This window comes from Amphiura filiformis, chromosome 8 (genome assembly GCF_039555335.1).
Source record: "Amphiura filiformis chromosome 8, Afil_fr2py, whole genome shotgun sequence".
Lineage (NCBI taxonomy): Eukaryota > Metazoa > Echinodermata > Ophiuroidea > Amphilepidida > Amphiuridae > Amphiura > Amphiura filiformis.
In genome coordinates, this window is record NC_092635.1 from 23,531,389 (window position 1) to 23,603,477 (window position 72,089).

At 37.1% G+C, this 72,089-nt stretch overlaps 2 protein-coding genes across 5 annotated transcripts; one reads left to right on the forward strand and one right to left on the reverse strand.

Moving 5' to 3' along the window:
• The first annotated feature begins 11,044 nt into the window (after window positions 1-11,044).
• On the forward strand, window positions 11,045-26,476 carry LOC140158822 (uncharacterized). 3 transcript variants are annotated; one of them, XM_072182052.1, is made up of 10 exons: window positions 11,045-11,241; window positions 12,779-12,891; window positions 13,340-13,453; window positions 15,917-16,072; window positions 17,681-17,814; window positions 21,104-21,203; window positions 22,017-22,117; window positions 22,888-23,060; window positions 25,432-25,572; window positions 25,844-26,476. In XM_072182052.1, the coding sequence occupies exons 2-10, from the start codon at window positions 12,799-12,801 to the stop codon at window positions 25,948-25,950; spliced, it is 1,119 nt and encodes a 372-aa protein (XP_072038153.1). In that variant the 5' UTR covers window positions 11,045-11,241; window positions 12,779-12,798; the 3' UTR covers window positions 25,951-26,476. The 3 variants fall into 3 exon arrangements, with proteins under 3 accessions (XP_072038153.1, XP_072038154.1, XP_072038152.1); XM_072182053.1 differs by lacking the exon at window positions 11,045-11,241 and adding an exon at window positions 12,112-12,203; XM_072182051.1 differs by lacking the exon at window positions 11,045-11,241 and adding an exon at window positions 12,237-12,461.
• A 760-nt stretch (window positions 26,477-27,236) lies between these two features.
• On the reverse strand, window positions 27,237-43,119 carry LOC140158821 (uncharacterized). Of its 2 annotated transcripts, XM_072182050.1 has the most exons (18): window positions 43,012-43,119; window positions 42,628-42,741; window positions 42,093-42,212; window positions 41,699-41,799; window positions 40,632-40,727; window positions 39,677-39,772; window positions 38,805-39,020; window positions 38,217-38,489; window positions 37,501-37,614; window positions 36,867-36,988; window positions 35,450-35,599; window positions 34,692-35,073; window positions 32,775-32,950; window positions 32,202-32,381; window positions 31,762-31,877; window positions 30,944-31,221; window positions 30,128-30,194; window positions 27,237-29,448 (listed from the first exon to the last, which is right to left on the reverse strand). In XM_072182050.1, coding segments are annotated over exons 1-18 (4,032 nt in total). In that variant the 5' UTR covers window positions 43,014-43,119; the 3' UTR covers window positions 27,237-28,019. The 2 variants fall into 2 exon arrangements, with proteins under 2 accessions (XP_072038151.1, XP_072038150.1); XM_072182049.1 differs by having other exon boundaries at window positions 42,628-43,081.
• Window positions 43,120-72,089: the final 28,970 nt, after the last annotated feature.

Here is a 72,089-nt window from a genome sequence, read left to right on the forward strand (position 1 = left end):
GACCCTGTACCAGTAGCTACAGGTTGGGCAAGAGTCTATACTTTATTATTTCTTGTAAGTACAAGTGTATTTTGAAGAGGGAAGTAGGCCTTGAAGACCTTCACCAGATAATGGTTATAGAGATATATATATTATATTTGTTGTGTGCACCAATTTGTATATTTTCCAGCAGTATCATGCAAGTAATAATATCAGGATTTTCCTTGTATGTGTCCTCATATTGGATGGACTTAGATCCATCCCAAGATTCAAATGTTATTTGTCACTGAAAATTTACAGAAAAGACCTTGGGCCAATTGGTTAATAATATCTTTAATTGACTATCCAGTTTAATGCTCGTTAGCCTGTATGTGCTGTAATTTCCTATCCTATATTTTCACGAACATTTTCATTGCATCATAACATTAACTGTTACCATGATTACTGGTGCATTTTCTATGTATATTGTATATTTTATTTACATTGTGCATTATACATCTCAATATATTTGGCAAGGTGAAATAGTTTTTACTTGAAAAATGTCCATAATATTTGACATATATGATGTCAATAAATAAAACTACATCGAAGTAGAACGTTTACAAAAGCCTCTTTGATTAAAACGGTGCATGTTTTCAATTACTGTTATAGGGCACCATAGATCCAAAGGTCTTCACACAATCTGCACCACAGATCCTATAGTCTGCCCTCAATTTGAACCATAGGTCCTATAGTCTCCATATAATATGCCCCATAGATCCTATAGTTTCCCCTAATCTGCATCATAGATTATATCCAGTATAATCGCCACGTGCACCATAAATTCTACCAACTCAACATAGATCACAATCTCCATAAAATCTGCACCATGGATTAAATAGTTCGCGCATCTGCACCATGGCTTCTATAATCTCCACATAATTTTCACCATATAGATCCTATAGGTCCTCAAGTTTCCACATAATCAGTACATTTGATCCTACAGTCTCCACATAATCTACACCATAGATCCTATATTGTCTACACAAGCCGTTGCATAGATCCCACAGTCTCCACATAATCTGCACCATCAATCCTGCTGAAGCTTAAATTTACAAAAGATGCTGTCTGCCTATACTTATACTTCTATATGCAGCTTCCGTATCACGTATCATCTGTAGCATTAAATGAACTAGCGGGATACCCGCGCTTCGCGCGGGTCCCCGCTAGATGGGAGCGTTCACCATAACAGGAATAATTACTGAACAGGTAGAATCATTGAAAAGGTACCTTTTATTTTTCTAAACCTGTCTCTTCTTACACTTTCTTTTTTAAACAACAAACATCTTTTTCCCGTATTTATTACGTCCTCTCATAGCGTGTCTGCGGACGTGTTCACCCGTTATCATAATCCCGTGACCCGTCCATGTACCTTTTTGACCTTTATTTTTCCTACTTTCCGTATTATCATGTCCACTGGTCTCTGGCTCGCAGTCGCGTGGCTCTGCGCCGTTTACGCGCCCATTGGCGTAGTGCGCATTACGCACGAGGCGCCGACGCGCTGCCGGCCAGCTGCAGTGACGCGTAGTCTGGCAATGGATTTTCATAACAAAAACCCCGTTTTTACCCATATTTTCACTGTTTTTGGAGCCAATTCTTGACCGTTTTCAACCAAATAAAGTTTAAACACGTTCCCGTATATTCCTCGATCTCCCGTATGAATTTGGCGACATTTGGATCGAAACTTACGGAGCCTTTATAGCGATACATACATAGATACATAGATACAACATTCCCCTATTTATAGTAAGACTAGCGGGACACCCGCGCTACGCGCGGGTCCCCGCTAGGTGAGTAAATGGGAGCGTTCACTAAAACGGGCGGAATTACTGAACAGGTAGAATCATTGAAAAGGTAAATTTCATTTATCTGAGTCTGACCCTCGTTAAGCCTAAGTTTCCATTTTAGCTTCTTTCTTTCTTTTTAGTTTCTTCTACATGGGCCAATTTTGTTCCATTTTTTAAAAACATTTTGCTGCTAAGCTTGCAAATTTCCGTTACCATGTTTTTTATTTACTCAATCCCGTTCCCATTATTTTCTAAATCTGTCCTTTCCTACATTTCCCTGTTGACTTCATTTTTTATTTGCTGCTTAGCTTGTGATTTCCCGTTTTCATGATATGTTATTTATTTAGTTCTGTCCTCAGTTTAATAGCTTTTTTTATTTAAATCATCTAATTTTATTAGATTTTATTATTCTTTCCTTCTTTGGCCTATTTTATTCCCGTTTTCATTTTCTTACTGTGACTAACTATAGGCTAACCCACATACTCGTAGGCCTACCTGTTTGTCCTCATTTTGTTTTCTTTTTTAATTACAGTAGGCCTACCTCTTCATGTTGTTTGTACTTTTTAACACACATCTTTTCCCCGTATTTATTACGCCTACGGTCGGTCGTTCATCCGTATTATCATTCATTGCGCGACTCTGCGTCGTTTACGCGCGACATGGCGTAGTGCTGCGTTACCCGCGCTATCGCTGCGCTACGCGAGCGGCTTGAGCATTAGATACGCCCGTACGACGCGCACGGGCTAGCTTGACAACTGACTCCCTTTTTGTTTACCCAGCATAGCAACGTACCACATTTTCACTGATTTTGAGGCCAATTCTTGACCGTTTTCAACCAAATAAAGTTTAAACACGTTCCCGTATATTCATCGATCTCCCGTATGAATTTGGCGACATTTGGATCGAAACTGACGGAGCCTTTCCATGATACATAGATACATAGATACAACATTTCCCTATTTATAGTACGACTAGCGGGATACCCGCGCTTCGCGCGGGTCCCCGCTAGATGGGAGCGTTCACCATAACAGGAATAATTACTGAACAGGTAGAATCATTGAAAAGGTACATTTTATTTTTCTAAACCTGTCTCTTCTTACACTTTCTTTTTTAGTTTCTTTTGCTTTAGCTTGTGAATTTCCGTTTCCATGTTATTTATTTATTTAACCTCGTTCCCATTATTTTCTAAATATGTTCTTTCTTACATTTCCCTTTAGCTTTTTTGTTTATTTGCTGCTTGTGATTTCCCGTTTCCATGTTTTTTATTTAATTCTGTTCTCATTATTTTAGCTTCTTTTTCTTACATTTCCTGATTAGTTTCTTTCCTTCTTTGTTTCGTTCCCGTTTCATGTAGTTACTTTAACCCGTTGGCCTATTACTCGTACTTTTTTGTCCTCATTTTAATTTTCTTTTTCTTTATAGTACCGCTTCATGTTGTTTGTGCAACAAACATCTTTTTCCCGTATTTATTACGTCCTCTCATAGCGTGTCTGCGGACGTGTTCACCCGTTATCACAATCCCGTGACCCATCCATGTACCTTTTTGTCCTTTATTTTTCCTTCTTTCCGTATTATCATGCCCACTGGTCTCTGGCTCGCAGTCGCGTGGCTCTGCGCCGTTTACGCGCCCATTGGCGTAGTGCGCGTTACGCACGAGGCGCCGACGCGCTGCCGGCCAGCTGCAGTGACGCGTAGGCCGACAACCGATTTTCATAACAAAAAACCCGTTTTTACCCATATTTTCACTGTTTTTGCAGCCAATTCTTGACCGTTTTCAACCAAATCAAGTTTAAACACGTTCCCGTATATTCATCGATCTCCCGTATGAATTTGGCGACATTTGGATCGAAACTGACGGAGCCTTTATAGGCACTAGCGGGACACCCGCGCTACGCGCGGGTCCCCGCTAGGTGAGTAAATGGGAGCGTTCACTAAAACGGGAGGAATTAATGAACAGGTAGAATCATTGAAAAGGTAAATTATTTCATTAGCTTGTGATTTCCCGTTTTCATGTTATTTATTTAGTTCTGTCCTCAGTTTAATAGCTTTTTTTTATTTAAATCATCTAATTTTATTAGATTTTATTATTCTTTCCTTCTTTAGCCTATTTTATTCCCGTTTTCATTTTCTTACTTTGACTAACTATAGGCTAACCCACATACTCGTAGGCCTACCTGTTTGTCCTCATTTTGTTTTCTTTTTTAATTACAGTAGGCCCACCTCTTCATGTTGTTTGTACTTTTTAACACACATCTTTTTCCCGTATTTATTACGCCTACGGTCGGTCGTTCACCCGTATTATCATTCATTGCGCGACTCTGCGTCGTTTACCCGCGACATGGCGTAGTGCTGCGTTACCCGCGCGCTATCGCTGCGCTACGCGAGCGGCTTGGCATTAGATACGCCCGTACGACGCGAACGGGCTAGCTTGACAACTGACTCCCTTTTTTGTTTACCCAGCATAGCAACGTGCCACATTTTCACTGATTTTGAGGCCAATTCTTGACCGTTTTCAACCAAATAAAGTTTAAACACGTTCCCGTATATTCATCGATCTCCCGTATGAATTTGGCGACATTTGGATCGAAACTGACGGAGCCTTTATAGCATACATAGATAGATACATAGATACATAGATACATACAACATTCCCCTATTTATAGTAAGATACATAGATAGATAGATAGATAGATAGATACATAGATAGATACATACAACATTCCCCTATTTATAGTAAGATTAGTAGACAGAACATCCAACAGCTGTACATACTGACACATCAAAGATCACTAACGAAGACCATCCAAGAAAAGCAAATGAGATGGATTGGCTACATACTTCGCCTCCATATTGATTAACCTAATATAGCATCCCACCCATGGCCACCTCCTCCTGTACCCAGATTAGTTATCAAAGTCGCCGGAGCTTATTTTCGAGGACATCACTTGCTTTCACCCGTGATTGCCCAAGGTAGAGATGTCACCCATCTGTCACCCCTGCTTCATATATTAATAGATCCTTTGGTGTCCACAAAATCTGTGACGTAGATCCAATAGTTTGCACATAGGCCAAATCGTCTTTACCACAGTGTCCACATTATCTATGGAGACCGGGGAGTGTCCGCCCACCACATGTTTCTGATTTTGTGACTGCTGGGAAAGTACATTGATGATGTAATTAGCTGGCACATGTCACGAAAACAAGACAGTCTGAGACATCTCTCCACAGAAATTATTGTCAAAGAAACATATGGCTCTAAATGTTGACTGTACCCACCAAGTTTCACGCCCATTCGACAGTTCTTACTAATTTGACCTCAGATGACCCTGACATGGCCTTCCAAAATTTTAGCTCTGAATGTTGACTGTACCCACCAAGTTCCATCCATGCCCATCTGACAGTTTTTACTAATGTGACCTCCTATGACCCCTGGGGACCCCGAAATGACCATTTGGCTCTACATGTTGACTGCACCCACCAAGTTTCATGCCCATATGACAGTTTTTACTCATTTGACCTCAGATGATCTCGGGTGACCTTGACCCACTAACCAATACAATACTAACCAATATCCACTCGTATACAATACAAACCTGTTCTGTCTTGGGTCAAGATGCACCCATCTACCAAGTTTAAGGAACGTGGGACCCCTAGTTGACTGTGACCCACCAAGTTACATACCCATATTGACAATTTGACCTCAAATGACCCCTGGCGAGCCTGAAATGACCTTCCCAAAAGTTTTTACTAATTGACCCCTGGTGATCTCGAAATGACCTTGCAAAAATTTGGCTCTAAATATTGACTGTACCCACCAATACAAACTTGTTCTGTCTCGGGTTCTGTCTCGGATATATCTATGTCATTAACCGTGTGTTTCGTTTTAATCTTTGATGTAGCCAAACCTCATCCGTGGACGGGCAGATTGAAAAACGGGAACATTTCTTAAAGAGGGTATATCTTCAAAAATTGTGAGCCGATTGAAATAATTGTTTTAGTTTATTAAAGCTAACGATTTTAGGTTTCTTTACATACCATACAAAATGCACTTTTCAGAAATAGGAGAAAAAGAGGGCGCAATGAGGGTTCTGTTTTTATTTGGACACCCTGTAGATAATACCTTTAAACAAGGTAAAACTATACTGGCAATCATGTTTTTTAAAGTGTTACTCATACCACCGTTTATGTCCCACACCACAATCCCCTGAAGTTTTAAATAGATCATGTTAAGTTGCTCACCTTGGACCCGTACATAGCTTACATTATACCCCTCCAATAAGTGAATGACTGCCCAATATACCCTTTACTAAACGTTTGGATTGAATATGTTATTGTTATGCAATATTTTTACAGGGCGAATTTACCCCACCATGGGGGCGAACCTGCCTCATCATGGGATGACTTGCCCCATTTCGCAAAATTTATAGTTTACTTTGGTTATTAATAATCTGTTGGAAGTCCCCAATATTCCAGAATGTTCTGTGTTGCCTAATATTAACTGGGGAAACCCCATTTGTTAAAATAAGCTGAATGTGACAGAGTGGTGTATTAATAGATTGTGGGGTGTATTTGGAGTATAAAAAGGTGAAAGCATTTGAGTTTGCTCTTTGCAGAATATGAAGAGAGATTGTAGGCTCTCTATGTGTTGGTCGTAGTGCTTCAAAGGAACCAATAATGTGCTATTTGAATACAGCAACGAGAGAGATTTTGAGACTTGCTTGGAGTCTGGTTTATAACAACACATCTGTCAATAAAGCGGAGCAGTGCAGTAAGCCTGTTTCCTGGAGAAAAAAAGTGATTGGTGAAAGAAGCTTCATTTTTGGAGATCATCATCTGTGCAAGGAGTTTTAACAAATGGTGCTGCTTTCTTCAAAATACTTAAAAGTATTTTGAAGAAAGCAGCACCATTTGTGCGCGAGGATTTTATACGCAAAGGATATATAAATGCATTGTGTACATGGACTTCGATGAACAGTGACTTTCTCAGGACAAGTGAACAAGGATATACATCGTTGATGTAGACTTGGCTTCTTTGGTTGAGTCATGATGAAGAAAGTTAAACAATTATTCAAGGCATATTTTTGCCCACATGAGAGCTTTCGGAATGTATCACTATTCCTTGTTCACTCGGTTGATGGACTGGTGAATGATGCTTGCTACTGGTTAAAAACCCTCCGACCGTGACGTGAGTCACGTGTCTGGCACTGACGCAGTAGGGAGTTGTAACCCAGCAAACACAAAAACGTTTAAAACGTTTTAAATAAGTTATATTTTGAGTTTTGGTTTAGGTAAAAACGTTTTAATAACATTAAAATGTCGGGTTATATAAAGGTCATGAAGTCGTTTAAAACGTTTTGTATGAAAACACACTACAACAATATTTTTAAAATGTTTTCGAAATGTCATTGTAAACTATTTTTGCAAACATTTTTGGCCAAATATTTTGTTAACACTTAAATAACATTATGTTTAAATATTTGCACCCAGCAAACACAGAAATGTTCTTAAAATGTTTTTTACAAAACGTTTTAATAACATTTGAATGTCGGGTTATATAAAGGTCGTGAAAACATTTTAAAAACGTTATTGTAAATATTTTGGGCAAACATTTTTTGCACAATATTTTTTCAACCCCAAAATAACATTCTGTTTAGAATGATTTGTACCAAGTTTTTGGAATGTTATTAAAACGTTTTTATACCCTTTATATAACCAGACATTTAAATGTTTTCTATAAAACATTTGTGTTTGCTGTGCAGTAAATTACCAACAAATGTTATTTAATGTTATGAAAACGTTTTATACCATTAATGTACCCTTTATATAACCCGACATTTAAACGTTTTCTGACAACCTTTTATAGCCTTTTGCGAATGATGTCGAAAACGTTTTGTGTTTGCTGGGAAGCTCCAGAAAGTCTATGGCGGCACTGGTCCCGGTTTAGATCACTTTTATTAGTCCTGATGTGTATGGACTCCTTCACGCCCCTCCGGAACCAATCCGTTTCTCTATCGAGGATTTTAGCTCCGTTCCGGTGGGGCGTGAAGGGGTCCATCCTTCGTAATCCTTGTCCCATGGGTGGGGGAAAGGTCATTGAACTTTACATGGGGTCAAATTTCAAACTGTGTCGAAAACATTACTAATGTATTCCTCTGGTCATAAGGATTCAAAAAATGTTTAGTTTTACATATCTATGATATACCGTTCTTGAGTTATTACCAAAAAGGTCAACAGTTGACCTCTAGAGCGTCAACATTTTACACTTGCTCCGATTTTGATGAAAATTGTGTCAGCGCAATATGTAGGATGTTTCATTACCTATGTACGCACCAAAACATGGCAAGTCCAATGGGTTTCTATGGTCATTGACCTATTTTGATGCGAAATCTAGGTAATGAAACATCCTACATCCTAGCATTATTTACGATCATTTATTAAAGCGAAGATTTTGACACCATTTTCATCCACATATCAATTTGTAAGCGCTCTTTAGCAAATTCATAGTTCATTGAATTTACAACCGTATGACAAAACAGGCGAAAATAGTAATTTTTTGCACAAGATTTGCAATTTAAAGAGAATTGGACATTGCTCATTCTAATGACGCTAGTATATGTATACAGAGAAACTCGTGGCGGCTATTGGAAACACCTATGAGAACACTGTTGCCCATGTCACCACACCAGATGGAATCACCGACTTCATAATTCAGGCTTGAGTACTGCAGGGGGACACACTTGCACCACTTCTATTTGTAACAGTCCTCGACTATGCTCTCAGGAAAGCACTACATGGGAATGAAGATCGTCTAGGGCTCACACTAAAAACAAGGAAAAGTCGGAGGATAGGCCCGCAAACAATTACAGACCTCGACTTCGCTGACGACATAGCACTATTGGCCGACAGTCTCAGTGAAGCCGAAGAGCTACTCCATCTTGTTGTCAAAACTGAATTCAGGTTTTTTTATAGTCAAAATTTCCGCAACTTTATTTAATTTCAGCCTGTTTTTGGTACTTTTTGCCCAATTTCACGCGCATTTTCAGTTTTTTTTAGGAAAGTGCAGTCTCATGCCTGACTAACAGTAGGTCTCAGCATGAACGCCAAGACAACCAAGGCAATGGTTTGCAATATGGCTACATCCCCATTCCAAACACTTGATGGAAGCGAGCTTGAAGTAGTTGACGATTTCAAATACCTTGGGGCTTGTTTTGGCAGCAGTGAAAAGGATTTTAACATCAGGAAAGCCCAGGCATGGAGAGCATGCAACAGCATGAACAAGATATGGAAGAGCAGCCTGCCTGAAATCTTAAAACCAAGCTTTTCACCACCACAGTCGAATCAGTTTTGATGTATGGTGCAGAAACCTGGACAATTACATTAAAGTTTAGGAAGGCGCTTGATGGTTGTCACACAAGACTACTGAGAAAAGCACTTTTAAGTGCTTTTCTCAGTAGTCTTGTTACCTGGCAGTTGCACACCGCCAATAAGGAGTTGTACGGCAATCTCTCCCCAATCTCCGAAAGGCTGAAAACAAAAAGGCTGAGATTTGCTGGACACTGTGCCAGAAGTGAAAAAGAGGCAGCTTCCAGAGTTTTGCTGTGGCAGCCTACGCATGGTAAAAGATCAAGAGGACAACCACGGAAGGACTACATCAAGCAACTAATCGAGGATACTGGACTAGAGAGACAAGACATTAGGAACTGCATGCAGAACAGAGTTGTGTGGAGAGCCATCAGCGGAGTCCGACTAGAAAAGTCGACATAAGCAAGTAAGCAAGATATAGGTAAAACTATACATTTTCTGAAACATGACTTTAAAATTTTTTTGATTGATACAGGGTGTCCCCCAAAAAAGAGGTCCATCATTGCGCCCTCTTTTTCGCCTATTTCTGAAAAGTTGATCAAATGTATTTTGATATGTAAAGAAATCTTTAATTATTAGCTTTAATAAACCAAAACAAATATTTCAATCAGCTCACAACTTTTGAAGATATGCCCTTTTAAAGACAAGTACCCGTTTTTCACTCTGTCCACGGATAGCAAACAGAGTAGTTTGGATGGGTCATGCTGTGGAGTGGCCTGCAAGATCACCAGACCTCACACCACTTGATTTCTTCATTTGTGGCAAAATCCAAGATCTTTGCAAACGTATTACTGCTATATTCGCAAGTATCCGGCGCACAAGGTTGGTACGCAACGCAATTGATGTATTCGTCAAGGAGGCAACCAGGTAGAGGGCAGAGCAGCACAGTAAACTCACTTCAAAAGAACCAAGGACAAACTAAACAGCCCTTTTCAGGGCTATATTGTATTCCACATCAATTTCGCCCAAATTAATGACGCTTAATAAAATCCATAACCCATAAGCCCACCGTTAAAGCCCATTCCCTAAAATAAAGTTGTTATTTTATAAAGTTATCATCCAGGAATGTTTTATATTCATGCATGGTATATGCACTTTTCAATCTTTGCAGTAGCCAAACCTCCTCCGTGGACAGAGTGAAAAACGGATACATTTCTTTAAAAGGGCATATCTTCAAAAGTTATGAGCCGATTGAAATAAGTGTTTCGGTTTATTAAAGCTAACGGGTAAAGGCGTCTTTACATACCAACATAATTATACTTGATCAACTTTTCTGAAATAGGGGAAAAAGAGGGCGCAATGAGGGGCCTCCTGTTTTTGGGACACCCTGTATTATATTATGCGAGTCGTGGCCAAATTTCATATAATTATTACAATAATTATTTAATATACACAGAACAATAATTGAATCAAAAATGTCGAATAAAAAGTGTGAATCGGGCCTTAGCGCTGTACAAAGCGCAATTATTTTTTAGATTCATGCAAAAGATGATAAAGCACGTGTACAACATTGTACAATGTGTTTTTAGGGAGGCTATAAATATATATAGGCCTATAATTATGTGTTACATACAATAGAAAGGTTTATTTTTGTTTATATTATCTTTAAGCATTGAATAGTATAGAGTACATTATACATGACTTGTATGTTGAAATGTTGTTTAAAGGCTATAATATTCATGATATAATTTTGTACAATCTACAGACACTGTACAATCGGTCTACATCAAAATAAGCACTGTGACGGTTTATGCATTACATTTTGAATAATAGGCCTGCGAATGGTTCAGAGGTCATTTTGGTCATGTAGTATGATTTTGGCAAGTTATCAGCTGGTTTTACTGAGAGCTACAGAGTTATATATAAGCTTATATTTGAAGCTATTATAGAATAATCTGGAACTAATGGTATATGCGTCAATCCTAGAAAAAACGTTGGATTATTTGGCTTCGAGAATGGTACCTCAGACATAGGCCTATATTGATGTAGGCCTGTGTATCACAGGCTGCACCAAGTCGTATTTTACCAAGGACGAAATATATCAGTTTTCAGTGAAATGCAAATGCTTGAATTGGTACGTTGCATTAGTTTAGCTGCAAAGCTGACTCATATAAAAGGTTTCGTTTCTCTTTTGCTCAGAAAAAAGAATCAGCAACTTTTCTTCAATCATATAACATCTAAAGCTGTATTTATACTACATAGCTAAGCGTCAGCGATTGGCTTTTACCCAATTAAGTAGAGCGCTTATTGTTGCTTTGGGAAAAGCGCCACTACCTCATTGGTCAAATACCAACAGCTTTTTGCTCAGTGATAGAGTAATTCGCCGAAGACGGGACGTAATTAATCGGACTAACTACCATAGCAATAGATTAATACAATTTTGAAAATATTGCCCTGCACTACAACGTTCACGCGGTACCCAATTGAAACCCAATGGGGTTCTTTGTAGAACCAAAAATGTTTTGTAGCCAAGAAAAAGGTTCTTTGTTGAACCTTAAGCTTGAAGAACCTTTAAGGAATCTTAAAGAAAGAACCCTCAAAGGTTCTAAGTAGAACAGAAAAAAATGTTTTTTATCCAAGGAAATGATTTTTTAGTACCAAAAAGGGTTAACACTACGTTTTACTTTTCTTAACTTTGTGATGAGTCCCTGAATGAATGTATAATAGAATGTCCCCAGGCCTATTTAAATCTTTAAGGTTCTTCATAGAACTTTTTAAGGTTCTTTTTAGAACCTTATTACTGCTTAGGGTTCTGCATACAGGACCAAAAAACTCATGAAAAAAGGTTCTAAGTTGAACCTTTTTTTCTGAGAGTGTAGGCCTAGCTTTCTTCATGCCAAATCACAATATTGAATGGGTAAAGTGGGGGTGCTGTCAATCAGATCACTCGCGTTTGAGACAAACAATGTTCCACACATAAATCCACCTTAGGATCTGAGCCTGGCGACAAGCCAATATTTACCTTGAACATTGAACGTAGCAAACTTTATACGACATTGATAGCAATTGCCGGAGCAATTGATTTCACATATATGGGTATGATAGACCCACTATCGAATCGCCTATGTCAATGTCAGTTTTACATACTGATACTATAGACTCTGTTTGAACATGAGATGGTGTATCTTATCTAATAGCCTACTCATTTATCATGTTTATAGATTTAAATTCTATTTCTGTGATGAGTACGGTATATATCGTATGATCTGACATTGCTCAAATCTAGTCCACTCCCGCGATCCACTACCGCTAGTCTAGCTATTATTATTACTTGCCTGGGCTTACTTGTGAAAGGTAGCTGGAAAATCTTCTTTCAAAATTTCAAAGTGGAAATGAAAATGTGCCTTGTGCACCTGTACATATAAAAGGCTGTTGACTTTCAAATGCAGAATAGTGTTATACTACGAGCTACTACGAAGAAATTCGAGATTACCTCTCTCTATTATTTCAAATGTGCCTAGGACACTCCTTTTGAGTTAGTGTCTGCTTCTTTATGTTGAAGCTTAAAGTAACACGAATTTGAGGGCACACCATTTTTATTACGCTTGGCGATGTACATTGTTTTTGTGTGTGTGTGCATCTTTTATCATTATGTTTTGTTAAATCAACAGATATCCTGAACTGAATAAAGATGGAGCAAAATCGTTTAAATAGTTTTCTGGAACCTTATGATGCACCTTCCTGGACTGAAGGACTTACCGGAGTCCCTTCTCACAAAGTCAAGGTAATGGGTTGATTCTTATTATTCATGTAAAACAACCAAAAACAAACAAAAAATTGAAACATCAACAGGAAAAATAATGCGATATATTTTCAAAAGATGTGTATTTGTCTTGTTTTTGTTTTTTAGCTTTTGTTTTGTTTTACCTAATAATCAATTTAGTTAATTTTAGTTAATTTAATCATTGTATACTACTTATCAACAGGTCGATCTGTACATGTACCGAAACAAACTTGGGCCAGTGGTAAAGTTTGCGTTTTGCGTTTTGGTTAATGTAAAATTTCAAAACTATCCGTCCATGTGCATGACCTTGTGAGTAACATATACGAATGATTCAAATGTCGGCTAGGTTAATTTGTAGTTCATGGGTAACTTAAGAATTACAGATAAAACTGGATGGTGACAAAAAAATGCTTTTATTGTGTGTGTGTGTGCTTTTTCATCACTACAGCTATCACAAAGCGATACTCCTCTTGAGCGGTGGAATTTACCGGGTGTTCCAGACGGTTATGAGATCTATATCAAACGTGATGATATGACGGGGAGTGTCCTAGGTGGTAACAAGGTATGATTACAATAACAATATCAGTTAAAGTCATAATGTACGATCTTTTTTCAGAATTTACCTTTATTTTTTTCAAACCCGATTTTTTAGCATATTTGTAATACTTACACATGTTCTAACTTAAATCTATGAGCAAACTGTCAAATTCGTCCTATTTGTAGTAAAACGGGACGATTTTCTGTTGGTCCGACATAAAGTCATAATTTTTCGCCAGCCCATTCGGGGCTGGTACCTGTTTCAGGTTTGGGGTCAGTTTACTCAAGAGATTATATTTTAGTGGTATTGGAATGATTTTTTTTTTTACTTTTTGTGGTTAAATTTTTTTTTTTTTTTTTTAATTCGATTTGTTAGGAAAAGTAAGTATGTTTTGCCGTTTCAACGAACGAAAACGAGTGAGTATTACCAAAGTTATGTTTGTACTAATTAATTATGACTTTAAAAGTTTAAAGGCCTAAATGTAACAATAATAGTTAATATATATAGCATCATATGGTCAGCAGAAGAAAATCTGACATCACCTATGATGTCATATCAGTGTCCTTGACCGGGGGTCCTTACTCCTTGACCACTGAACAGCGTGATATCATGTTGATAACAGATCTATAGAATCAAAATCTTCATCATATCCCTCGGATCATATCACAGATTCTCAACAATCTGTGATCATATGGACCATATTGATGTGAAAGTAGTTATCTATCATATCCTGTGTCGTTTTATGGATAAAAATGACTCAAAATGTTATTGATGAAATGGTTGCTATCATAAACATCAGTTTTGTCTTTTCAACGGGAAAAATCCGATGCAAAATAAAGTTTTTAGGGCCTAGCTATAATATGGGCATAATTTATGCATATAGTATTGAACAATGTACCCCATTTGACATGCACTTATAGATAAATAAATTGTCTTACTTTATTAATTTAATAACTTCTTTATTATAAATAAAATGACACATAACTATTTGATTCATAAAATTACATTCAACAAAATGATTGAAGAGAAAACACACAAGGCACTAGGCAGACTGTTATAGAATGGAGTATGTAAGATGCCATGTCCATAGCTTCGCAGGAGTTTCCGACTAGCAATCAACATGATCAGCACATTCAGAAAAACACAGTTTAAGAGTGAAGATTGTAGTGAGTAACCAGTCCTTTATAAATGTGCTGGCCACTATCTATTATAATATAGTAGGCTTAAACTATACATTGCGAATTAATTAAGTTATTTTAAAATAAAATGTACATGTAAGTTAACTCAAACCGGCAGTGTATATATCGAAAGCAGTGAAATCGGACATTCCTAAGCGAAGATATTGAGTTCGTAAGTTCTGGTATTACAAAATTGGAAATTGAGATATCGTGGGTAAAAGCTGAAAAGACAAAAAACCCAACGACAACAACAACAACAACAACAACAAAACAAACAGACCAGAACAATTTGGAGTACATGTAATGAATTAAAAGAGTTGACATGAGATTAGGAATTAATGTTTTCTGCTGTTTCAGTGTGCATGTTCTCATCGTTGATGGTTTGGTGGACTGTCATGTAGATGTAAGCGTGATCCTAAAAATGCCTTTCACATTGACCAAAACTAATTACAAGACCTCTTCTACATTGAGGCTGGCTTTCCTTTTAAAGGGAATTTTATTAAATTATGACTTTATGTCGGCCACGATCGCAAACCGTAGTCTCGTACAATACTAGCTTGGTTACGCTCCCTCCACATGTGGAGGGAGCGTAACCAAACTGGCAGCGTAGGAGACTAACTCTGAGGCCGCACTCGCTGTTCTAATCCAAATAGTGTGAGATGTTTCGAGTGATAGAGGTGAAGTTTATGATGTTGTTTCTTTGCAAATTCCCAATGTTTTTCGCGTCCAAATGTATTGGGAACTTTCATAATGATTGCATATTATCATTTTAGAAGAAAAAAAGACAAATCTAAAAATTTAAAAAGATCGTACATTAGGCCTAAGGCTTTAATGAAAACCAAACACTGACGAGGGAATAAGACACATTGAGTAATAGGAGGAATAAAACTAATGTTGGTCCAATAGTCTACTCGGGCGCTGATCCTGGTTGCGATGGTTATTATATATGGCCACCTAGGATTCTGCGCCTGCATATAGGTGCGTCCTGGAATAAATGATGCTAAATGGTGTATAATGTGTGTCTTGGGCCATATAGTGGTCAGCGACTTTCTGTAAAACACAATGATCTTGTGCTATATAAATCCGGGTCTCAAACGTCATACTTAATTTGACGTTGACATTACAATGTTATTAAGTGCTAAATAAGACGGAGTGAAATAGATAAAATTATAATTAAAATAAAGTGTATATCTTGTACTTTATATGTTTGTTTTGAAAACTAATTTCTGTATTTCACCCATTAACATGATAACTAACCGACTTGTTCACTTAGCCTGATCCTACCTTCCCGCGTCGAACTTCATTTCAGGTTAGAAAGTTAGATCTGCTATTTGCTGATGCCATCAAGCAAGGTTGTACTGCTGTGATTACAGCAGGAGCCTTAACATCGAATCATTGCAGGACAACAGCTATAGCTGCTCGATCGCTGGGGATGGACGCACATATCATGCTCAAAACTGATCAGGTAAACATTACGAGGGTCGGTCAGTATGTAATGAAAGTTGACATGTAACCTCATGTATATTATATTCATAGCATTTCTTTATGACCACACAAACACTGTACCATTGTCTTTAATGTCTTTAAACAGCACATGTGTAAATGATATCCCATACTTGATTACATAACAGCATTTGCATAAAATCAATGGTCTAACAGTCACTGGGTAAAATTGAGGCGATTGATGCAGGGAAATAAAGAGGCTGGAATGAGGTATTATATTTTGATTTTCTCGGGAGTGCTGCCAGCTCATAAAACCTCTTTTGTCGGGCTGGAAAGGTTTTAGTTTGTTAATGGGGTGCGTTCACAAATATGTGTTATTTTTGACAAAAACAAGGAGCTCTTCTCTTCTATTGATTAACCCCCAAAGATTAAAAAGAGAGTATCCCTAGAAAATATCTAAACCCGTAATTAGAAACTCACATAATAAATTGCGAACTGTATATTTTTACGAAGTTTACAGGCTGTAACAAAAAGGCAACTTCATTTTTAAGTATACGTACTATAAAGTAATGTCTAGTCTACCAGAAGCACTTTGTTTCTTTTATGCGCGGGAAAGTTATTCCCGGTTAACTATGAAAAAGTTGTATTCTTGAGTGACATTCAATTAGGTCTTATAGTCGGATTCTAATAACGACAGATCTTGATATTAATATGGGGAAAGATAGAAACATCAAGCTCAGATCTGAAAAATGTCATTTTACTCCAAAACGAAATAAAAAATTGTTACTACACTTAGTATTGAATTAACTTTTTCTTTAAACTCGTGGCACTGAAACTGACTTTTTATGACAGCGAACGCTTTCCACGTTCAACCTAGGTTATGAGCCAGAGGATGATTTAAGGAAGCCCCATCATGCACTGTAAAAGTGTTATCACTAGAGTTTCAACAGCCACTTTACTTTTCAAATCCCATTGAACTCTGTGCAAAAGATGTTGTTTTAGAATTGCCCGTGTGTCATTATTAGTTGGTCGATTTCAGATCTAAAGTGATGCATGCACGAAGGATCATTCACACCTTCTGTACATAACATAAAATGTGAAATCGACCAACCTTTTAAAGGTGTTTTACTGTAAATATATCTGTCCAAATTCAAATTTAACCATGCACGTGTGTATGCAGTGGGCGGGCAGTGGTGTCATGTTCACTCACACAGATGTGCTAACCGCAAGACTTGCTGGGAAGTGCTTAAATCATCCTCTGGTTATGAGCATTGTTTTTGTGGGTTTCTTATGAAATCTAAATAAATCTGGAAATAAAATGTATTTAATAAGAAAACAATACCAATCAATATCACGTGGTACAACAAAGTTGGTATGCACGAACATAGCGAAACTGGCACAACGTGTGTTCTTGACGCTTAGTATAAGGCATGACTTTTGAACCCGAGAAAGCAACTAAACTGCTTGTTCCTCCAGGCACTACTTTTGAATAATGTAAATATTATGCCATTGTACCTTCTTTTATTTTTTCACTTTCAAACAAAATGTATACTTCAGTAAAAAAAAGAAGAAGTGAAACACGTCCTATATAAATGTTGTCACTCTCCCTCTCTCTTTTAACGGAACACAGGATCCTGATTCAGTGCCATGTGCTGGTAATTATCTATTGGATCATATGGTTGGTGCCCATGTATACTTTATTCCAAAGACGTCTAAAATGCACGATATATTGCCTAGAATGAACCAGCTTGTCGACAAAATCAAGTAAGTATTTTTTGTTATTATTGTTATTATTAAGGTTGGCCAACACGTTAGAGCCCAGCTGTCTTTGGCCTACCACATGATTTTGTTATTCTGCTTAATACTTTTACCAAATAAACATGATAAAAGGACGTTGAACGGGTCGATGTCCTTTCATGTTTAACTTGTTAAAGCTATGGTGTAACATTTCCTACAAAATAGATAACACAAAATGTTAGTCAGATATGTCCATTTTTAATTTAGACCCGAACAGATGAGGCAGTATTTAATCACTATTTAATATAAGCGCATATTAAATGTCGACAGACTCTGGTACGTGACGGTACGAGTTTGAGCCCCACATTATCAATATTCTGTTTTCCTGGACAAATTGAGTTAACTTATAATTCCCCTGGACATTGAACTTACTGCTAATTGGTTGGTCTATTCGTATGAAAATCGGAGAGATGATCCTGGTTGCGATGGTTATATTTAGGCTGATTAAGGTTATGTGCATATATAGCGCTGCGGCCCTGAATGAGGCTACGTGGTTTATAACGTGTGTCTTGGGCCACATTGGTCAGCGAATTCCTGTAAAGTATGCCGAGGCTTGTGTATTTATGTCTTTGCATAATATGCAATGCATAAAGCGCGCACTAGAAATCAGTGAGCTTTTTTTATTAGGCCTATTCAAAACTGTATTTCACATCTCATTCCCGGGTTTCATTCCCTTAAATAAGGATTAAAGTTGTGCTACTTGTTTTGTGGAAATGACTCAACATTGAATCCATGCAGTAGGTGACTCGGCAAATGATGCAGATGTATTATGTTTAATTGTAATGCCTGTATTCTATTTGCATTTGTGGACATTTATTTATACACGTTATCAAAGTCTCACTATTTAAACAAAGTTTGATACAACAATACAATGCTACGTCTTTTATTTATTTATAACATTTGGAACAAGGCCAGGCAGATCCAATAATGATTAGACAATTAATTGAAGGATTGCCCTTACATTAAAATCAAAACATTACTAGAAAATACATGTCAATACAGAATAAAATAAAACAAAAAATAAATTATGTGAACTGGTTAGAGGAGGTGGGACTGAATGGTCAATTTGAAGGCCTTGTGGGAAGAAGCATTGACAATAGCCTCAGGGAGATAAACGGATAAAGGGGCAAACGGATAAAATTATCTCTGGGACAATGAAAGCTGGCGGAAAGGAACTTGAACAGCGCGGGAATTGAGGTTTCGTAAACCGGGTCTGGGATGAGGCTGGAAAGGGTTGGGAGAAGAACAAAGATTGGCAAAGATTTTAAATAAGCATGATAAGTGACACAGAGAAGCAACATCACGACGCTTACTAAGAAGATGCAGGTCGGAATCCAAGAGAAGGTCCTCATGGGAGAGGTTCCAAGACTGAAGAATGACACGACAGGCGAATCTTTGAGTAGACTCAAGACGGTTGGTAAGGGTTATGTTCAGAGGATGCCAAGTAGTACAACCATACTCCAGAATGGGGCGAACCAAGGCCAAGTACAAAGAACGACGGATGCTGAAGGGGGATGGTTGGAAAGATCTATGAATGATGCCGATGATTTTGCGAGCTTTTTTGCATATGTGATCAATGTGAAGATTCCAGGAAAGCTTGTCAGACAGCCAGACACCAAGAAATTTCGCAGAAGACACACGTTCAATAGGCAGGCTGTTAGGAGTGAGATTGAGATCCGGAAAAGGGTCCTTCTTAGTGGAAATGACCATGACTTTTGTTTTGGAGGAATTGACAGAAAGGTGATTAAGGGAGAACCAAGAATGGATGGTATCAATGTCGGATTGGAAATCAACCAAGTCATCAGGAGCGGCTTGAAGAGAGTAGTATCATCCGCATAAAGAACAAGAGAATTGTTTAAAGAAAAGGAAGAAAGACACAAGTCATTAACATAGACAAGAAACAACAGAGGCCCCAGGACAGAGCCCTGGGGAACTCCAGAAAGCACAGGAACAGATTGTGAGTCCACACCACGGATAGCAACCAACTGGGACCTGTTGGACAGGTAAGACCTGAACCAAGAGAGGAGTGGACCGGATTATGGTATCACGCGATTATCAGCCATGTAAATCGTCCAAAAATATTGCAGAATTTTTCAATAAATATTTTTATATAACTCATACAAATATTCTTTTCATGTGATTTAATATGGATTATTTTGCTATATTTAGCGTTAGCTGCCAAATGAATAATTGCACTCCGCGCGATGCAATAATTAACCATTTTAAAGATCGGAAAAGTTCGGGAAATCAGATGTAGTTTAATAGCGGTATTTATTCAGTAAGCTAATTAAAATAGTGGACAAAATCATGAATCACGCGTACCCTTTTGAGCCAAAATATAGCTTATTTAGCCAATGTCAACATGGGGTCATGAGGTAAAATATTTTCCTAACATATTCCTAACACCTCAGCTATTTGGCACTTCACAATATGACAATAACATTTTTAGTACAAATAATTTGGACAAAAAATGACGTCACAGATGTAAACATTAATCTCGTGCACTGATCGTGTGTTGCAGACTTGCTTTCAGGCTAAATAGTTGCGTTTCTTTTAGCGTTGATGATCCGTAGTACAAACTGGGTCATCCATAAACAAACGGCAGCTGTCTTCGGGAAGAGTGTGGTTTATCAATCAACCTCAAGGTTACTTCGTGCAACAGTCCGGGGCAACAGTCTTCTCAATTGCTACATACGGATGCAAATCCTGGGCAATGACAAAGAGTGGCAGGAAGAAGATAGATGCATTTGAGATGTGGTGCTATATATACGGCTGGAAGTATCTTGGGAAAGTCCGGTGTGAAAGCAAGAAGACAAACATTTGGGTCATGGATAAGATTGGCACGGACATAAACATCCGAAAGTCCATCATTGATAGGAAATTACACTACTTTGGCCATATTGTAAGAAAGAATGGTGGAGTTGAGAAACAGATTCTTCAGGGAGCCGTACAAGGCCATCCTGGAAGGGGACGTCCATCAACATCATGGACAAACGATGTGAAGAATGTTTCATCCCACGGAATGTATGGTGCAACACGTTTGGCTTTTGATAGAAGCAGATGGCGTGCTCTTGTGAAGACCACAGCAGAGAGATAGAGAGAGAGAGTTGTACTCAAAAACATTCAATAATACTTGTGAACTATTACGCAGTTCCTGTCAACTCCCTGTAACTTGAACTACCATATGTATATTTTTCTTCTAAATCCAAGTGTTCTATTTAATCGTATTGCACTTGTTCTTTCTGTTTGAACACAGAAAGGAAACGGGCAAGAAAGCATACATAATCCCTCCTGGTGGCTCAAATGCAGTAGGGATGTTTGGATATGTCAACGCCTTCGCTGAGATGGAAAAACAGGTAGGTGATGAGAAATAATGCTTAACAATTCATTTCAATACACTTTTATTGCCATAATTAAAACCATGCGAAAAAGTAAAGCTACAAGGCGTTGGGGGATGTGTATACTGTGACTGTTAGGCACCACATGCAATTTGGTCCTATAAAACTGTCGGTGCCCGGTCATGTACCGATGACTCTTAACATCACTCCCTGGAGATATATAAATTGTATCAAGCATAATAATTAACAGTTATTGTTTTTCATTTAAATCAAAAACAAGTGCACTGTACAAATGTTCAGGGTACAATAAAAAGTGCCATCAGTACCTCTTCGGGCACCGATAGGGCTATAGGACCAAAAAAGATGTTGTGCCTTACCCATTATACAACACTTTAAAATAGTATCCTACATGTGGCGTAGTTGGTTGTTGTGGCACCCGAGGGCAAGCATATACAAAATGGCGCCCTCATATTCATGAAAAAAATTGCGCGCGAAAATTTGCAAAAATACTACTAGAATTTCGGTCTTAAAACTTTCTTTCAAATCATTATTTTTGCTGAAATGTGCTCGAAGCGTTCGAAATTTTGACACTCAACGCTTTAAGGGTACATAATCGATCCAAGGAGCGCTTGAAGTAATTTCCCGATCCCATTCTGTAACAATATTTTTGCAACAAAATGTTTTAGCATAAAATTTGAATAGAATTCCGAGTCAAAATTGGTCTGGTATCGGATCGGGCTGTTTCATGTTTATTCATGCATACGCAGGTAAATTTCAGTTTGTAGCTTGGATTTTATTAATGCGATTAAATGTGATTGTACTTTGTTTCAGGGAGTCTGCGACTCTTTCACAGACGTTGTATCCGCTGCCGGGACAGGCGGTACCTCAACAGGGTTGATCGTTGGAAACTATCTTACTGGAAACAAACTCAGGTACTCATTTCATATTTTTTGCTATGGAGTAACGTACATCAGCATAATAGATAATTGTGTCATATTATGAAGAAATCAATAATACTTTTGTTATTTTGGTCAATAGGCGAGGTACAATGCCCAGGGTTGCCAAAAGTTGAAATGTTGCACAAATATACAAAAATCCATCCAAAATACTTGTAGAGGGCATTTTGAGACAGATGAAATGATATGTAAATAATAACCCACAACAACCTCTACATTAAACACTGCAGAATGGGCTGCAAAAATGCACTCCAGGTCCTTCATTATCCTTGACTGTCTTTAACATATTGTGAAATAAACAAAATTGTGTGCATTTTCAACGATGCATCTACGTTGATTTCGCACGTGGAAAATCTTCAAAACTGACTAAATACGTGACCTCGCTTCGATACAGGAGAGTGGTTTTGAATTGATCGACATACGTCCGATACCTACGTTTGGAAATCGCAATCTCTCTAGGTTCTTTAAACAGACGTGTTAAGGGGCTCGCGATGCTTTTAAGGTCCACGCAAGTCAATGCCCCCATTGCAATTTGTAAACGAAGCCCAATGTGAAAACTTCAGGTTTGGTCTCAAACTTAATACACTTATTTGTACTTTTTCGATTGAAAATACGACACAAATATACAACTGAACGTGATGTGTCGTCTGCTATAGCATTGTAGAGTGAGAACTATTACTGAATATCTTGTTCCTGGATCTTTCGCACATTCAGGTCACGCGTTTCTTTTAAATGATCTTACACAGAATCCATGGCATGATTGTGAGTCTATCCTTTAATCACAACAATCTCAATAAGATGCTACAGGACGTTGGTTTGCAGAAACCTGATGGAACCGGCGTGAAATCTGAGGATTCCATTAACATTGTACATGGACCCATAGGTGAAGGCTATGCTGTCAATACACCAGAGGAGCTTGGTAAGAATACAATAATCTAAATAAAACCATCGAATCAACGCTAACTCTCACCAGGAGAAATATTTCCTATTAATAATTTATTTTATTACCCATTGGTTTCTTTATTCAGAAGAAAATCGAGTGAAATGCTAAGATGAGGTACCGTATCCCATTGATATTTATTGCACATCTTATGAAAGAATCTTAAAAGTCCAATTGGTGTTTTACTTCTAATTCTCTATGATTTTTGAATCGTTTCCTGTTGGAATCAAATTAATTTTCATTCAAAATTATGCTTGAATAAAGTTATTCAATTACTAGAAATGCCGTTCCTTTCTCTAAAACAGGTGGTACTACACCCCTTGAATACATTTTGTGACTAATTTGCATTTTTCTCAATAAAACAAACTACACACTGGTAACAAAAGTTATTTATATTATAGGGGGAAGGAATTCAATTACTTCACTGCAATTTCAGTGATTCCAGACAAGGGGTTCAATATACATGTATATGTTAAGAAATGAGGTGCATTCTAGCGGTATCTCTTTTCTTATCATAAATAATGTACCGCTTGTCTTGAGTCACTGAAATTCCAGTGTAGTAAATGGATTTCTTGCCCCTTTAAAATGTTTAATATAAACTGGCCTCAAAAAGAAACTTATAATTTTTCACAAGGTCATATCATAAAATCCTGTCCATAAAAATGAACAAAAATTGCACACAGGATTACTTCAATAATCTACTCTAAACACTGGTCAGTAACCAAACAGTTGTTCAACTGACACAACAGCAACATACACTGACATGGAACAGCTTCCTAGACCACATTCACAGCCCAATAATTGGCACCCAACACAAGAAATCTGGGAGTAAATGGAATAGTGTGGAACAAGACCTGTTTCTTAAAGAAAGTGTGTGAGAAGCAGCCCCGTTCCACACTATTCCACTTACTCTTTTGAAATAATCACAAGTGTAAGGAACTGGGTTTGCTGGGTTCCAATTATTCGCCTGTGAATGTGGTCACGGAAGCTGTTCCGTGTCAGTGCATTTTGTGTTGGACAACTGCTTGGTTACTGACATGTGTTTGAAGTAATCCTGTGTGTAATTTTTGTTCATTTTTATTGACAATATTTTAAGACATGTGATCATTCACGGCGAATGAGCCGTAAATTCCTCCCCGGTCAATTTTTTATTTCGTGTTTAAAAAATAAACATCATAAACTTAAAAATGGTATATGGTTTGTTAAACTTTGCTCCTTCAACAAAATTATAGCTTTTTACGTTTTTACATGTGTCTCTTTTTCCACATTGCTGGCAATAAATATCAAACAGTCATAATTGGCGGTCATTTCAAATCATCCCCAAATCAACGAGGATTAAGAAAGTTCTCTCATTGTTAATTGTTGGTTATGCATACCTGTACAAAACACAATGCCTGGTAACCCACCACTTGAACAGGATTTAAGCAAACAAAGACCAGAGCTATTAAAAGTTCTATAGCCATCTAAGGTAGAAGCTTATTATCCACTTCAACAATAGGATTATTGATTAGTTTTTGACTATGAAAATGAGACAGATGTCGGGCCAGCTTAAGTTACCGATGAATACGACCTTCGTACACATTTTACACCGTAACTCGGAATACAATTTAGGGAATTTACGGCTCATTTGTGCTGCCTGGTCACATATGACCTTGTGAAAAATTGTAAGTTTCTTTTTGAGGCCAGTTTACATACCTTTTGTTACCAGAGTGTTATTATTTTTCGAGAAAAATGCCAAAACAGTCACAAATGTATTAAGGAGTGTAGTACCACCTTAAGTAGTACAACAAACTGACAAAGAAACATAACAGATTAAAAAGGACTTAGACCTAGTCTGATTTTAAACGTTTTGAGTCAGCATTTTTTATAATGGTCTGCAATGTTTACTATTACCGATTTCAATGATTATATTACATTTGTCAATAGAATATAACCCCATATCTTATTTGATAATGCGTGACGCTCGCACAGTCATGTTGTGGGTTCAAAGTTACTTTTATGAAAGGTCGGTACAACATAAATGTAGAAATAAGCTTCAACAGTACTGTTGCTTCCAAGATATTTTTTCTTTTATTTCAAAAGTTGTTGAGTGTTCTCTGTATTGCATGCCTAGCTTATGGTTGTGAATACATTATTAATCGCCAGTGAATAATATGTAGTCTCCTCTGCAGCCAGTTTGGTTAAACTGGCTGCCGTGGAGGTATGGTCTCCATTAAACGTAGAGCGGGGAGACCTCAGTGAATGCTATACAGAATAGCATGGCAACTGACATGCTAGGGGACAAGACAGGACATCACAGATCATACAAATATAGTAACTGTTTATGTCAAACATTTTATTTTATTCTCAGAATTCTTAGCGGATGTTGCGCGACAGACAGGCATTATATTAGACCCGGTTTACTCTGGCAAGGCAGCTTACCATCTGGTTAAGAAACTTAACACAAATCCTGAAATATTCAAAGGAAAAAAGATAGTCTTCATACACACAGGTTTGTATTTTAGTGTTTTTTCTGTCGTACTGAATAAAACCCAGATAAAACAAATACGTTGTTAAATACTAAAGAGGCAAAGCAGAGAATTGGAACGTACTTTTGCCATACGGTATCTTGCATTACCATTACAAACTACTTTTGAACTCGATAGACCCGTATGAGAAAGAGAGGCATACACTCACCAACACACCCCATGGCCACCCACCATCACACACAAATGTACACCACATCATCGTTTAAAACAATTTTATAATATATTTGCATTTAGGAGGAGTGTTCGGTTTGTTTGATGGCCGTATGGAAAACGTCCTCCTTGCAGGTGGTGGAAGTAAGAAAGTCAAAGTATGGAACGAACTCACCAATGATGCCCCGTGATGTCTCTGGTTATCACATGATGTTGATAATCAACTAAAAAATCGCTGTCTTCTCATTTCGTAATTTTTATTGCAATATCATTCTAAAAGCAATCAAAAACAATTTACATGTTCTTTAGCATGAATGCATTGTAGACTTACATTGGTCTTAAATAAATTGGCAGCGCATTAAAGTTTTAAGGACGACGATGTTTAAACATTTATTGCACATGGAAAATGTAAACTGCTGACGGCATTTTATCTATCGACGACCAATATACCAGAAACATCCTAAACCGGGTTATAACACCGGTTAGACCATAATCGTGAGAATCGAATCATATTAATTAGTAGCTATAAAACCAGCCCTGTTGTATTATAATGACTATAGAAAGCGACGTTATCGATATTTTTTTAGATACAAAGCCGTTTGTGCCATTGTCGCTGCCCACGCTCGGCGAATTGCGTGTATGGTTATAATATAGGGAGGGTTTATTGTATACCAAATACATGGGAATCACGACGATATATTTTCCAAGTGACAATAATAATTTAAACAAAACTCGCGGCCTCAATATTTAATGCCAAAGGCATGTCATGCAGTTATTATAAATGCTATTTTGCTTTTACAAGAGGCGCTTTACATGCACATTTAGAGGTTGTAAGCCTAATGATTATTCAGAATGAACTAGAAGGTTCGCTTATTTTCTTAAGGCAAGACAAACATGTATATATGCTTCTAAATGAGGGTTTTTTGACAAAAGGCAGACACCCTTCACAAAAACATTATTTGGAGTTTGAGCAACTATATTACTGATACAGGTGGCTGTACAAACATGTATTATTGTAAGACCAATCTATTGTAATGTGATTGTGGACGGTGTCTGCCTTTCGTTACAAAACTCTCATTTAGAGACATATATGCTTGTAGATATGCTTCTACGGTATATTAAAATAATAACAATATACAGCCATTATGTTTTAGCATATTGAGAATGGAAACACAATATTTTAGTTGGTTAAAACATAATTAGACGTGAAGATTTATAAAGGCTTAATAGCGCAGCGCAACTTCCATACACATTGCATGCATCTGGCAGCCTACAATGTTTGATTGGCGTATAGGTACTGCCGACCCTGAATATGTTTGTTTATTTTGCGGGTGAAGAAAAGTTTATTTAAATTTGCTATATTATGGATAATAAATGCTAGTAATGGTAATGGCCGTTTGAAGTAATAAAAGAAGTTGAAAATAAAGAAAATTCGCATTTTAACTGTCTCATGATATCCTGCGTGTAACAATATCTCTTAGTTTCGCATTCGACCTCTTAATTTTACAAAAACAGAGCGTTGAAAGACCCCTGACTTCGATCAATGGTAGTCCTATACACAGCGTACGCACATGAAATATTCTCACTGCTAATTGTGTACTACTGGCTTATATATATAAACTGTATCAAAGCATTGGTACCCATCAATTTTGATGTTTGTTGAAAAGCTTGCCTCCTCCAAAATAATGCAACATTCGGTCGTTTCAAGTCATGAGTTTCAGGATTGGTTTTGGTTTTGGTCACGTGGTTTCTATTATCCTGCCTAAGCTCTTGACTGAGCTCATTACCTATATTTTTGTCTGTACTCTTTGTCAGAAAAAAGCTATTTAGAGACAGGTGTTGTTGAGAAAGCATGCGTATTGACAGAATGTGCCAACATATTTGCAAATGAATTAACTAATTATTTTCTATTCATTTCTTTATTGATACTCTATTTGAGAAATTTTATTGTTTGAGAAAAGCTTGAATAGCAAAACATGAGCATAGCATTTTCAATTTAAAATTGCGAAGTACGAATGCTGCTATTTACACGCGCTTATGTCTTATTAAACATGTTAAAGCCAACATTTTTTATTGCATTGCTAATAACGATTCAAAATATTCTAAATGTACGAGTACGTGGGTTCCTATGAAATCAATTAATTGCATAATAGTCATTATTGTAGGTATAAATTCCTTCTGATTATGTATTTTCACATCGTTTTGTACGTCGCTCAAAGTTAGATAAAATGCAAAAGTCAACTTATTTTCCATGCACTGATTAATCAATCAGAATCTTTTCATAATCATCGTCATCGGTATCACCATCAGCATCTCTTTGAGTGTCAAAGCTTTCGTAAGAGTGGGTTTCATCTTCATCCCCATCAACCTCTGTCCAGTAGTCGGTTAATACTCCGTTGGTTGCTCTCTTGTTGCTGGGAGTTTCTATTGGTTCTACTGGTTCATAGCCTTCATCAGTATCTCTCCCGCTTTCATCCTCAAAGCCGCACTCAGCATAGCTATAATGGTCTGCATCGTCTGCATCTGAAGAGAAATGGCTGTCGTCGACTTGTGAAACTTCGGTCCAATAATCAGCGATATCCGTTTGTTTGCTATCCGACGCAGTCTCTACTGGTTCGTAATCTTCATCATCGACACCTTCACCACCTTCATGATAAGACGCCTTCAGTGACTTTTGCGTTTTTTGTGGGACAATTTTGCTGTTGTTACCTTCCCCCTTAACTTCTGTCCAATAATCTACAGCGACTGTCCCCGGTTTAAAATTTTCAAGATTGGGAACATATTCAAAGTCATACTTGTCATTTTCAGAATCGTCAGATTCACATGCATCTGCTACAGAGGCATCACAAATAATACTACGGTTGTCCTTATCATTGCCAGCTTTAGCTTTTGTTGTTCCGTTTCGGTATTTCAGTAGCTTCAGGTTCAATTCTGTTTCTTTAACATCCTCTACTTCATAGGCGGTTTTACCTCTGTCCATCGCTAGCATTTCTCCACTCCCCGATTGGATTGACCCACTTGCCCCAGCTCCTTCGTCAATTTTTTCATAGTCTTCATATACATTTTCACATGCTGCGTAACTGTAGGTTAAACAGTCTGAATCATTGTTATTTTGCCCTGACGAAGACGTAACAATATCAGCGTAGGGTTCAGTATGTCCAATTGGTATTAAGTAACTTGGATAATAGCTTGGATTCGTACCAGGGTTAGCAGCAGGATTCGGTCCATGGTTAGAACTAGGATTCAAACTAAGTTGTTCTTGTATGTTCTGAGATGTCGACCTAGGAGGAGGAATTGGTTTTGTATTAGTGCGGTACTTCTGACAACAACAAATCTCCTTGATAACTAGACGTACGTCTCTTTGATGAACGCAAAAGAGAAAGCCAATAAGAACGCCCATGAATGACCCAAATGCGCTGAAAGTAATTTGTAGACTAAGAGTGGCTTCCAATATAGATGTGTGAAGAAGAACTTTGGAAATCCACACGATTTCAAGAGCCAGGGTGATCAAAAAGGCATCTTGAAGTCGTGCTTTAAGTGTTCCAAGACTGATTTGCCGAGATCTTTCGGTGCCGTCTTTGAGCAGACGAAATGTAGTAAGTATTAATGTTACGAGATTATGCTGTACTAGGATTCCAACAGGAAGAAATAGCCCATATCGCTGAACATGTCCAGGTCCAAGATAGCAACTGTAAAGAATTAAAAAATAATGTTATTATTTTCTCAGCCAATTGAAGTAGTACCAGTCTGCCAGCAGAACATGCAAATTGTCGTGTCATTACACTACACACGCCTTTGACAAATCGAACATTTTTTACCAACGTTTTATATGCAAAAAGTGGGAAATCACTATGGTCAAATATAATGATACCTACGAAAGTGTCTAAGTGCCATCCGACTTCACGACATGGCGAGATTAATTATCATGACATGTCAACTTATTATCAATATTATGTCGACATGGTCAGATAAATTATCACGCATAGTCGACATACCAAAACTTCTATGTCGACATGGCAAGATAAATTATCACATCAAATCGACTTATCAAAAATATTCGTCCAACATGACAAGATAAAATATCATGCCAAGTCGACTTAGTAAAAATTGGATTTAGGAAACAAGGCAGTACTCGAGCCACGAGTCTCTCCTGTTTTCGCAACCGTCTGCTTTCGCGATTGTTTTCGGTAAAAGAAGTAAAACAATGGGATGAGGTAAAGGGATAGCGGTTCCAAATAGGCCATCCAAAGCCATGGGAGGTGAACACCACGCATAGTAAATATTCATTAGATACTCTTTTTTTTCATTTTCAGCCTATTATACAAGCTGACCTCAAATGACCTTTAAAACAACAAAAATATATCTCACTGATATCCATTGGCATAGTCGTCTCTTGCCAGTGCAAAAGGTACTCCAACGACCACAAGTGGCAAGCCTGGGATAAACGAAATACAAATTAATAACAATTATCAGATTTGTTATATGTATATTATGTGTAAATGAATTTCTGATGAAATCACAACAATAATGGTTAAACGTCGTCAGGGTTCGCAGGTTTTTGCCGCAAATGGAAAAACCGCGGTTTTTACCGCTTAAAATCGCGGTTTTTACTGATTGGCAAAAAGTGATAAATACGTAGTTTGCCTTTTTCATCTCAAAACAAGTTATTAAGTTACAAAAATAATTTCCTGAGGCCAGATTTTGTAATTAGCAATAACATATTAAGAATTTAAAGGCATGGGTTTTCATTGCTCTTTAGTGCATTTAACTGTAATGTGCCATATCAAATTCAAACGTTTTCATTTGAAGGACTGGATGAGACAAAAAAGAATGAGTCTTTAAAAGTTGTGTGTTATTGTTTATGAGCTTTCTGTGTTGCATTGGATTTCTGTGTTTTTGCCATTTTGTTCCATTTTGGCCGGTTTAAACCAGGCAAAAACTGCCACCATGTCTTTGAAATTGTGATTGTGATATAAATACCCAAACCGAGGTCAAAAATGACTGCGCTACAAATACCTGCCCAGCAGTAATATTAACTCGTAGAATTGCCAATAAGCTGGAGACAGTACTCAGCACCAGTACCTTTAACAGTCTGGTTATCCTATTTAGCACGTTGTCGCCATTTTGCAAACGTTCATGTAAAAATTAATACAATCACAGAAGTAATAATATTATTTATTTTACCCCAAGTAATGATCGATGCTAGAACACAATTTCGCATATCTGTCGCCTTATCTTCAGAATCCACTGTAAAATCTGAATAAATACTTCGAACTTCAACTGCCATCCAGGATATTGTTGTCAGAATAAAGTAATGAATCAACACCCCTACAATCGGACATCCAATCTCTCTGTTTGCCCATCGAGGAATCTCAATACCGATGAGAATAAGGAAGTACATGATCAATGCCGATAAACTGATTTGAAGTAAAATCTTGCGAGCTGTAGTAAGTTGAACATGTCTGAGGAAGCAAACGAAGCAATGGAGATTGTATGATAAGTATATTGGTTTAATGAATTTCCACGGTTTAACGTATAGTGTAGAGTAACTCTGCGTTTTAAACAAGTGCTTGTTTGGATTGGTGAAGCGTTAACAATAACATGCGTATAACACCATGTAGTAGGTGATTCAAACGCACATAATAAAACATCTTGTACCTTGTACTTTTATACATCACTGAAGCATTAGGCGGGCCGGGGACGAGCATATTTGGTTCCGGTTTCACTGACCTTTTTCGTGTGCGCGAAGTACGTGAAAAAAGTTTTACTCCCAAATGAAGATGTTTTGTGGTATTTGATGGACCAGTGCGCGCAAAGCGGGCAAATACCTTATTATGGGTCTAAATAGGACGATGCACCGAATGATAAATATTATTGCTTATTGTGTTTCTTCTATTAGGTTTTTTCGGCAACATCCGCCATGGAAATAGTCTCCCCCTCCCCATCCTCTTTTGCCTATGGCGGAAGAACAGATCAATAAATATAATGATATCAATATTTACCGAGAAAACAATAGCAGGAGAACAATACTAAGCATCAGTATGGATATAGCACAACCAGTCTTACTGATAATGGTCACAACAAGTGGTGTCTTATTGCTATTCTCTATTGGCACTTCCTAGAATAAAACGATCCGTTCAAAAGCAATGAAGAGATTTAACAGTGTAGCAGTAGAAACTTGTGAAATCTTACAAACGTTATGAAAGTATGTCTCGCCGACTCACTTTATATCATATAGCCAGAATAACATTACAAAGCCAATATAAACTAAGCTTATACTATTTCTTATTCTATTTCCGCCATAATGCGTTAGGTTAAACGTAAAAACACTAAATGTCACTTTGAGAACAAGATCACATCTGGTCTGTTAATTAAACGAATCAAAGCAAGGGATCTAAGAAACTCTTTTAAAAGTTAACAAAAAATAATATAGAACACATACCAAAACAACAGCAAATGTAGAGAGGTGGTAGCAATGACATGTAATCCATCCATTTACTGCGTCAACGATCTCACAGCCATCTCCAGACCAGTCTCCAATGCCATCATTTAGAGTATAATCCCAAGTCACACAAGATGTTCTTTTCCACATATCGTCAGTTTTGTCAAGCGATTTGTACTTCTATTAATTTGGAAAGATAAACGCCAACATAAAAAATATATAATATTTTCTGAAAACTTAAGTAAGTCTTGAATTGTTTTTTGTTTTATTTTTAATTTCTAGGCCCTTATTCCACACCTCTGCATGCGAGCATCTGTAAGTTCCGATATGCCGTCTTGTAAGATACATATAGCGCAAACCAATTGTGTTCTTGCTTCCGCAGCCTATTCGAATTTGGAGCTGCTTTTATTATTTGTTCTTTATAAATGAGACAAAGACTCGGTTGCTGATATGCTCTATATTTAAGATCGACTCAGACCCATTAACATCAGGGGACAGACATTTGTTAAAAAAATCTTGTCGCACAGGTTTCAACTGATCAGCTTTTTGCATTGATTTGTTTTTGCAACATACCTCGCCACAAAATGTTTGTAGTATGACAGGATGAGATAAGTTCCTCACTTCTGTACCAATCACAGTCACAGATACAATGGGAGATATCACCCCGTGTGAGCTCTTAGCATTTTGCTCCCAAGTAGAAGATTTAAACAGACTATCGTCATCGAAAATAACGAAGCTAACTTTTGTATCTAGTGGAAAATAGACAGAAAAATTGCTTTCTTGATGCGTAAGTAAAAATACACAAGGTACGTGTCCAGTTTACTAACTTTTATCTTCACAAACCCAGACAAGTGTTAAACCTGAGATGCAATCTTTATTTTACAAGCAAGTTGAACTGTTTAGGTTTTCAAACGATCGCCTAATGGCGCACCTGGTCTCCTTTGCCTTGGGTGAATTTCCTGTAAAAATAGAGAGCTCCCTCCTCTAAACATCCCAACAAGAATTAAGGGTCCGTGCCCTTATTTGCTGGTGGAATTATTATGGGAGGGCACTTTTAGTTTGTGTCTAAAATTCCAGTTATGTCAAGAAAGCCCATAGCGCCATTAGGCGAACGTTTACGGTAAATGATATCAATTAGTGACCTTGTGTGAAAAAATGAAGTAATTAGCATTTACTATTCTATTTTTATGACACATTTTACAGCGATATCCAATTTTAATGTTTGTCCACGAGACCTCTCATCGGCGCTAAAGTAAAATGGAGCACCCAAGGTGTTAATACCCATGTCCTGGTCTTGTTTAAGTAGAAGAAACATTAGTTGTTGTTATTTTGATATTTACCTTTACTTTAAAGATGTTCAATGAACATTGTTCCTTCTCTTTAAAAGAAACATACAAATTTGTGGGGTGTTGTTTCAAATGTCAAAAGGAAATATGTGCAAAATGAAGTGGAATGAATTGCAAAATATCCAATAAGTTGGACATATTGGAAATAGAAAACTGAATTTGGAGTCGGGTGAGGTAATGTTAGTAGAGACATTGCGATTTCCAAACGTAGACATCGGACGTACGTTGATCTATTCAAGACCACTCTCCTGTATCGAAGCGAGGTCACGTATTTAGCTATTTTTGAAGATATTTCACAATATGTTAAAGACAGTCAAAGATTATGAACATATGAAGGAAAGTCTAATTATTATTATGATCCTTTTTGTTTGTAACAAATCATTATAATAAAGGTACAGCGATGTGTTAAAAATGGACTAAATTTAAACGCAATATTCACCCGCAGAGATTGCCCATTGAAATATGTGTGATACTTTGCGTTAAAAAATGACATTGCGATTTCCCATTTTGGATTCCAACGTAGTATAAAAGCGCAGATGCTACGTTGAAATATGCTGATTTTACATCATGTCTAAGTCCATGCTACACGCCCAATTTTCAGGACGAAAAAGTCTCATTTTGAAAGTAAAGTCATGATGTATGTATGTAGTGATCTTTAATCTACCAAAATATATGTTTTTGGGCAACTATAATATTTGGGGAGCACAAAAAACAATTAGGTTTAATTAGCATGTAGGTCAAAATTTTAATCAAAATCAAAAGCGGTCTGTTTGAATTTAGTAAGTTTGTTTAAACCGAAAAAAGGAATTGAAAGAACGCAAATATCAACCTTGATTTAAGTAAGTCAGTTTCAGATCTGGTGTCTTTATTGCGCATTGTGTACTCTCATTCAAAGTACATGGTGCTTCATTTTTTCCACAAATTGAGTTTGGTATTTATAGAAACTTTCAACAATTGGAAAGTTCAACCACAATAAATATCTATTCTTTTTTCTATCGCAATTTTTACTTACCCTGTAGGTATCAAAAATGCGGCAGGGTGTATACTTTTTAAGGGCCTTTTGTTTCTGATAACATCTGTTGTTGTTTGGCTGAACAAGTTAGAAAAAATGCGATAAAATTGTGTCAATCCGCCTTCAACTTACCATTTTCTAAACTAAACACCCCTCCTGGTAACCAGATAGCCATAGAAGAATCATTTCTTAGTGTTTCATTTTTTGTTGTAGTTGCGAACAGTGAATTTTTCCTCTTGTGAATTTCTGTTGATCCTTTAATTAACTCGTTTCCCTTCAACAATGAAATGCCAAATCCGTTTTGGGCATCCTGGTTTCCTACTGTCGTAGCTTTCAGTGCCAGATTTGCTCCATCAAACATGAATTCTTCCTGGTTCGCCATGGTTTGCACTATTTGTTGCTCGAATAACTTGGTAATTTGACTTGTTATATTTGCTGTTGACTGGTCCTTTGCCTCCGATACATATGAATTACCGATGATGTTATCTACTACGATTGCTACCTTTTCAGCAACCTAAAGAATAAATCATCATAAAAATATATATAAATCAAATGATTTCAAGTGACTGAGTTGAAATAATCTGCGAGAAGAGTGAGTTTATTAGGGAAGAATTCTCTACAAAGAGTGGGGGTTTGCTTAATCTCACAATATACAATGAACATAATTATTATGTCTTATAGTGTAGTAACAAACTGTACAAAATGATACACAATATGTTCTCAATGGTCATGATGGTCAGCAGCGTGAGGTTGTTCGGCTTTGATTTACAAATGTTATAATTAACTAGGCTTACTTATAATTTAGTAGGATATGTAAGCTAATGTAGAACATATATTTAAAAATGTTTAAAAGAGCAAGACTAAGATTAAGATTATTTTATTTGTCTTACATATGTTGCTGGTGATGAGACGGACACAACGTTAGCCATAATCTGCCACACGGACACAATATCCAAATCTATTTTCGTCTGCCTGGCCTTTTCTGTAATATTCTTCAATGCATCAACGGCTTCATTGATATTGTATGCTGTAATTTTCATCTATTAGGAGGGTAAATTGAATATCTTTACTGGTTCTATATACTATAGCATGTTAGTGTTAGCTCAGTACTGAGAAGAACACCCCTAAAATAATGTGAAATTTCCATTAAATTTATAATAACTCGCATGTAAACGGTAAATACATATATAAATACACACAGCTACTACACCATTACATATATTTTGATGGATATAAAACGCGTTTTATTTACATTATTTGTCCAATTACAATGTTTGGCGTTGTTTTTCTTTAACGAGACGAATAACCGATCACATTTAACCTATAAGGTTAAATAACAACAATTAGAGATGGGAAGTGCTTGACTACAAGGAGGGACTATTTTTTTGCATGGCATCTGAAAAAGGTGCTTAAAAAGCACTGAGAAGTACCAAGTTTTATAACCAAAAATGTGCAAATTAATCTGGGTAACATGCTGAAATAATATATTTTCTACCGTTATTTTACAGTTTTGATGAAAAGGTCCAAAGTTCATACCACGCTGCACGTCGATTTCCCAACATATATACTCTTATCTGGTCCCAGAAAAGGAGGGCGCACTGTAAAATTGTGGTGTCTACACTTCCGTGGTTTAAACAAAAACAAAGTCTCAGGTCATCGGTCATTTGAGAAATCTAATCTTAATTGATAAAGTTAAAAAGTTAAATCCTTCCCAAGCCTTTCGGCCCATTGGGCGGCGCCTATCTCCGTTTCATAACCCTAGGCCACATGTCTGCAAGCAGAAAAGCTACAGTAGGGGGTTAGTCCACTGGTAGCCATGTGTTTAACTTTCCCTACTCCATTCTTTCAATGCCGAACGCCTGGCAAGAAGGCAGTAGGTACCATTTTTAAAGCCTTTGGTATGGCCCGGCCGGGATTCGAACCCGCGACCTCCCGATCGTGAGGCGGACGCTCTAACCACTAGGCCACCACGCAGGTTTAAGAGCCGGTTTGAGAAATCTAATCTTAATTGATAATAATGTCTTTTCACTGTAAGAGTTCCATGTATGAGAAAATGATACTTGAAATGATATATTTCCCACTGAAAAAAATGTGTTATTGAAAATTAATGCTATTGAACCATAAACTAGCCGAGAAAATCAAAACGTTGGCAAAAACAACTTTAAATGTCGGCAGCGTCGCCCTCATTGTTTGATAAAATACAAAGACACCTATTTTTGTAACTGATTTTCGACATACTCAATATGCTCACTATGAAAAAAGGTAGTCATTGTTGTAGTTACATGTAATACATATATATAGGTCTACCTGTGACAAAATAGTCTCATCAAAGTCCATTGGCTGACCACAATCATTCTCAATTACTTCGCCCCAAACGGCGCTAAAATTGTCGTCAAATGTGCAATTTCTTGTCGCTAATCCGCGATTTCCTGACAATAATATGAGAAATGAAAAGCGAATCTACGATGTATATTTTCAGATATACAGTTGAAGTTAAAGTTGAATTGTACAAAATACAAAAGCCAGCTGTAATGTTTTGTTTGTTTGTTTGTTTTTGGTTTGCTTTTAATTGCAAGACCTGTTGAACCATTTCAGTAATACATCATTAGAGTAATTATAACATGTTAATTGATTAAGTTAATATTGGCACCGAGAAATTGATAATGTATACCTTAATCAACCCATTTGATAAAGCCATGTGACAAACCCTTGTACATGTGGTGGTTTATTTGGGGCGCATTCGAGTCTGACAGACAAAATATTGTGGCTTGCATATTCATTTACTCGCTCATTCGACCTTTTTCAATGTTACTAGATAACTACCGTATATTGGTCTAGTCATGACTTTACCTAACAACAGCAAACGCATATTACTCAAGTTTGATGTCAATATAATTACGGCATTCGCATTGCTTCCCTTGTCACATTACAATATACTTACTTCCTGTGGTTGTAATTGGACATCTTTGGAGTGATTCTGTAATAGCTCCAGCAATTGTTGGTTCCCATAAAAGTTTCCCGTTTGGTTTGGGCGACATTTCCTTAGAACATCGTGCTGTTGAATTAAAATTTCAAGACATTAAGCTAAACGATTATTAAAGATGCTTATCAGCCTATAGTTACTTTTATGGTATTGTCTCTTAACCCTAGAACTACGAATGGGGTTGTACCCACAGATTTTTTATCCATCATTTAAAAAAAAACGCACGCGTTTACACCCAAACGACATAAACTAATCGTAGATGCCACCTTTGCGCTCATTTTAGGACCGTACATCAAAAAATACCATGGGGTGGGTTATGAAGCCCATCATTGGTTTCTACAGAAAAAATCAATGAAGCTTCGCTCTTATAAAATTATTTCAAGAGCTAGTGACTTTTTACTTGTCAGTAAGGTTAAAATAGTCATTTTCTTTCCTTATATATTTATGAGAAAACTCGGTAAAAATCGCATTTTTGTAGAATTTTTAGCAGAAAATCATTTTTTCCCCAGATTTGCATGGGCGCCCTCACATTATGTGGGGAATTTTTGTACTTATTTTTGTATCACTGGATAGAGAAGACCACATACAAGCTGTACAATGGTACCAACTATAAGGGTATATGACGTTTATAATTGAAAATTAGGGGATTATTATTATTGTGAATTTTGTCTTACCTGTGACCGTAACTATATAGTTACATGATGCTTTGTTTTTGCTATTATCAAGTGCGTCTATAACCACACGTGTTTGTCCAATTGGAAACTCAGAATCGCCGGTAATTTCCTGATACTTTTTGCCACTACGACTGGTATAGAAGAAAATATTTGGCACGTGACCGGAATTATCAGTGATGATTGGTGGATCAATTTGAACCGCCGCAGTAGTAGTGCCTGTTTTGGTGTAGTATTGCGCTTTATTTGGACACTTGACAATAGGTGGCTCGGTATCTACATGGAAAATACCAACCCATGTACCAAATTAATTAATATATAAACAGGGAAATAATCCTTTCCCAGGTAAAGTAAGGTGTAGTACGCTTACAAATGGTTTTAAAGGAAGTGAGAGCATGTACACGATATATATTTAAAAAAACATCGCATGACCCAGGATTGGTAAAAGAAAACTTCCCATCAATTATGTTGAGGGTCCGTGGTTTGGGTTAATTAAAACAAGCGTAGTCTACATTACCAGTCGTTATCCATGGACCAAGGTTAAAAGGTTATTTTGTAGTAATGCGCAGAAATTAGATAATTATTGCCTACCTTGGACGGTAACCGTAAATGAGCAGCGGCTATTAAGAGATTCACTTTGAAACATATATGCCACAACAGTTGAACCAATCGGAAAGAAGTCACCAGGTGCGTATATAGACGTGATGCGGACATCTTGGTCAAGATGAAAGGCATTCCATTTCACTATCGCACCTGGCTGCCCAGGTGCATTTAGTGTTGTTATATTGCTAGGACAAATACCACTTGCTATTAATGACAATGAAAAGTTGCACCAAAAGTATTATATTATTACCGGAATGTACTGCACAAGACGAAGTTTATTACGGTCATTTCGATGGGTAAAATGTTTGAAATATTTTATGGCTGTTTTGAGTAAATTAACGTGTTGCTTTTGGCCTAAATGAACATTGTTTAATTGCGTTGACAAGCTGTTTGTGGATACAGGGCCGTCGCTAGAGGGGGGGGGGTATGGGGGAGCGATATAACAGATTAATGTGTTACGAAATTGTGTTATTGTAACGTAATAGACCTACTGTGAATGGTATAGTAGTTACTAGTTTAAAAAAATATTTTGAAAACAATTTTTGACTCCTACACCCCCCCACACTTTTTAGATTTCTGAGGGCCGTCCCGGCTAAAAATAATTTGGGTCAACAAATTACAAAAAATTTACGTCGGCAAACCATACTGTACACCCCCCGAATCATATTGGTCTAGCGACGCCCCTGTGTGGATATATATTTTAATCTGTATAAAAACCTGCACGGTTTTGCTATAAAACGCAAAATTATCTTATCTTGTAATATTTAATAATATATAAGAAAACCTCTTTGACATTTAATCACCATACTATAATTGTTGTTTCTTTCTTTGCTTGAACAAGAATAAAATTTAAAACTTACAAGTTTGGCATTGACTACCCGTTAATCCTTCTCTGCACACGCATACATTGGGTCCAACACAAGTGCCTCCGTGAAGACATGAAGGAGAACAAATAGCTGTAAAATATAGGGTCCACAACTTATAAGTTCCCCCTAATACTTTTTAAAATAAGTCGAAATATATTTTACAAATTGTAAAAATGTAAAAAGATATGTATAGCCCTATTTGTTTTACCCCTGTGGACCAATTTATAGCGTCACACATCATTGCGTTCAGTCACAATGGTTAATTGTGTAAGAAAAGAGACCGTTTTAAAAGTTGCACCTGAGTCCATAGCAGTCAGGTTTTCTTTAACAAACACATGAATAGGCCTGGCCTACTGTATTGTTTGAAAGTCGACTCCTATGGACTCAGATGCAACTTTTAACACTGTTTAAAATGGGTTTTTTTATTTACATAAAGAACCATTGTGACTGAACGCAATAACATGTGACCGTTGTGACGCTATAATTTGGTCCATATGTGTAAAACAAATATCTTTTTACACGTTTGCATTTTGTCAAATATTACCCCATCGACAGTTTCATCCCCCATTTCACTTCAAAACTAAGATTTTGGTATTTCTAAAAAACTTCCTACTTGTCTCATATGGTGACTTGTGTATGTAATATCCTATGGGGTATTGTTATACACGTTTTTGCTAGCTTTTGCTTCTCATATCAAAACCGCTGGACCAGAATTTGGAAACATATTGTTTTAATGGTAAGCCTCAATATTAGAAAACAGGACATGATCAGTTTAACCACTGAACAGTCTATACGTCGGACATAATTGAAACACACACTGCATGTATTATCTGGTACACAACCGCTCCTTAAATGATCACAAATAAAGCAGTGAATTTCATAAAATTCGTGTCATTTTAAAATATGTTATTTTACTATTGTTGTTGTATTTAACTGAGTTTAATCTTACGTATTTGACATTGGTCCCCGCGGTAACCAGCGGAACACTGGCACGTATTTGGTGTGCAACATAAACCGCCATTCAAACAGGATGAGCTGCAAATAGCTGAATGGTTAATAAACATTACAAAATGTTTTTTAGCTGAAATAAACATGAAACCATTTTATTTATCTATAATCGCAGTATCGTTTTTGTTAACGACATTTTGTATTTTTAAATATGTATCATTCGATAGATCATCGATTATTTATAGTACTTCTGTAATCTGTGGATAAACGCAGTGTCTTGCAAAAGTCCAAATATCATTGATTTGATATAGGTCCGACACAGCGTTAACACCAGGTAAATAGTTATTTTTGTACAGGCAGTAAACTAACCAATAGATGGATGTAAGAAATTGACACCTTTAGGTCTCATGTTCATTTTGACACCTATGGTGGCCACCTGAGGACCCGTTTTCAAAACAAAAAGGTCATTGCACTCAAAATGAGGTGTTAAATTGGCTCTCTAAGGTGTCATACTGAGATATATTTACACCCTAATTGGGGTGTATCTTGGGAAGTTTTGTCCATGCTATCGAGTCCGTAAGTACCAAACTGCAAGATTTCCAGACATTTTTGATAATAATCATGATAATTAATCCAAAATCACCCGATATATCCATTGCATCATATCCTTACACTCAGAACTCAACCGATGACTATTGTTGTACAAGGCTCACTCAGTCATTTATGAGGCTATACAAACGATCAAAAGATTGAGTTACACCTTGTCAATGTAAAATTAATTTTCTCGGCCAAATGAAAAGCAATAAAATTCTTTCTTTTTTTCAGTAAATGTCAGGAAAAAAACTATAATGCTTGATACTGTATTTTTTTTTCAAATCCTAGTGTTAAACTTGTGGTGTGACATTCAGTCATTTAGTGTAAGATTTTCGATTTTCATAGGCCTCAACATGTTTTAACATGTATCGATCGACTTTTAGCGCGACTATGCATAACAATAGAAGCTGTTGACTAGAGTTCTGAGTTCTTCACATTATCCATTCCTCAAATCACAGGCCTATCCACCATTACCTTTACATTCACCACCTTCTTCTTGCCACCCAGGACAACATTGGTATGCCTGGCTATAACTAGCTCTATAGGTTGTCCGGTAACTTGTGCGATATATTTGCCTATAATAGATTAGAATTGATTTATGATATTATTGTTTATTCTTATTATATGAAAGGTCCGTCAAGAAGTACCATCAAAACATCCTCCCCTCCCTCAGGCCGGCCCACAAGCTATAATATAGTGTGACTACCAGCATGCAGGACAGGCGGTTATGGCGAGCCATCATTGATGCCCGACAGCAAGAGTCGACGGAGTGAGTGAGTTACATGAATGACAGTTTAAACTGTATTATTTATTTATACGTGTTCATGTTATATAATCCGTTTTATTCTTTGTAGCTCTTTGTACTTACCGATAAGAAGTACATCTTGCCCAATTCGCAAATCCACAACCCTTGTAATATACCTGCCGTGTGCTACTTTGGTATGATGTTTTGACTGATTCGCGATGCGACACCTTGTAGCTGCAAGTGCTGAAAATGTACATTAATGGCACAACTTTAGAATCTGGAACACCACTCCTGTCATAAAATACATCCTCTGAATATTTTGAGAACGGTGTATGCTCACGTACCTTGTATTTGTTTTGCAAAGAGGTAGCTTCAATATTATCAGTATTTTACGCACTTATCAATACACAATTATGAATCACGATCTTCATCTGCGGTATTCTTGTTGAATCGTCATCCAAAGACCCTATTTGTTTGTTTAATTCTTACCCAATTACCCCATAATTAAGGTCCATCACTCACCCAACTGAACTCGAAATTTGTATAAATGTGTCTCTCAGCGGCGATATGAAGTGTCCCCAGGCCTCAGCTTTACCCAGTGCCCTCGTGAATATATCCAGATCCAGTACTACCCACATTTGAAATAATGGACACTTACCCAGATGTCCGCTGCTGGCACTGTCCACAGCAATCAGAAATAAGAATCGTCAGGAAAATCAACCAGATAGGCAACACAGTATTCTTCATCATGTTCTTTGTCGATGGCATTAACCTTAAAGGAAAACAATCAATGAACATGGTATATCTCTTTCAGTTCGAAAAATACATTATTAGCAGAGAGTTTATTAATACCGATATGTTCGTTAAATGTGCTCCCAAATTTATAATCAATAGACTTTTTTTGCAGTCACGTATGATGACGTCATTTCACGATTTCTAATACACAAAGTGGTGCCCATTCTCCGTAAGATGTGATTGTAGTTTTGTTGAAATTATGTAACTCCGTAATTTATAACACCACCTGATCATTCATTAAACTCACATTATGACACTACTTTAATCCTAGAAGTACGAACTTCATGAACTTGGTTGTTATTCGACTCCCTCGCCTTAATGATTATGCCACAACAATATAGCATCATGAAACATTCACCAACATGTGTTGAAAATAGACCACTTCACTTCCGTTTAGCAATAGTTGTATTGAACTATTGTTTCCGTAGCTCAACTTTCAAAATGTGTGGACAAGATAAATCGCTGGCCGTATAATTGTTGGTTTCTCTGACATCAGTCTATTTTTAGTCACACATAATTTTCTTTTTATGATTATGATTATAAAAGTTTAAAAGATTATAAAACAAGAAAGTAGCTCATGTGAACACAAGCGGGGTGGTATACCTCCGCCACTGCAATATTATAGTCCACAAAAAAAACCTAAGTCGACCCTGGAAGGCCCAATATCACAGAGGAAAATTTATAAATTTGCCTTAAAATGCAATATATAATTGCTCAAAGTTGCAAAAAATTGCCCACAGATGGTTGAAATTGTTCAAAATAGCCTAAACTTTTATACTCAAATTTGCGCACCGTAGCGACAACATTGTGCAAATTACGCTAGTTTGGTTACCATAGCGACAAACTTGGCGATTATTGGCAGAGCTTGCTGTCCACTTAAAGCAACGAGCTGCAACTTTCAGCAACTTTGTAAAATTTTAACCAACTTTTGAATTTTCCCATTGTGACATGTGGCCTACTGGGATTATTAAAGCCATATCAAAAGACACTTCCAACACATTTAAAGCCAACATGTGTTGCTCAAAAATGTGAAAATATATATTTAGCAGTGTACTTCGGTTATATATATAAATGCGCTTTTATAAATGCATAGCTAGTGGTCTTTCTATACATTTTGAATGCAAAGGCGGAACAACATGAGACTGCTGTGCAGCAATATTGTATATTTTTGTTCAACTTTGTGATTATATTGTAAACGTTTCCGTCGTTGAATATTTTTTTCCGTCGTCAAATATTTTCAAAATGTTGTTTTTGATAACATATTACAAATTCGGAATTGCAAAATGTGTAATAATTTTGCAATTCAATTAATACTTAAATTTGATGATATTTATCTACAGAGTTCCTATCCCTTTCTGTATAGTGGTCAATGTATGAGGATTTGGTCACGCTTGCTGGTCTCGATATGTCGTGCCCATGGGTCACGTGTGCATTTATAAAAGCGCATTTGTGACGTGTCATGTCAAAAGGAGACACTTGGGCAGGTTATCCATTTTGAGATTTTTACATGTCTTAAGGGATCTGGAATGAGCGTTTTGAGCGTTTCGACAGTATTTTTTGTGGGACATGAGAGCACATCAGACATATCGAATTGCATTCTGAATACGAAGAATGTCTTTCTAATATCAAATAATTTTCATTTTTTGTATTCACGATATAATACAATATTTATGACAAATTATAAAAATTTGATATTTTTCACATTTTTGATATATAACAATCCTCGAAGTAAATTTTATCAATCTAATGATCTATTCTTAAAGTGTATGTAGCTGGGAGGAAAAGCCGACGATCAATTGAAAATTTTGACCTTTCATATTGAAGATATGGATTTTTTTCCCAAAAAGACCTGATTTTTACTTGGTGTTTTGGGAAAAAATCCATATCTTCAATACGAAAGGTCAGAATTTTCAATTGATCGTCGGCTTTTCATCCCACCTACATACACTTTAAGTACACATTATCAGATTTATAAAGTTTACTTGAGTACTGTTAAATATCAAAATATCAATTTTAATCATTTGCCATAAAATGTGTATTACATTGCGAATTTCAAAAATCAAAATTATTTGATATCAGAAGGACATTCTTCGTATTCAGAATGCAATTCGAGATGTCTGATGTGCTCTAATGTCCCACAATAAATACTGTCCAAAGGTTCATACCCCACCCCTTAAATATAGAGATATTTTGCTCCACAACACCGTTTTCCCCAATGAAATCGGACATTCCTAAGTGAAGATATTGAGTTCGTAAGTTAATGTATCATAAAATTGGAAATTGAGATATCGGCCTTTAAGGGGTATAGTCCATACAAGATCCCGTCCAACAATTTTTCTTATTAAATAAAAAAGAGAGGCCACTGAGCTAGTTTTTGAGAAATAACCATTTTAAAAAGGCTGTTTTGGGGGAAATTAGTACAAGCGTCTATGGGAAAATGGAAATTTTAGACATATTTTTGATTATAACAGAAAATCTACTCCAACAATTTTGCTGATTTTTTGATATAATATGCGCATTGATAGGATGTTTCATTAAGGCCAATAAAAAATAGGGGTCACTTTTTTTCACAATTATCACGGTTGAAAACAAAATCTTTAAATAACTGAAAATGAATCTTTAAAATAACTGAAATGTATTCTTTCGATGATATTTCATTATTGTCATAACAGCAAGCTTCCCCTGAAATAAGGAAATTTGTGTTAAATCTCAACTCTGGTTACATGGGTAAAATGAAAAATGAAACAAAAACCAAAAGCACATGATTTTACCAGTTTCCTTGTTTGCTCACTGACCATCTCTCTTCCTTGTTGTTCTTGACACAGATATCAAAATATTTGAAAAAATGAACCAAAAACCACTTGATTTTACAAGTTTCCTTCTCTGCTCCCTTAAAGCATAGATTTTTGGATTTCTGGAATGGGATCGCCCTATATATACCAATGCATTCAGTCTAATTAGGCCTAGGCCTATATATTTAGTTATCTTGTTTATTATTTTATTTATCTTTCTATTCGCTAATTATTTAATTCTGTGTTCTTTCTTTCTTTCTTTCTTTCTTTTTTTTTTCTTTCTTTCTTTCTTTCTTTTTTTTTTTCTTTCTTTCTTTCTTTTCTTTCTTTCTTTCTTTCTTTCTTTCTTTCTTTCTTTCTTTCTTTCTTTCTTAATTCTTGAACTATTTCTTTCTTTATTTCTTTAATTGTTTCTTTCTTTCTCTTACTCCTTGTCTTTCTTTCTTTTACAAAAATCATTATACGTAGCAAATGGCGATGAAAACACAGTACTCGCGCGTAGCTGAACTTCTTACCAGCGACTGGCGCACACTCCACGCAGTTTTAAGTTTGACGCGCGCGTGGCGGCAAGAACTGCGCGAACAAGATTTTGTCAGAAATTCCAGTTAGAAACGAGTGCGTACTGCACTAATGGATTATACCCCTTAAAACAAATTAGTGACAATCTTGAAAGTAGGAATTACCTTGAAAAATGTCTCAAAGAATACAAGATCAGTTATATTCCCGTCTGAAACTATCAGACAATATTTTTAACATTAATAACATCACAAATTCGCAACAAACCCAAATTGTGAAAAAAAATCACTCCCCGGGCAGATTTTTGGCTATTTCTCCATATACGATCCTGCCCAAAAGTGTCTCCTTTTGACATGACAGTGACACATCACATTTATAGATATAACCGAAGTACACTGTTTAGTCATAAATGCAAGGAATGTGTTTGACCTATTTTAAACCAAAATAATGAGGTAATAAAAATGGACCATTTTACAGCCCTTTTATCAAGCTTTGGCATCTCCTTTATAGAACCCATACCGTTAAGAGATTTTGGGATATCCAAGATAATCAAATATAAATATAAACATAAATATTGAGGTTTGTCTCAATTATTTTTGTGTTGAATGACTGTTTTAACTTTAATTGCTGAAAACAACTTGATCATGTTTGGGGATGTAGCTTTCACCTTTAAAATTTCATGACCAATAAAACATAATTCAACTCTGAGATTCATAAAGGTATATTGAAAAATCCTAATACGTATTTGGACTATAATCTGATAATATTTAAAATATCTCAGGCGTTTGCATTGCGTAGGTTGCAAAACTGTAAAATGAAATTGAGAGAAGAAGGAAATTAATACTCGTGAAAAAAATCGAAACCAAATCAGGGTACGTATTTATTATGAGATTCGAGAATAATAGAATAATCTGCATAAATAAGTTCCCCATTGCGAAAATAAACAGAGGAATAGAGATTCTATATGTGAATTACCGATCCAGATCTATCTGGACTGCCAACATCGGGACAAGAGTCCATTTCAAGTTCGTGGATTTATCTTTGGTGTTGGTTTTCATCACGTGGCTTCCTATTGTCATACATAAGCTGTAAGTTGTTGTTGATTACTTTGTCTGTACGGTATCCTTTGTTACAAACTGACAGCTTGAAGAAAGTACGGAGAAATAAAGTAAGCCTATGTGGGAAATTAAAATATGAAAAAAAAAAAAGTAGTTTGGTTTCCATTTCAGTTTCTTAGATTTCGTTGTTACAAGTCAGCTTACGGTAATTCGCCAGCGAAGTGTTACATGTAATCCGATTATCACTATGTCAACTGGATCACGCTTTTGAGTTCTGCACCACGATCGAATGATCGCAACACAAAGTCTATGGCTACCAATATCAAAAGGTGCGTGATCCAGTTACCAAGGAGTTATGTAACCACTTCGCTAGCGAATATGAGCTTTTGTATCAGTGCACCAGATAATAATTTCCCGTTCTTTATCTCTCGACACCAAGAGCAAAACATTGATTGGCTGGAGTGGCCTGCTTCTTTTTATTTCTTGCTATTTTTCTACGGGCCCGGGATGCGTGTTTATTTTATGCAACCATAATGGTCGCAACCTTAACCGTAAGCCCTAATCCTAACCCTAAGAGTTGATGGTATTGCGGCTCATTGTGGTTGCAGAAAGAAAAGCGACCGGGATGGGCCAGCATGCTTTTTTTGTATAAATAGCGCCATGCCTTTCCTAGCTCTTCCATCAAAGGAGGACGCTGTTGTAGTGCTACCACTGATTTTCACAATAAAGAAACAAGGATTTAAAAAACAAAAACTACGCCAACGTCGCGTCATAAATGTTAAATTTAACAATATAGATCATTGTTATCAGTTTGATATAGTGAATTGATCAAAAAGAAGAATGAAATAACGCCGGTGACATTTACATCTACACAGAAATTGTAATTGGACGTGTACTAAGACTGGCAACATGGATCCACGCAATTTTGGCAAATATAATACACAAACCAACATCAATGTTCTCTTCAAACTATACCATGAAATGACGCTTATTAATAGTTTATATTATTACAATTGATTAGAGGTATATAGGCTACTCGGGGAGGACACCAGTACACGCCATAATAAAAAGTTAACAAAAGTGTTTTAGAATAAAATAAACTAACGTTAAGAAAGAATTAACTGTTTACCAACACAAAGTGTTACAATTAAACATAACAACAAATAAATACAAATTCCAACCGGCACACAACCCAACTTGAAAAAAAAGCAAGAGAATATGCCGGCATGGGAATCGAACCCACGACGTTCCGATATCTAGACGGACGCCTTATCCATTAGGCTACCAGCTCCCACTGATAAACAGCACTTTTCTAAAACGTACATAACTCATTAACAACAATAAATCAAGCAAGTTTTCAAAGGTTATGACATCAAAGTGTTATTTTCACTAATATATTGATTTAGATTTTTTGGCTGGTTCAACCAACAATACCTCGTATACCCTTAAATTAACATCATATATAACGATTCGTGATAGCCAATCGCGTTACAATTGATCTTGTATAGAATGTATGCAGAGTTATTATTTTAATTTCATATTGATGAAGACTGAAAATATGGTTAAATATCTACATAAAAAGTTCCATAGAACCCCGCTAAAGATTACTATTTCGTTTTTATGGTAATCTGATCTTTTAATTTCGGACATAAACTTTGGAGTTCTATGAGGAATATTTGTGTAAAATGTAAAAATCCTCTTCGACAAATTGCGAGTTCGGACACATAATACAGCATGTGATTCTGGTTTGTTAGGAACGACGAGCGTTAGGACCGAATCCGGCTGTGAAGGAGACTAGGCAATTCATCTCAACTCAGTGATTATGATAATTACTTTTGTAGTGACGACCAGACAGATGCTTTGGAATGTCATCCACTTGAGATTATTTATTCCTAGCTGTTTGTAAAAAGAGACACACGTGGAAGTCGAAAAAGGCACCATTTTGATAAGTTGTATTCCAATTGACACTAGTGACGCTGTATTGATTGATCGATAAATATCATTTTAGGGAAATCTCAGTCTCATCGAGAAAAACCCCACGAGTGCGTTTTATCATGACCATCCACGCCGTCAGGCGTTATTGTGACCGTACACCACGAATGAGTTGTAAATTCCGCCCGGTCAATTTTGTTTTATTTCGTGGTTAGAAATATTATCATAAATTTTAAAATGACAAATCATTTGACTTCAAACGATACCTTTTTTGGTTTTTTGGTTCTACATGTGTCTCTTTTCTCACATTGCTGGTAATAAATATTAAATCATCATAATTGGCGGTCATTTCAAATCATCCCCAAGTCAACGAGGTTCAGGAATGTCCTCTCAATGTTAATTGTTGGTTAAACATACCTAGACAAAATACAATGCTTTGTAACCCACCACTTGAACAGGATTTAGCCAAAGCAAACAAAGACTAGAGATATTTAAGAATTCTATAGACATGGGTAAAAGCTATTTAACCAACAATAGGATTATTGATTAGTTTAAAAGGTGTTTGACTAGTGCTATCAAAATGAGATACATGTAGCACTAACTTGAGGTACCTTCATGCACATTTTACACTGTAACTCAGAATACAATTTAGGACATTTACGGCTCATTCGTGGTGTACGGTTACATATAGTGGGTCCTTTCTAGATTTACTAGGAAAATTAGGCTAACCGAAGTTACTTATGGCGTAGGGAGGAGTAGGTCTGTCACCCACCAAATACGATATTCGGCTCTGTATTACTTTTTGCCGTCAGCTGTCATATATGGTATTGCTTTTAGGCTCAAATTTCACACGTCTAATTATGTAAACAACATTTTGTTACCTAAGATTTTTTCCATATCACGATGTTTCTATATCCGTATGAACAAAACCTTGTATGAAATATTAATCGAATAAAGAGTTATGCCCACATCCTATATTATCACACCTGTGTATCCCGTTCTATCGACGGTACTGGTGCTAATAGTAAATTCAGTTAAAAAAACCTTAGCTCCAAGTTCATTTCCCTTGATTTTAAAAGCAGGGTGTACACAAATAAGATTTGGGCCTTTTCACGTTCTTGGTTTTAACTCATTTGACTCATGACACATATAAAAGACGTGTACTTTCGTAGTCTCGGTCCCAGTCGGTTTGTGCTCCTCCGTCACTAAACAAACCGCTTGGCGACAATCCATGAAATGACGATCGCTGATTGCTTAACGAATTTCCAGAGGTTTTCAATCGGCTACGGAACCACGTTACTGCGGAATTAGGGAGTAGAGAGATTGCGAAATTTACGTGAAACGCGATACGGGAACGCCAACCGCATGCTATATTAGTCGAAAACTAGTTAGTATGCCCTCTAGAGGGTGAAATCCATTGTGAATTGGTCAGCCGCGATTACGTTGCGGTTGGTAGCAAAAATTGACGTTCCAAAATGACAAAAAACGCATTACAAAATGCAGAAAAATGTTATGTTTGTCGTGTTATGAAGCAAATCAAACTATCCAAATAGAACAAGTAGAGTCCAACATGTAATAAAATCCATTTTGGGGATTACAATTTGACCTAGTATAGACAAGAAGAAGTGAATAAATTTCGATTTTTTTTCGACGCGAATTCGAACGGGCAGATTGCTTATTCATTTGTGTGTGGGGAATGCCGTCCAAAAATCATCTTGCGAAGAGGCGTTTTAGGCAAGATCGTTTCGTCTTACGACATAATGCGGTATAAATTGTCTGTTTTGGACGGGGGACAGCAGTTCGTGCAACGTCATTTTTCGCCATTGCTATTTCGTTGCATTAAACAGCTGTCAAAGTGTTTTGCTGGAAACAAGTCGGAACAAAATGGCTATGCATGACTGTGGATTCAACCTACTATCATGGCGATCGGGGCGATGACACTGTGCGCCAGTCATAAAATAACCAGAATTTATACTCCGTCGCTGAGCGATGAGCGATTGGTATTTAACCAATATGGTACGCTCGCTTTTCTCAACGCAACAAAAGCAGTTCTATCTCATTGGTTAAAAACAAATCGCTATCGCTCAGCGATGTAGTAGAAAATCCGCTATAGATTTGTTTTCCCATTTCCAGGATCTGCACTCTAACACATGATGCAGTTATCTCTGCAGTAGAATTCACCACGACCTTTGCAGGACTTAAACCCCATTAAAGCTATTAAACCAAGATAACACTCATTGAAAACAGCTCAACTATGTTAAATCAGATCTTCTCTGGTTAAATCCACACTACACATGTTTCTGTTTTACCTGTGCGATATTGAGCTGGTATTATAGTTTCAGTTGGGTGAACGATTATAAAGCAAACGCAAGCTAACAATACTGTGTGGGCCTTTGTTTACCAAATGAGACAATAGTCTGCATATTGTTAACCAGCATTCTTGAAAATGAGAAACATAATGGTTGTAAATAATTTCTAAATTTTTTTGGTGTTATCTGTCAGTCACATATCAGGGAGGTACGACCATTTGCAGATGCCCAACCTACATGTAATGTATTCATTATTCTTGATTGACATCCAAGTTTTAAAAATATCCGTCAAGTGGTTTAGCTTTAATGCCCTTCGCAATAGAGCGGTACACAAGTGAATGATAGTCAGTAAAAGATGCATTCGATTTACACAGAAAATTTTGCAGGCCGTGTCGTGCCCTTCCTTCCTAAAACACCAAAGTGCGAATATTTCCAAACCCCTATATTAGCTAAAAATTTAGGGCATGTTACAAAACTATATTTTCTAGAATTTCAGAGAGTACTTTAAATATTGGCCGGTTATTTTTCACACCGTGACGTTAACTAGGCAATGCCCTATACCTATAACATACACTGTTTGTAGAGGTCACGCGTCAATGGTGAGAGTACTATGTATTGTGTATAGGGAAATGAACAGTAACTGCAGCAATCCTATTATTGAAGGAGTATGCTTGTAGTTGTAGTGTCTCATTCTCTCAATAGAATTGACAACTCTGACAGTGATAATAAGAGCACATTCCTAAACTATAAGACCACGTGAGATGATCTGAGTGACCGCCACTTGAGACCATTTTGGTCTTTATTCCTATAATGGTGTATCTGCTATTGTTCTCGCTATTGATATTCATATTAGATCTAGACGTTACATCTCGATCTGGGTAGAAAACTATGAATATATCCCGTTATTTTTGTTTGGTTCTGTAAAAACCTATTGCAAGGCTTGCAGTTGAATATATGTGTTGAAAGAATATGGTAGGCATCTGCCTGTGCCTTCAAATCCCGATCTGTCCCTTGAAATCAAAAACTGAAATAAATATCTAGTTGGTAACTCGAAAGATGCGTACTTTATGCGCAGAACCTAAAAAATGAGTCCATTAGTTCATGAGGGTTTGCGGCATAATATGAAACCATGTTTTATCAAAATCAGAGCATTTTTCAATTTGTGTCCCCCCTGTTTGGTCATTTGATCTTCCCCCCAAGAAATATATATACGGGATAGGTCAAATTATACCTTTTCTGAATCCTTATGACGAAAGGAATATATTGGTATGGTTTTTACCAACAATTGACCACATTTTAAATTTCACCCCTGCATAAGCAGCCATTTTGGATTGCAATTTAGGCACTGTTCCACAACTTGGACTTTTGGAGACTTTTAATATGTTCTTTGATATACTTTTCTGAAATGAATGGTGATTAAATGGTTTCTTTTGCAATTAGTGGGGGGCATTTTTTTTTTTAATTTGATTGGCCTATTAGTGAAATTGTGTGGGTACCCTAAATGCGCTTTCAATGACATGGGCAAAAAAAACCTCAGAAAAAGGAACCATCACAGTCGGTCACCAGAGGTATGGTCGTCCTCTTCTAAAAAGAGGGGCTTTCGCAGCGTGCCATGAGGATATTTAATAAGGCTAGCATGACATTCAAACATCCTTTAAGCCACACCAGACATTAAGAAACATCCTGGTCCACCCGAAGGACAAACGCGATTCATTACAAACAGCTGAATGCGTTTATGAAATCCCATGTGCAACTGTGAAAAACCTACGTTGGTGAAACTTCTAGAGTGCTTGGTACGCGGTTAAAAGAACACAACCGAAGCGGAAAAGACTCAACTAAGGCTTACACCAGAGCACAGAGGAAGGACTCAGTCACCAGAGAGGTTAATAAATCTGCTATCACACACACAGCATGTAGCGGAGGATAATCATGTGATCAACTGGGATGACGCGAGCATAAAGGACAGAGAGCAAAACAGAAATAGAAGACACATAAAAGAAGCAATTTGGATACGGGAAAGGGGGTCAACACACTAAACCGGGATTAAGGAAATTACTTCCTGCCGTACACCTATGGCCAGCTCCTAAAACCCAAAACAGCACCACCAACGTCAAGCTCCAACAGGAAACAGACAAGGAGGACTAGAAGAATTGGTCAGTCGATTTGAGAAAGTGCTACGAGTAGCACGGAACGTCATTGTAGGTATGTTTAACATCATTTTACCCAATAACCAATTGGATTTGTTTACATGAAATTTTACAAATGATATATATTAACAATCGTGATGAACTTGTTTACGGATATAGGTTGTAGTCATTTCAAGCGGATCCCAATGTTCAATATGGAAGAATCAGGCATTTCATTAGACAACAAACCTGATGGGTACCAATCATTTTGATACACCATGTATCTGTATTTATGACACGATAATAAAAACAACAACCTAGGCTATCTTTTATTATAGAGTTCAATTGTGATTTAATAAAGCGTATTCTTCCCTCTGACCACTATGCAACCTGTTAATATTGCCCGTCATGTTGCATCCAAGGAAATTGTGAAAGTCCGTAAACTAAATATTGACATCAGCTTACTTAAAGAAGATAAACTCACAGCTTCTCTGATTACATCACCTGCGGATGATCTTGACACTCATGCTAACCAGTATGACATTGTGCTGAGTGAACTTGTGGACAGACATGCTCCTGTAAAGATTCGCACAAGATAGTATCACCCTCACTCTCCTTGGTACGTGAGACAAAACAAGAACTGCGCCACTACGAGAGAAAAATCCGGTCTTCAAGTGGATAAACAATCAACAACAATTTGCTTAGCGGCGTTCCTCAAGGATCTGTTGCAGGCCCGCAAATCTTCACTTTATGCTCCGCCCCGGTTGAAGACATTTAAGCGTTACCAAGTCAGTGGGATGTACTATGCCGATGACTCTCGGCTATATGTTATGATTGACACAAAATGATTAAAAGTGAACTTAAAACATGCATCATGGAAATTAAGATCTGGACTGTGAAAAACAAGCTTTCCCTGAATGACAACAAAACAGGGGCTGTCCACATACCATCCCGCTACTCGCATAACGCTGACATTAATTCTCTCACTGTGGTGTGGGATATACTGTTGTTGAGACTGTCAAACAAGTCAAAGATCTTGACGTTCTCGTTGATGAAAATCTCTCCATGATCTCCCATGTAAATAACACTTGCCGCTTCGCTTCGCTGGCCATTAGAATTAATGGCCGTGTGTACAAATATCTCGATCAAAATAGTACTGAAAAACTGGTTCATGTATTCATCTCCTCGAGACTGACTCAAACAATAGCATTCTCAATGGGCTTCCAAATGTTCAGATCAGCAAACTGCAACGCATCCTCTTAGATCCCTTTATAACTGTAGTTGCCTATAGAGAAGCGTATTATATACAAGTTTACGCTTCTTACTTTCAAATGCCTCAACAATCTGGCATTACTATTACTTACGGCCCAAGATCATTTTCGTATTCAGGACCCGGACTGTGGAATAAACTCTTATGTCAGGAATTCCAAGTCTCTAAATCAGTTCAAGAGTTCACTAAAATCTCATCTTTTCAACAGTTGACTATTATATTTTTGTTTCTTTGAATATATTATGTGTAGTTTAAGTTGTAGTATAAGATTTTGTTCAGCGCATTGAGGACATTTGAGAAATGCTCTATAAGCATGCCATTCTTTCATTCATTCATTCACTCATTCATTCATTCATTCATTCATTCATTCTTTCATTCATTCATTCATTCATTCATTCATATAGTTTATTTCTGCAGGTAATACATTGATGTTATATGAAATGCCAGGAAAGCCACAGTTCGCATTTATATTTCCATGTATTGCAGTTATTGAGTTATAATAGGCCAAACGGATTTGTTTGCTATTTCTCTCTTCCCAGGAAAGATCATGCACATGGGGAAGAAATAAAACCAATTACAATGAGCCTTGGGATCACACGTATTGAATCCTTGTGAGTGTGGGCTTTATTTGTCTCAATATAGAGGTAGAGGGTGGTCATGTAGTTTGGTGTACTAAGCTATAGGAAGGTTGTAATATCATGAGGTTTCTCATTTATCCTCTATCCCACTCATTGTGGCCCTAAACGTGCAGACACCACAGTGGGTGCATAGCATGCCGTGGTTCGGAGAGTCACGTAAAATGGTGGTCCCATGCACCAGAAGAGCAATTTCTGGACATGTAAAAGTTGCAGGCCTTTTTCGTAAAGAGCAGGGGATCAGCCCGGGCCTGTTGTCTGTCACACTCAGCATTGAGGTCAACTTGCGCTGCCCTTTGGGGCTTGGCAGCATATCGACCCGTGGCGCGCTTTGAGGAATCTGAGTATTCAGAAAGCGTGGATAAATGCCGTTTTATTATTATTTATTATTATTATTATGAGCACAAAGACCGCTAGTTCAGGCACCGCTCCGACTCGCCTTAAGGCACAGGTAGTAAAATTGTATAATCAGTTCAGTTAAGTTTATCAAAAAACATGAGAATATAGTAAATCCATTACTCAAACTAATAAACTAAATTTCTAGCAAGTCATTTCTCATAACATATTCAACATTTTGAAATTACGGCATTAACCTTCATTAAAGGCCCATTCAGTGATCACAGAGCAAGTGTAAAAAAATCAAATTGTTTATAAATTGAAGGACAAGTCATTCAAATTGTCATTTGGTATTTTGAAATGAAAAATTGGCAAAAACGAAGAAAACAGCAGTGTTGACGAAATTAAAGCCCCATTCAAATACATGTTGCTAATTTATTTACTGCCAGTATATTATTACAGATTTAATCTAAATGCCTTATTTTGTCTTAAATACATGGCTTTCGGCTGTTAGCACATCTATGACAATGACAAAGGTACCAAAACCTGAATTTTGATGATTTTTAAGATCGTCCGGATGAGCAAATCACTGAATGGTCCTTTAAATGAAACCCAGAGAAGATCTCTTACACTTCCCACAATGCATTGCTTCTCTTTCAGTTTTCTATATTGATTTGCTATCTAATGTAACATGGGTCGATAGCGATAAACAAAAAAATACCATATATCACATGCAGATCTTGCAAAATATGTTTATTTCTTGACTATATCGACCCATATTTAGCCAGGCTACATGAACATGAAAACAAAGGGAATCTGTACAAAGTAATTGCAGTGTCATTTGCTGTAATTAGGGCGATGCACAATCAATGTTGCAAAGGATTCTGGGAAGGATACGATATCTTCATTAAATGAAACCCATCGAACATCATCAGACATGTTTCATTATGTCGCCTGACTCATCATTTCTTAATGCATCATAAAAATTAATTCCCTTTTACGTGGCTTATAATCTTTCCTGAAGGATTGATTAAGCAATCAAATATTATTACTATGATGAAGTCAATATGTTATGTGCCGTGTCGTTTCAATGTTATTCATCAATAATGTTTATGTGTTTTTATTCCGGCCATAATTACACGCAGATAATATAATATCACGTTTCATCAAAACAACATCAATTAATGACGGTACACTATCGTGACAGACTATTCATTTTTTTTTTATTAGAAAGCCTTTTGATTTATTGATGAAGCCGAAACTCATTAGTCTGACTAGATTCCTCATCATTTCGACTTTTCAACACGTGTATGTAAGATTATCGGAATAATATAGACCATTCATGGAAGGCACAGTCACGGTGGAATTCGGTATAGGAATTGAATAATGCTGGTCGAGCTTCCTCGTTAAACCTTGTGTTGGTTTTAAAAGAACACTCCGGCAATCACAACATTATGCCTTATGTTAGAGTAGTAATTATCAGGCACGAATCATGTGGTTTTCATATTGACCTTAAAAACAAATAAAAACAGCCTCTATCACCACGCGATATTCAAATTTTTCCGGTCACCGAAATTGCCTGTGGCAATGACGTGACGTCCCAGTAACACAATGAATGCTGACGATAAATGAGCTCAAATAAACGTCATTGCCACAGGCAATTTCGGCGCGGGAATTTTGAATATCGCGTGTTGAGAACCGGCTGCTTTTTATTCGTTTTTAAGGTTAATTTGACTTTTAAATAAAAAGTGTGAATTATGATTCAATGGATTCTATTGCAATTAGTGGCGGGTGATTTCGTACTTTGACTGGCCTACAAGTGCGGTCGATATCTTGTCTCTCTACGATGTAGTACGACCAATCACAATTTAAAGATGGAAGTGGATTGTTGGATCAAATTGGTATAACATGCTCCCTCTTCTCACCGTTTCCATATTTTAATTATTTTTTTCACATTGCACCCGGCACCCCAATAGGCAAGTTGAAATTGCTGTTTAATGGATGACTTTGGTATGATTCGATTTTCGTGTCATTTTGAATAGATTTTTATTAGGTGCCCCCTTTTGAATAGATTCTCTGTAATTGTAACAAGTCACCTATTTATTTTCTGACAAGTTAACTCTTCATTTTTTGAATAGAATTGTGAAAATTTGTGTGTGTGTAGCATAGATTGACTGAAGTCAATCCAATAAGCACGATGCATAAATTGCGTCTCCTGACGGTATATCATATGAAAAAAGTTCAAAACATTTCAACAGGCTTATTCCATTCTCAGTTCTGACATAATTACATTCTTATTATATATATATCATTTCCAAATATTTAGTTCAAAACATGGTAATAAATTCAACGATTTTCATCATTTTTTGGTATAAATAAAGTACGTGACGTTTCTCATTGGACACACATTTTCATTTTAAAAGGGCATTTCGTGATCCACAGCATCATCCCCCCACTTTTCTCAAAAAAAGTTGAGAATTTTATATTACGGGAAACCGCTGGCTACATAATGTTTACGTACAAAAAATTTCTTGCAGAGTCATTCGTTTAGCAAAGTTATCGTGAAATTTGATATTCGTTCTGGTACATACCAGAACGAAATTACAACACATTGTCTATGGAGCAGTGTAATACACATAATCATGCATAACTCGCAAACGCAAAATCGGAATCAACTGAAATTTTGGGAAAAAGCTTTTTTTTTGTGGATATCTACTAAAAATGTCATAAAAAGAGGATGCAAGGATCACGAAATACTCCTTTAATTATATATTCTTATAGGGTTATTCAATTCTGACATATAGTCTTATTAAAGAAAATAAAGACGAACTTTATTCACCTAACAGCCAACTCAACAAACATAATATGATCTCCTGTTTTTTACTTTTAATTTAATTGCCAAGGGCTATAACCGATACTCATATGTCTATTAATCGCTATCGTATTTTTTGCAATACGGAATATCGACCCCTTTGATTGGTCACTGCGCAGACCATGTATCAACAGTCAAAGTCCCCGTGCATTGTATACTGTGAATTCTCACATATTCATGGGGGCCGATGGTTCGATTGTGCCGTGTCTAACAATCACGCCAGCGTTGTGTGCCTTCGCGTATACGCAGTAGACCGTAAAAATCATACGTAAGTGCGTAGCAGTTTTGCCTGTCGCATTTAATGGAACAATTTGACAACGATATTTCATAAGTCTCATATTCCCAAGAATTGGTTGGTATTTGACTAGATTCAAGCAATTTCCGAAGGGCTTTTTTGACACAATGTTCATCAAAGGCCAATTTTACAATATTTTTCGAGGTTTGTTGAGAGTTTTTGAATTTTCTAAGGTGTATGCAAGTACAATGCACATATATGAATATGGCATCTTCCGGCTTTTGGCAAAATTTTCCTGCTTCAACCATCAATTTGGTAATTTTTTCGGATTTTGTCGGGCCTATACTATACAATATATTCAACACCTCGGCAAGTGATCGGATGCATTAATTGCAGTACGCAGACAAACTAGAAACAGTAGACCGATTTTGGTACGTGGTCAATGAATGAAATATCACTGTGGCAAGATTCACTTTTTCAATCAGTGCATGAAACGTTTCATTCCATTCATTTTCCATTCGACAGCTGAGCAGGGGATCAAACTTGTCCTTTTCCGCCTTTGGTCTCCTTTTGCCATGTGATGAAACACAAAGAGCACACCATCCACAGGGCTCCCCCACAGGCACTCCTCATGTGGTCGAGGAAGTTGACGCTGCCTTACTAGGATGATGAGACGCTAGGTGTCAGTCGTATCATAGATCCGGTTGTTGCTCACACAGACAAGGTGCTTGATGTTGAGGATAATCCTGTAGCATTACTCGTGTGACGAATATAATTAGTCCTAAAAATGAGGTGGCGAATGCATTTATCTTAGTTTTCATGTCACCAGACATTACCCAGGATTCACAGTTATATAAAAGTATTGCTACACATGCGGTGTTGAAAGCCTGATTTTGGTTATGATGGAGATTGATGGACTTCGTCCGCCTGGTTAGATCATTGATTATGCTGCAATGTCACTCTGGTAAGGATAATCAATACAAACCTTTATTATTTTGATCCGTGTGTCTGACGATATAAAATGACAATAATTTCATAAACGTATTTCTGTGTCATCTGGTTTATTTCGTATTAGTAGGTATGTCACAGTGGCTGCACAATAATTCTGCTACACTGTGCATGCAAGCATAACAGTGAATTGAAAAGGGCGCGCTTCAAATTTGGCCAATTTTAGAAAACATCCATGTCGATAAATGAATTTCTTCATATGCTTCATTTATCCAAATTGTTTGAATTTTTAATATATGGTGTGTGAAGCCTTCCGAGGCTACCATCAGGTCCCCAAAATTAAAAATTGTTTTGTTTAAGAACTACTGCCTGTTTTTATGGATTTTTGAAGATCGCTCATAAATCATAAATATATGAAGTCTATTGAAGTAAAGGGACCTACCGCCATTTAGCTGAAATACTAATCTTTCTTAGCATGTAAATTATTTCCGTCGACAACGAATGAAGCACTTCCCTAAAACTAGTTGAAGCAAAACATTAATCAATGATATTTTTAGGAGTAATTTTCCAAACCACAATAGCTCTAAGCCATTGTGTGTGTCCAAGGCCATACTACTTAGAGAATAAACGATAGGAATTTTTATTTTGCCTATCCTCTACCGTGTGATAGACGACAGGCAGGTCCAATATTTTGAGTAGTGGATGCCGGCGCAGCCGGTATCCACTACGATAAAAATATTGGACCTGCCTGTCGTCTATCATAGGTAGAGGATAGGCAAAATAAAAATTCCTATCGTTTATTCTCATTTTAATCAGTTAAATATTATTTTAATAACTGTAAACAATTTTTTTAAAACAAAAACTAAGTTACCTTCATAAAAACTCCCCTCATTATAAAATGAACGAAACTTGTTTACAACTTTACGTATTCTGTTGCGCGTACTGCTAGCGCGTTCGCGTATTCCGCACTAGTCTACGCATCCAGCGCGATACATACGCGCACCTCTACACGCGTGTTACGGATTATCAAGACGCATGATGACGTGGGGTCGTCTACGGCCTGATAGACGGCACCCAAAATCATGCGATTGTCCAATCAGAAATGTGTCTACGAACTAGACCACTCCCACTGACTAAGAATTTTGTATACGCGGTACAGTAAAATAGCTGTTCCATTTACCGATTGTCCTCCCATGTTAATCGTGATGACAAAATGTTAATTTAAGGTCTCATTGCAACTGAATTTTTATTTTTACTTTTCGGACTTGGCTTTGAGGAATGGTAACACATACCATGTTTACAGTAAAAATGAAAATTATATTCAGACACCGTCAAAATGTCAAACTTTTTATTTTTTGTATTGTTTTTAAATAATTAACCGCAGTTCATTTATTCAACCTCATAAAGGATCATTCTTAAAAAATTTATGATGAATGAACAGACGTTCATTTAATATTGAAAAAAAAACCACCAAAATTACTCATGCCTAATTTGCATAATAATATCATAAATACATAATTAACTGTAATGACCTAATTTGCATAATTAATTACTTTTTGTGTAATTTTTGTTATCAATTGAAAGAACTTTGCATACATATGTGTGCAAAAAAACCGCACCTTTATATCATGTACGGTTTTCTATTGGCATCAATTTTGCATATTAATTAGCTGAACTTAGTCATTTTTGAGAGTTAATTTGTCTACAGATTGGCCGAAATTGCTAAAATAGTATATTTGGTTAATTTATTATAATTATTCAATGATAGATTTTTTAATTTTGTTTTCTATAACGAAGTCAGGAAAGATAGGCATTTAACATGTGATATTTAAATTAACGCTGCTTTTTCAAGCAAGCGTCCAAATAAACCTTCAAAATCTCGAAATGTGCCGATTTTGTCATTACAGCCATTTGTGGCAGGATTTCATTCCATCTACGAGCATCTTTAAATTGGCACTACATCACAATTCATTGACCGATTTCAATTCTGTTTTTTTAATTTTTGATGCTTTAATAAAGCTCAATAATGTAGGAACATTAAATAACGTGTTTCTGCTGCGATTATTTTTGAGGTGATATACCTAGTATTAGCCATGCCCTTTCCAGTTCATTTTTCCTCCTCCTTTGGGACTCCAAATCCGGTATCTCTCTCTGTCTTTCCTGTGAGTAATTCTCTATGTTAGCGTCATAGATATCCTTGACCTACCTTGACCTAAGCCGTCCACACCATTTTGGGAATGTGTGATGGCTTCTGTTTCAGGATGGCTTGCCAGATCCTCCGATCACGTGATAGACTGGTAGCTTCAGCCAGGGAGCTCAGGTTTCTAGTAGCACAGTCTGCCTTTACACAATCTGTCCATTTCTTGGCTGGTCTTCCACGTGGTCTGTCACCATGGATATTGGAGGTCAGGAGAATGTTTGGGTATCTTGATGGTTGCATCCGATTGACATGGCCAAAGTATTTCAGTCTTTTTGTGGTCACTCTGTCAATTATCAACTCCTTCAGACCTAGTCTTTCTCTGATGACGGTGTTCCTGATTTTGTCTAGTCTGGTGACACCCATGATTTTCCTGAGGCAGATTATCTCAAAAGTCAGCAGCCTATTTTCGTCTATCTTTTTCAGTGTCCATGTTTCTGAGCCATACATAAGGATGGACAGGACAAGTACTTTGTAGAGTTCGATTTTTGTTGAGCAAGTGATGTCTTTAGCATGCCAGATTTTGTTGAGACTTTGAATCGCCCCAAGCGCCTTTCCAATTCTGTGCCCGATATCTTCTGAGCATGTTCCCCTCTGAGTAATGGCACCTCCAAGGTATATGAACTTGTCTACCTGAAGAAGTTTCACCCCATTGATGTTGATGTGTAGGTCCTGTGGTTGCTTGCTGATAACTTGTACCTCTGTCTTGGCGATGTTAATCTTCAAGCCGAAATTTGAGCTGTTTAGGTTCACTTTGTTGGTCAGTGTTTGCAGATCTCTTTCATTTTCGGCTATCAGCACAATATCATCTGCAAAGCGAAGATTATTTATCAGGTGACCTTGTATGTTGACGCCAATTGTAGTGTCATTAGTTGCGTGTAGCATTACGATTTCCAGGAGGATGTTGAAGAGTTGTGGGGACAGTACACAGCCCTGACGTACTCCCACCGTTGTTCTAAACCACTCTGTCAGTTCGCCGTTCACCCTGACTGCACTTGTAGACTGATTATACAGTGCTTGAAGAAGTTGTATGTGCTTGTTTGAGTATCCAAAGAACTGCATCGCTTTCCAAAGACCTTCCTGCCACACTGTATCGAATGCCTTTTCAAAGTCGATGTAACAACAGAATAGGCTTTTCTTCTTCTCAAGGTGTTTCTCTGCTATCTGAGGGTGAACAGTTGATCTGTTGTTGATCTTCCCGGTCTGAAGCCTGCCTGGGACTCTGACAGAATTTCTTCTGTCCTCTTTATGATTCTACGTTGGAGAATTAGAGCAAATACCTTTCCTGCATGGCTCAGTAGACTTATGCCCCTGTAGTTGCCACGGTCAAGTTTGTCTTTCTTCTTAAAGATGGGATTAATAATTGCTCTACCCCAGTCAGCTGGGAAGACTTCCTCCTTCCAAATTTGATTACAGAGTCTATAGAGAATATCTATGCCAGTTTCTCCAGATGCTTTCAGTTCTTCCGCTGTTATACTATCATAACCCGGTGCCTTTCCATCTGTTAACTTCTTAACAGCACTAGTCACTTCATCTCTTAGGATGTCTGGTTCATTTTCCAGCTTAGGCATCTGGGGTATTTGAATTGCATCCACATTGACATAGTTTTTGTTATTATACAGCTCCTCGTAATTTTCTTTCCATCTATCTTTCACGTCAGATAAATCAGTCAGGACTTGTCCATCTTTGCTCCTCACTGTTTGCATTTTGATACTCGATTTCCTTGTGATCTTCTTAATAGTTGCATAAACCTCCTTGGATTTTGCCGCTTGGTGTGCGTTATCCACCTTTTTACATAGATCTTTGATCCACTTATCTTTGCATCCTTTAGCCTTCCTTTTAATTTCTCTGTTGAGGAAATTATACCGAGCTCTCTTGGTGGAATCTGTCATTTTTTCTATCTTAACCTGCTTTCGCTCGTCACTTAATTGGAGAACCTCCTCACTAATCCATGGGTCTTGATGCTGGGCCTTTCTGTTGCCAAGAACCTTCTTAGATGTCTCGTTGAAGGCTGTTTTTATGCCTTCCCATAGAGTTTCTACATCTGTGTCAGCATCATCCAGCAATGGGGAGAATTTCCCTCTAATTTCAACTTCATAGGAGTTTTGAGTAATAGTGTCTTTGAGCGTTTGAACATCGTATCGTTTGGGATAATTTGGTCTTGCTTTTGTCTTGAATCTGAGCCGTAGGTTTGCTATAACCAGTTGGTGGTCAGACCCTACATCTGCACTGGGAAAACTTCTTGAGTTGTCGATGGAGGTTTTCCATTTGCTGTTGATCATTATGTAGTCAATTTTATTGTGTGTTTTCTGATCCGGTGATTCCCACGTCCATTGACGACTACTCTTGGTCTGTTTGAACATGGTATTGGTGATAACAAGATCGTTTGCTGCACAGAAGTTGAGTAGTTTCTCTCCTCTGGCATTTGCATCTCCAAATCCATGCTGTCCAATTACCTGTTTCCATTGCGTGTAGTCTGTGCCTACTTTTGCATTTAGATCCCCCATAACTATCAGAATGTCTTTTTTAGGGGTGTTGTCCATAGCTGTCTGTAACTGGTCGTAGAATTTGTCTACAAGTTCTTCTTTATCAGCAGTATTTGGTGCATAAACTTGCATTACTGTTATGGCACCTGACTGGGTCTGGAATCTTGCTGTTATCAATCTCTGGGAGATTGGATTATATCCAAGAACAGCATTTTGGGCAGATTTATTCAAAATCAATGCTACACCTCCTCTATGTATTGTATCATTTCCAGAGCATAGGATTTTGTGTCCCTCAAGTGTAAATTCCCCTGCATCTGTCCAGTGTGTCTCTGCGATGCCTACTATTTCCCTTCTGAAGCTTTTCAGCTGATGAATAAGAATTTCTAAATTACCCTGCTGGTGAAGTGTTCGGACATTCCATGTCCCAATTCCAATTTGTTTTTTCACAGTTAATAGTGCCTCCTTTCTCTGTCATGTCTGTGGTTTATCAGCATCAGCCCTTCCATTTGGGGGTCGACTTGGTGTTGGTCCCAGATTAATAGGAAAACCATCAAATCTTCCAATTGGGTTTGGAGTTGATGCGTCATTCTGCCGTGCTGGGTGCAGGCCCACGGGGAGAGATGGCGGGTTAGTAGAAGCAGTGGCTTTAACCCTGGTGCTAATTTGGCTTTCCATCATGAAACAGTTTCGCTCTAATGTAAGCTAGGCGGGCGAGTCAATCCTCTCCTAGCCACCCTGACTCGTTCGTAGCTGGCAAAACTGGTTGTCAGCTAGTCACCCCCACCGGCTGAAAGGTGAGTCAGGACGCTTACCTGTATCCGCACAAGTCGGTCGCCCTCTCACAAGATTGCTACCAGGGGCGGTCTCCTCCTTGAGGTCCATCACAAGTGATAAGAGGATACTGGCTTAGGGGGGTGTATCAGCCTAGATATCAGCCTTTTGAAAATATCAACAAAGTAGATTTTGAAATCTTCGGGGATATAGGAACGTTACTGGAAATAATGGGGAACGTTGCTGGAAATAAATTCGGTCATCCTACAGGTCGCTAGTCCAAAAGTTCGCTACCATAGCCTAAACCTTAAATCTAAATTTAAACTTAAAATCTTAACATTCGGAATAGCAGACTCTTTTTCTTTTTCGGACGAGCGAACCTTAATTTCGAACTAGCGAAACTTTGGACTTGCGATTAGTCCCCATTTAAAAATAATAGAACTATGATCTTCGATCCTGACACATGAAGACTTTCAGCCCAGTGTGTGGTCAGTGTGCACGGTTTCACAGAGCTCGAAATTCCATTCAACCTTCAAACGACATTTCTAAATTTGTATAAAGATTTAGGTTAACATTATAATATAAAGATAACATAGGAAGCATGTAGGAAGCCAATAATGGGGCTAAGTATCATTTATTGATGCATTTATTACCGATTTCGTTCAATTTATCTCTTAAAAAAAGATCGTTTTGTGGAATGTTTCAGCTTATGGTACCTAGATACCAGCTGCACATTGAGATTATTTCCACACCGTGTCACTGTGGGTAATTCGCACTGCGCGAGTAATAAACTTCAAATCAGATAGGAGAATCTCTCAAAGCAGAGATGATATAATAAGGCATATCATTTAGACAATAGTCATAATAAAGAACATACACAATATATGCTCAAAACAGATGTAATTGCAGGTGGCCTTTACAAATCAATTGAGCTTTGACATTTAATATCAAATGTTATATGTAAAGGTTACTGACTTTAAATTCAAGGTTATTGGCCTTTTTTCAATGGTTTGTTTTCGTTCTATATGCCTACATGTACCATCACGCACAAAATAATCATGTTTCCATCGTCAAGTTGCACTTTTTCACCCAACAGGGATCAAAGCTTTCTCGGTTTCCAGTTCATGAATTTCCTTCATGCTTATGTATATGAATCGCCAAATCACAATTGCACCTGTTTCTATTGTAAGACATCGTGTTCGTCAGTTATTGTTCTTACTATTATTATTTTATGCATCACATGTGTAATACAGGCAGCAAACAAAATTTAGCATACCAGTTATTTTTACCGCGATATATCAATTTTTTTGGTATAGCAAAGATAGATATGTCACAATTAGAACAACGGCTAAAATAGTTACATCGTTTAGCTCAGATGTAAGACCTCATTCGTGGAAATCGGTCAAGTATTAACAAAATCCCAAGGAAGATGCCTAATCAAAAGTTGCAGATTATGTCATTGGATACAATATTAGAGTTACGCCGGAGCTGCGACCAGCAAGTTTTATAAATAAACGACTGATAAAGAAGACTAAGAAGATGTTCGCTAGACTAACTTTGCACTTAACATTTATTTACACGTAACATTAAAGTACTTGAGTTCTATTATTCCATGATATTTTCACTGGATACAAAGGGAGTATTCATAAATACTCTGGTGGGGTGGAAAAAAATTGTGGGTCCTAAAAAGTGGGAATCGATACCATTCAATCCTTAATATGGAATCAACCAAAATATGAGGGTAAAAGTCTACGGGTAAAATGTTTGACAACGCATGCACTTGTTAAGTATTCAATTATGTACTCTCAAGCTTCAAATCAACAAAATTTGCGCACATTAGGCCTATAATTTGGGTGTAACATTACGATGACTCCAATGAGTAATAACTCCAAACGGTCCGTAACAACTTTTTGCTGGTGTGATTGACGCCAATTCACACCTGGGAGCCCTTCTTATCATGAATATAGTAAGTAAGTGGATGCCATTTTAGGCTAATTCACTACATTATGAGCACCATAATGTAAACTCATGCAAAGCATATTTTCTATCAAAAATTATTTGACAAAATCTCCCGACACACCCCAATTTCGTAATCAATCGATAGTACGGACACTCTTCACTCACAAACCACCAAAATTCGTCATATTTTTGCATTGACAAAGAAACCATAGAGTGCCCTCTCAACTCTGATATCATTTACACAGCACAATTCATCTCCCAGTTGGGGGTGATTGTCACCATTTTATGTTGTACTGCTTGAGTCCCTTGGTACATACAACACCAATGAGTGATGTTGAGGAAAACCTCAACAATGGAACATTTGTGCATTTCGTCGATAATACATTTCCAAAAATTAAAAGTTGCAGCAAATCACTAAAACAAAATATAAATGCAGACAGAAATGTCTTCTCTCAGGGCTGACATTCTTGGTCAACCATAATGGAAAGATCGATAGCAATTGATACGAATGGTACTTTTTCTCCAAATTACTGCGCGTCAGCGAATATACAGCGTATTGGCCATTGATATTTAGCTCATTATTGTACATCCGAAGACGCGTCAGATCATCACACGTCAAGGCTTTACTATACCGTCAGCCTTATGACAATTTGTTTTACAAGCAATTTAATATCAAAATCATAATCAACATATGTTCAGCAAATCAATTAATCACAGTGACATTTGGAGGTAACGATTGGAAAGACTTAGAGTTCCGGTCTATACTGTATAAATTTATTTTGTGACATTTTTGATAGCAGGATGCTTTTAACTCATTTAATGTGTCTGTAAGCATGGTAAGCCAAGCAGAATAATTCATCTGTTATAAACAAATAAATAATTAAATAAATTGGCTTGAGATCTTATTTAGGTAATATGTTATATAGTGAAATGTGCTATTTAGGTAATATACAGCCTGTCTCAAAAAAAATTGTGCAAGTGAAAAGTAGAAAATACCATTGTGACATAATGCTCACATCAACGTCAAGGGCATAGTCTTAGCTCTCAAATGCCGTTTAGTCTGTTCAATTTGCTTGTTTTAATCTCGAGATATGCTTACTTAACAACGAAAGGGTAAAATCACAATTGTGCCACTTTTACAAAGGAAGAGGGCTGTACATGTAAATCAATGATAGCATCAAGTTTATCAAGAGTTCCTTCGTGAAATCAAAAGAATGCATCAATTACACAACAATACAATTGTTTTTAATGTTTTATCATGATAAAGGTATAATGATTTTCTTTTTCCACTTACGACAAATTAAACGATAAATAAATATTTCACATTCTGTGGTAAAATTAAATACATGTGAATGTCAATCGTAAATACTGTTCTTTTTGTCATTCAAGACATGAACAATGACAAACAAATATTACACACTTATAGGTTAATGAACTTTGACATGTTCATGAAATTTGACAAATTAATGAAATTAGACAAAATAATGCACGCGTGCTGGTGTTGATGCGTCTAATGCACGAGCCCCGAAGGGGGAGTGCATTAGACACATCAACATCAGCTATCATTGATTTACATGTACAGTCATATTCCCTAGTAAAAGTGGCACAATTGTGATTTTACCCTTTCGTTCTTAACTAAACATATCTCGTTGATGTAAGCATCATGTCACTACGGTATTTTCTAATCGCCAAAGAGGGCGCTTTTCACTTGCACAATTTTTTTTGAGACAGGCTGTATATAGAAAACGACATGAAAGTTTGAAGTGGAGAAGAGAAAAATAAAGTTATAAACCGCAAAACCAACATGGGAAATAGGAAAGGAGACGAAAGACGGGAGACAAGAAAACAACATTATGTGCCCGCATTGGGTGGTGCTACAGTGATTCGGATGGAGTAAAGCCAACAAGATCGAGTATCACGTCCCTCATTATATCCTTTATGGAATAAATTTCCCATTCACTCATTTCTATTTTGATACTGTTTTGGGCTCTTATTATTATGAAATTACACAGGGCTCGCAAAGTAATATGATAAGTAATGGCTCTTTTATAAAACTTGTGTGTGCATTGATAGCCCGGATTGATAGTTAACCTGGTTTCTTTCGAAATGTTTCTTGGAACAATCTTCGTGATGTACTTTATTGTATCAAGGTACTTTGGCCGATATTGAGTGCACGGTTGCCTAATTAATTGATTACTGATGTTCACGTAGGCTTTACTTAGTTGCATAGAAAACCCCCGGGGATCGTTTTCCGAATCCCTCAATTAATGTGATTAGGATATTGCATGTTAAGTGTTTATTGACCTCATTTTCCAATCACAGTTCGCTTGAAACACAGTATTAACCACAAAGAAGCGAGAAGCGGTTTATTGAACAACAGTAGACATAAACCATTTAATCTGCCTGGTATTACACATCATGTTGTTGTTGCAAATGGAGAGTAAATGGTGGTACATTGTTCGTAGGGAGCTTTGATTTATCAGCACTTATCGGTTACTCATACTATTTATAGCCAATTTCCATAACCCTTTTTGCCATTCACTATTATAAAATTAAAATTAAATAAATAAATTTCGGATTTATATAGCGCCTTTTTCCATCTAGATCTTGAAGGATTCAAAGCGCTGTAATTTCGCTGCCATGGTGAATCATCACAATCAGATCGCATCATCTAGGCCAGTGGCAGCCGAACCTGGCGCAGACCTATCAGCACTTGGATTGTAACATCCACCAATTATCTGTGCAGCTCCCGAAATTCCATTGGGTGAAGGAAGTTTTTGATAACCAAACAACTAATCACCGATTTTTTGAAGCAGGAGGAAACCGGAGATCCCGGGGAAAACTTGCGTGAGCGAGCATGGAATCGGGATAAACCAAATGCACATACAGTCCTTGGGCACGGCCGGGGCTTGAACCTGGGACCTCAGTGGTGCACTATTGGAGACAAGACAGATCAATATACATAGAATCGCCACAGTATGGTGTGCAAAAAGAAGTGTTGATTTGTTTGTGGTTTGACAAACCATGCCCAAGTTTGGTTGACATATGACGCAAACTATTCTTTTTAAATATGTCTTTTATTATAGGAACTTTACACCTGGTCTAACAATGGAGATTATTCCTACGGAGGAGGATGTTTTTGTATCTACAGATACAAAAACTGTAGATACAGGGTGTCCCAGAATGATCTATACCGGGAAAGGTGGAATTGTATAGGTATGAAGGGCATGTTGAATGGTCATATTGTTTTGCATTTTAAGTTCTACAAATATTTAGCTTTCTCAGATTTTTTAGATTTTAAAAATTGGACGTTTCTAGTAGAAGTTATAGAAGATTGCGTAAAAATGTTGAATTCTAAGTTTTGACAACGCAACCTATTTTGAAAATCTGTAACATTACTAACCGTTCAGCACAAAGTTATTTGGAAAAAGTTATGCAGGTATTTTAGTTGTGCCCTGTTCATATTTCCACTAAATAGCCGATATCTATCTATTATTTATGACGTTACGAAGCAATCATTATATGGAATTAAGGATTTGTGGCCTAATCCCATTCTCTCTTTGGCGGTAGTTTTAAATATAGTGATTGTGGTGTGAGGTCCATGTCATTTGAACTGCTTGCAGAGATCGAACTGTTTGTGGTACAGAAAAGACGGCTCCTCAATTTACTGTACAGCAGCGTGGATTTCTTTCAAAAACTTACTGGCAAACCGGCAGCTATGTTGAGACGCAAAGAAGATTCATTAGACGATAGTGTATAACGTAAAGAAGTTTGACGAGCACGGAACTGTCAGGAATCGGCAGAGTGAAGCTTCAGGTACTCGTAAGACTGTAAGAACTAGAGCGAACATTGCAACTGTCCGGCAAGCTTTAAGGCGCAACCCCAACAGTAGTTGTCGTCGAAATGCTGTGCCAAACATCCCACGTTCTTCATTTAATCGTATCGGGCCATTTTTCAAAGGTATGCGAGTCGTTTTTCATCGATTTTACATTATTGCATGCCACGCCAAAACAAATAAAGGTAGCGTGCTGAAATTAACAGAATAAGTAGGAGACATGTCCAAAATTATAATGCTGGTATCAAAAATAGATACACTGCCCTTCTTCTATTTTTAGTTATTTTTGCAAACACGGTACAAATCATTCTGGGACACCCTGTATAAGTTTTTGATATAAGATTGGGCAAAGAAATTTGCCCAAGATCTTGCAGATCTTGGGCAAATACTTGTAGCTTAATATTAAATTGCCGCAGTTTAATATTTGGACTTTGCTAGGATTAAAGGAGGAAAAGAAAATATTAAAGATTCCTCCCTAAGTCTAGCCCATCTAATGTTAGACGTGGTGTAACTTGTTTTGTGCATACGGACCAAGAGATCTTACACTTAACCATTTGCCTGATTAGTACATCCACTCCACGTTCAGGTATGAGAATCCTTAAACAGCAGTTATACATAACATCATTAGCTAACCGTGCGTTTCATTTATACCTTTGCAGGAGTTGAAAAAATGTATCTTTACAACACGTCTTTTAAACAGTGTTTTCCAAATTATTTATATCGATCACATTTGAAACTATTAAAGAATTTCCTTGAATAAATGACACATTCGTGAACATATATTCGGTGTTTGTAGGTAGGTGATACAGTCTACCTACTTACGGGAATTACAGATACGATTAATACGATAAAAAAATCAACATCAAAATGGAAGGGGAAAATAATATGAAATACAATTGAGGTATGACCTATACGCTAAAGCTTAAGAAGAGAGAGGAAATTGGGTACAAAAGTAGGTGGTGTCAAAATAGACACTATAACCTTATTACGAAAATAAATCATGAACTACTGATGAATAGTAACAAAATAGTAAAAAAGAAACAAAGCA

Coding starts and splice junctions, on each gene's coding strand:
- LOC140158822 (XM_072182052.1), top strand. CDS start 12,799: ATGGAGCAAAATCGTTTAAATAGTTTTCTGGAACCTTATGATGCACCT. Junction 23,061..25,431: donor CAATACACCAGAGGAGCTTG/GTAAGAATACAA, acceptor TTTTATTCTCAG/AATTCTTAGCGGATGTTGCG. Junction 25,573..25,843: donor GATAGTCTTCATACACACAG/GTTTGTATTTTA, acceptor ATTTGCATTTAG/GAGGAGTGTTCGGTTTGTTT.
- LOC140158821 (XM_072182049.1), bottom strand. CDS start 42,767: ATGTTCATTGATTGTTTTCCTTTAAGGTTAATGCCATCGACAAAGAAC. Junction 41,800..42,092: donor GCAAGATGTACTTCTTATCG/GTAAGTACAAAG, acceptor AATCTATTATAG/GCAAATATATCGCACAAGTT. Junction 29,449..30,127: donor GACTATGCCAATGGATATCA/GTGAGATATATT, acceptor AATTCTTTACAG/TTGCTATCTTGGACCTGGAC.